Source organism: Triturus cristatus, chromosome 5_1 (genome assembly GCF_964204655.1).
Source record: "Triturus cristatus chromosome 5_1, aTriCri1.1, whole genome shotgun sequence".
In the NCBI taxonomy this organism is placed as follows: Eukaryota; Metazoa; Chordata; class Amphibia; order Caudata; family Salamandridae; genus Triturus; species Triturus cristatus.
This window is the reverse complement of record NC_140587.1, coordinates 469,257,593-469,329,681: the sequence shown is the minus strand read 5'-3', so window position 1 is coordinate 469,329,681 and position 72,089 is coordinate 469,257,593.

Here is a 72,089-nt window from a genome sequence, read left to right as displayed (position 1 = left end):
GGATGATTTGATGCGCTGGTCCCTTCATGGGATGATTTGATGCGCTGGTCCCTTCATGGGATGATTTGATGCGCTGGTCCCTTCATGGGATGATCTGGTGCCCTGGTCCCTTCATGGGATGATCTCTGGTGCCCTGGTCCCTTCATGGGATGATCTCTGGTGCCCTGGTCCCTTCATGGGATGATCTCTGGTGCCCTGGTCCCTTCATGGGATGATCTCTGGTGCCCTGGTCCCTTCATGGGATGATCTCTGGTGCGCTGGTCCCTTCATGGGATGATCTCTGGTGCGCTGGTCCCTTCATGGGATGATCTCTGATGCACTGGTCCCTTCATGGGATGATCTTGCATACCTCTAATCTGAGTGCTGTGATGCACTGGTCCCTTCATTGGATGATCTCTGAAGCGCTGGTCCCTTCATGGGATGATCTGATGCGCGGGTCCCTTCATGGGATGATCTGATGCGCGGGTCCCTTCATGGGATGATCTGATGCGCTGGTCCCTTCATGGGATGATCTGATGCGCTGGTCCCTTCATGGGATGATCTGATGCGCTGGTCCCTTCATGGGATGATCTGATGCGCTGGTCCCTTCATGGGATGATCTGATGCGCTGGTCCCTTCATGGGATGATCTGATGTGCTGGTCCCTTCATGGGATGATCTGATGTGCTGGTCCCTTCATGGGATGATCTGATGTGCTGGTCCCTTCATGGGATGATCTTGCATACCTCTAATCTGAGTGCTCTGATGCACTGGTCCCTTCATGGTATGGTCTCTGGTGCACTGGTCCCTTCATGGGATGATCTCTGGTGCACTGGTCCCTTCATGGGATGATCTCTGGTGCACTGGTCCCTTCATGGGATGATCTCTGGTGCACTGGTCCCTTCATGGGATGATCTCTGGTGCACTGGTCCCTTCATGGGATGATCTTGCATACCTCTAATTGCTCTGATGCCCTGGTCCCTTCATGGGATGATCTCTGATGCACTGGTCCCTTAATGGGATGGTCTGTTGCACTGGTCCCTTAATGGGATGGTCTGTTGCACTGCTCCCTTAATGGGATGGTCTGTTGCACTGGTCCCTTCATGGGATGGTCTGGTGCCCTGGTCCCTTCATGGGATGGTCTGGTGCCCTGGTCCCTTCATGGGATGGTCTGGTGCCCTGGTCCCTTCATGGGATGGTCTGGTGCCCTGGTCCCTTCATGGGATGGTCTGGTGCCCTGGTCCCTTCATGGGATGGTCTGGTGCCCTGGTCCCTTCATGGGATGGTCTGGTGCCCTGGTCCCTTCATGGGATGGTCTGGTGCCCTGGTCCCTTCATGGGATGGTCTGGTGCCCTGGTCCCTTCATGGGATGGTCTGGTGCCCTGGTCCCTTCATGGGATGGTCTGATGCCCTGGTCCCTTCATGGGATGATCTTGCATACCTCTAATCTGAGTGCTGTGATGCACTGGTCCCTTCATTGGATGATCTCTGAAGCGCTGGTCCCTTCATGGGATGATCTGATGCGCTGGTCCCTTCATGGGATGATCTGATGCGCTGGTCCCTTCATGGGATGATCTGATGCGCTGGTCCCTTCATGGGATGATCTGATGCGCTGGTCCCTTCATGGGATGATCTGATGCGCTGGTCCCTTCATGGGATGATCTGATGTGCTGGTCCCTTCATGGGATGATCTGATGTGCTGGTCCCTTCATGGGATGATCTGATGTGCTGGTCCCTTCATGGGATGATCTGATGTGCTGGTCCCTTCATGGGATGATCTGATGTGCTGGTCCCTTCATGGGATGATCTGATGTGCTGGTCCCTTCATGGGATGATCTGATGTGCTGGTCCCTTCATGGGATGATCTTGTGCCCTGGTCCCTTCATGGGATGATCTGATGCGCTGGTCCCTTCATGGGATGATCTGATGCGCTGGTCCCTTCATGGGATGATCTTGCATAACTCTAATCTGAGTGCTCTGATGCACTGGTCCCTTCATGGTATGGTCTCTGGTGCACTGGTCCCTTCATGGGATGATCTCTGGTGCACTGGTCCCTTCATGGGATGATCTCTGGTGCACTGGTCCCTTCATGGGATGATCTCTGATGCACTGGTCCCTTCATGGTATGGTCTCTGGTGCACTGGTCCCTTCATGGGATGATCTCTGATGCCCTGGTCCCTTCATGGGATAATCTCTGATGCACTGGTCCCTTAATGGGATGGTCTGTTGCACTGGTCCCTTCATGGGATGGTCTGTTGCACTGGTCCCTTCATGGGATGGTCTGGTGCCCTGGTCCCTTCATGGGATGGTCTGGTGCCCTGGTCCCTTCATGGGATGGTCTGGTGCCCTGGTCCCTTCATGGGATGGTCTGGTGCCCTGGTCCCTTCATGGGATGGTCTGGTGCCCTGGTCCCTTCATGGGATGGTCTGGTGCCCTGGTCCCTTCATGGGATGGTCTGGTGCCCTGGTCCCTTCATGGGATGGGCTGGTGCCCTGGTCCCTTCATGGGATGGGCTGGTGCCCTGGTCCCTTCATGGGATGGGCTGGTGCCCTGGTCCCTTCATGGGATGGGCTGGTGCCCTGGTCCCTTCATGGGATGGGCTGGTGCCCTGGTCCCTTCATGGGATGGTCTGGTGCCCTGGTCCCTTCATGGGATGGTCTGGTGCCCTGGTCCCTTCATGGGATGGTCTGGTGCCCTGGTCCCTTCATGGGATGATCCGGTGCCCTGGTCCCTTCATGGGATGATATCTGGTGCCCTGGTCCCTTCATGGGATGATATCTGGTGCCCTGGTCCCTTCATGGGATGATATCTGGTGCCCTGGTCCCTTCATGGGATAATATCTGGTGCCCTGGTCCCTTCATGGGATGATATCTGGTGCCCTGGTCCCTTCATGGGATGATATCTGGTGCCCTGGTCCCTTCATGGGATGATATCTGGTGCCCTGGTCCCTTCATGGGATGATATCTGGTGCCCTGGTCCCTTCATGGGATGATATCTGGTGCCCTGGTCCCTTCATGGGATGATCTTGCATACCTCTAAACTGAGTGCTGTGATGCGCTGGTCCCTTCATGGGATGATCTTGCATACCTCTAATCTGAGTGCTGTGATGCGCTGGTCCCTTCATGGGATGATCTGATGCGCTGGTCCCTTCATGGGATGATCTGATGCGCTGGTCCCATCATGGGATGATCTGATGCGCTGGTCCCTTCATGGGATGATCTCTGGTGCGCTGGTCCCTTCATGGGATGATCTCTGGTGCGCTGGTCCCTTCATGGGATGATCTCTGGTGCGCTGGTCCCTTCATGGGATGATCTCTGGTGCACTGGTCCCTTCATGGGATGATCTCTGGTGCACTGGTCCCTTCATGGGATGATCTCTGGTGCACTGGTCCCTTCATGGGATGTTCTTGCATAACTCTAATTGCTGTGATGCACTGGTCCCTTCATGGGATGATCGTTGATGCACTGGTCCCTTCATGGGATGATCGTTGATGCACTGGTCCCTTCATGGGATGATCGTTGATGCACTGGTCCCTTCATGGGATGATCGTTGATGCACTGGTCCCTTCATGGGATGATCGTTGATGCACTGGTCCCTTCATGGGATGATCGTTGATGCACTGGTCCCTTCATGGGATGATCTGATGCACTGGTCCCTTCATGGGATGATCTGATGCACTGGTCCCTTCATGGGATGATCTGATGCACTGGTCCCTTCATGGGATGATATCTGATGCACTGGTCCCTTCATGGGATGATATCTGATGCACTGGTCCCTTCATGGGATGATATCTGATGCACTGGTCCCTTCATGGGATGATATCTGATGCGCTGGTCCCTTCATGGGATGATCTGATGCGCTGGTCCCTTCATGGGATGATCTGATGCGCTGGTCCCTTCATGGGATGATCTGATGCGCTGGTCCCTTCATGGGATGATCTGATGCGCTGGTCCATTCATGGGATGATCTGGTGCCCTGGTCCCTTCATGGGATGATATCTGATGATCTGGTCCATTCATGGGATGATATCTGATGATCTGGTCCCTTCATGGGATGATCTTTGATGCACTCGTCCCTTCATGGGATGATCTTTGATGCACTCGTCCCTTCATGGGATGATCTTTGATGCACTCGTCCCTTCATGGGATGATCTTTGATGCACTCGTCCCTTCATGGGATGATCTTTGATGCACTCGTCCCTTCATGGGATGATCTTTGATGCACTCGTCCCTTCATGGGATGATCTTTGATGCACTCGTCCCTTCATGGGATGATCTTTGATGCACTTGTCCCTTCATGGGATGATCGTTGATGCACTCGTCCCTTCGCGGGATGATCGCTGATGCGCTGGTCCCTTCGCGGGATGATCGCTGATGCGCTGGTCCCTTCGCGGGATGATCGCTGATCCCTTCGCGGGATGATCGCTGATGCCCTGGTCCCTTCGCGGGATGATCGCTGATGCGCTGGTCCCTTTGCGGGATGATCGCTGATGCGCTGGTCCCTTTGCGGGATGATCGCTGATGCGCTGGTCCCTTTGCGGGATGATCGCTGATGCGCTGGTCCCTTTGCGGGATGATCGCTGATGCGCTGGTCCCTTTGCGGGATGATCGCTGATGCGCTGGTCCCTTTGCGGGATGATCGCTGATGCGCTGGTCCCTTTGCGGGATGATCGCTGATGCGCTGGTCCCTTTGCGGGATGATCGCTGATGCGCTGGTCCCTTTGCGGGATGATCGCTGATGCGCTGGTCCCTTTGCGGGATGATCGCTGATGCGCTGGTCCCTTTGCGCGATGATCTTATGCGCTGGTTCCTTCATGCGATGATCTTATGCGCTGGTTCCTTCATGCGATGATCTTATGCGCTGGTCCCTTCATGCGATGATCTTATGCGCTGGATGATCTTGCATACCTCTAATAGGAGTGCTGTGATGCGCTGGTCCCTTTGTGGGATGATCGCTGATGCGCTGGTCCCTTTGTGGGATGATCGCTGATGCGCTGGTCCCTTTGTGGGATGATCGCTGATGCGCTGGTCCCTTTGTGGGATGATCGCTGATGCGCTGGTCCCTTTGTGGGATGATCGCTGATGCGCTGGTCCCTTTGTGGGATGATCGCTGATGCGCTGGTCCCTTTGTGGGATGATCGCTGATGCGCTGGTCCCTTTGTGGGATGATCGCTGATGCGCTGGTCCCTTTGTGGGATGATCGCTGATGCGCTGGTCCCTTTGTGGGATGATCGCTGATGCGCTGGTCCCTTTGTGGGATGATCGCTGATGCGCTGGTCCCTTCACGGGATGATCTTATGCGCTGGTCCCTTCAAGGGATGATCTTTCATACCTCTAATCTGACTTCTCTGATGCACTGGTCCCTTCATGGGAAGATCGTTGATGCGCTGGTCCATTCATGGATGATCGTTGATGCACTGGTCCCTTCATGGATGATCGTTGATGCACTGGTCCCTTCATGGATGATCGTTGATGCACTGGTCCCTTCATGGGCTGATCTATGGTCCACTTGTCCCTTCATGGGACGATCGTTGATGCGCTGGTCCCTTCATGGGACGATCGTTGATGCGCTGGTCCCTTCATGGGACGATCCTTGATGCGCTGGTCCCTGTATGGTATGATTTTTGATGCACTAGTCCCTTCATGGGTTGACCTCTGATGCACTCAACCCTTCATGGGTTGACCTCTGATGCACTCAACCCTTCATGGGTTGACCTCTGATGCACTCAACCCTTCATGGGTTGACCTCTGATGCACTGGTCCCTTCATGGGACGATTTCATGTCCCTTCATGGGATGATCTTTGATGCACTGGTCCCTTCATGGGATGATCTCTGATGCACTGGTCCCTTCATGGGATGGTCTCTGATGCACTGGTCCCTTCATGGGATGGTCTCTGATGCACTGGTCCCTTCATGGGATGGTCTCTGATGCACTGGTCCCTTCATTGGGTGATCTTTCATACCTCTAATCTGAGTTCTCTGATGCACTGGTCCCTTCACGGGATGATCTTTCATACCTCTAATCTGAGTTCTCTGATGCACTGGTCCCTTCACGGGATGATCTTTCATACCTCTAATCTGAGTTCTCTGATGCACTGGTCCCTTCACGGGCTGATCTTTCATACCTCTAATCTGAGTTCTCTGATGCACTGGTCCCTTCACGGGATGATCTTTCATACCTCTAATCTGAGATCTCTGATGCACTGGTCCCTTCACGGGATTATCTTTCATACCTCTAATCTGAGTTCTCTGATGCACTGGTCCCTTCACGGGATGATCTTTCATACCTCCAATCTGAGTTCTCTGATGCACTGGTCCCTTCATGGGATGATCTTTGATGCGCTGGTCCCTTCATGGGATGATCTTTGATGCGCTGGTCCCTTCATGGGATGATCTTGCATATCTCTAATCTGAGTGCTGTGATGCACTGGTCCCTTCATGGGATCTCTGATGCACGGGTCCCTTCATGGGATCTCTGATGCACGGGTCCCTTCATGGGAAGATCGTTGATGCACTGGTCCCTTCATGGATGATCGTTGATGCGCTGGTCCCTTCATGGATGATCGTTGATGCGCTGGTCCCTTCATGGATGATCGTTGATGCGCTGGTCCCTTCGCGGGATGATGCGCTGGTCCCTTCGCGGGATGATGCGCTGGTCCCTTCGCGGGATGATGCGCTGGTCCCTTCGCGGGATGATGCGCTGGTCCCTTCGCGGGATGATGCGCTGGTCCCTTCGCGGGATGATGCGCTGGTCCCTTCGCGGGATGATGCGCTGGTCCCTTCGCGGGATGATGCGCTGGTCCCTTCGCGGGATGATGCGCTGGTCCCTTCGCGGGATGATGCGCTGGTCCCTTCGCGGGATGATGCGCTGGTCCCTTCGCGGGATGATGCGCTGGTCCCTTCGCGGGATGATCTTGCATACCTCTAATCTGAGTGCTGTGATGCACTGGTCCCTTCGCGGGATGATCTTGCATACCTCTAATCTGAGTGCTGTGATGCACTGGTCCCTTCGCGGGATGATCTTGCATACCTCTAATCTGAGTGCTGTGATGCACTGGTCCCTTCGCGGGATGATCTTGCATACCTCTAATCTGAGTGCTGTGATGCACTGGTCCCTTCGCGGGATGATCTTGCATACCTCTAATCTGAGTGCTGTGATGCACTGGTCCCTTCGCGGGATGATCTTGCATACCTCTAATCTGAGTGCTGTGATGCACTGGTCCCTTCGCGGGATGATCTTGCATACCTCTAATCTGAGTGCTGTGATGCACTGGTCCCTTCGCGGGATGATCTTGCATACCTCTAATCTGAGTGCTGTGATGCGCTGGTCCCTTCGCGGGACGATCGTTGATGCGCTGGTCCCTTCGCGGGACGATCGTTGATGCGCTGGTCCCTTCGCGGGACGATCGTTGATGCGCTGGTCCCTTCGCGGGACGATCGTTGATGCGCTGGTCCCTTCGCGGGACGATCGTTGATGCACTGGTCCCTTCGCGGGACGATCGTTGATGCACTGGTCCCTTCAGGGGACGATCGTTGATGCACTGTTCCCTTCATGGGATCATCTCTTGCACTGGTCCCTTCATGGGATCATCTCTTGCACTGGTCCCTTCATGGGATCATCTCTTGCACTCGTCCCTTCATGGGAAGATATTTGATGCACTCGTCCCTTCATGGGAAGATATTTGATGCACTCGTCCCTTCATGGGATGATCTTTGATGCACTGGTCCCTTCATGGGAGTATCTTTGATGCACTGGTCCCTTCATGGGATGATCTTTGATGCACTGGTCCCTTCATGGGATGATCTTTGATGCACTGGTCCCTTCATGGAATGATCTTTGATGCACTGGTCCCCTCATGGGAAGATCTCTGCACTGGTCCCTTCATGGGATGATCGTTGATGCCCTGATCCCTTCATGGGATGATCGTTGATGCCCTGGTCCCTTCATGGGATGATCGTTGATGCCCTGGTCCCTTCATGGGATGATCGTTGATGCCCTCGTCCCTTCATGGGATGATCGTTGATGCCCTAGTCCCTTCATGGGATGATCGTTGATGCCCTGGTCCCTTCATGGGATGATCTTTGCACTAGTCCCCTCATGGGATGATCTGCTGCTCTGGTCCCTTCATGGGATGATCTTTGCACTGGTCCCTTCATGGGATGATCTTTGATGCATTGGTCCCTTCATGGGATGATCTTTGATGCACTGGTCCCTTCATGGGATGAGCTCTGATGCACTGGTCCCTTCATGGGATGAGCTCTGATGCACTGGTCCCTTCATGGGATGAGCTCTGATGCACTGGTCCCTTCATGGGATGAGCTCTGATGCACTGGTCCCTTCATGGGGTGATCTCTGATGCACTGGTCCCTTCATGGGATGATCTTGCATACCTCTAATCGGAGTGCTGTGATGCACTGGTCCCTTCATGGGATGATCTCTGATGCACTGGTCCCTTCATGGGATGATCTCTGATGCACTGGTCCCTTCATGGGATGATCTCTGATGCACTGGTCCCTTCATAGGATGATCTGATGCACTGGTCCCCTCAGGGGATGAACTCTGATGCACTGGTCCCCTCAGGGGATGAACTCTGATGCACTGGTCCCCTCAGGGGATGAACTCTGATGCACTGGTCCCCTCAGGGGATGAACTCTGATGCACTGGTCCCCTCAGGGGATGAACTCTGATGCACTGGTCCCCTCAGGGGATGAACTCTGATGCACTGGTCCCCTCAGGGGATGAACTCTGATGCACTGGTCCCCTCAGGGGATGAACTCTGATGCACTGGTCCCCTCAGGGGATGAACTCTGATGCACTGGTCCCCTCAGGGGATGAACTCTGATGCACTGGTCCCCTCAGGGGATGAACTCTGATGCACTGGTCCCCTCAGGGGATGAACTCTGATGCACTGGTCCCCTCAGGGGATGAACTCTGATGCACTGGTCCCCTCAGGGGATGATCTCTGATGCACTGGTCCCCTCAGGGGATGATCTCTGATGCACTGGTCCCCTCAGGGGATGATCCCTGATGCACTGGTCCCTTCATGGGATCATCCCTGATGCACTGGTCCCTTCATGGGATGATCTTTGGTGCACTGGTTCCTTTATGGGATGATCTTTGGTGCACTGGTTCCTTTATGGGATGATCTTGCATACCTCTAATCTGAGAGCTGTGATGCACTGGTCCCTTCATGGGATCATCTCTTGCACTGGTCCCTTCATGGGGTGATCTTTGATGCACTGGTCCCTTCATGGGGTGATCTTTGATGCACTGGTCCCTTCATGGGGTGATCTTTGATGCACTGGTCCCTTCATGGGCTGATCTTTGATGCACTGGTCCCTTCATGGGCTGATCTTTGATGCACTGGTCCCTTCATGGGCTGATCTTTGATGCACTGGTCCCTTCATGGGCTGATCTTTGATGCACTGGTCCCTTCATGGGATGATCTGTGATGCACTGGTCCCTTCATGGGTTGATCTCTGTGCTGGTCCCTTCATGGGATGATCTTGCATACCTTTAATCTGAGAGCTGTGATGCACTGGTTCCTTAATGGGAAGATCTCTGATGCGCTGGTCCCTTAATGGGATGATCTCTGATGCGCTGGTCCCTTAATGGGATGATCTCTGATGCGCTGGTCCCTTAATAGGATGATCTCTGATGCGCTGGTCCCTTAATGGGATTATCTGATGCGCTGGTCCCTTAATGGGATGATCTCTCATGCGCTGGTCCCTTAATGGAATGATCTCTGATACGGTGGTCCCTTCATGGGATGATGTGATGCAGTGGTCCCTTCATGGGATGATGTGATGCAGTGGTTCCTTCATGGGATGTGATGCGCTGGTCCCTTTATGGGATGATGTGATGCGCTGGTCCCTTTATGGGATGATGTGATGCGCTGGTCCCTTTATGGGATGATGTGATGCGCTGGTCCCTTCACGGGATGTGATGCGCTGGTCCCTTCACGGGATGATGTGATGCGCTGGTCCCTTCACGGGATGATGTGATGCGCTGGTCCCTTCACGGGATGATGTGATGCGCTGATCCCTTCACGGGATGATGTGATGCGCTGATCCCTTCACGGGATGATGTGATACGCTGATCCCTTCACGGGATGATGTGATGCGCTGATCCCTTCACGGGATGATGTGATGCGCTGATCCCTTCACGGGATGATGTGATGCGCTGATCCCTTCACGGGATGATGTGATGCGCTGGTCCCTTCATGGGAGGATGTGATGCGCTGGTCCCTTCACGGGATGATCTTGCATACCTCTAATCTGAGTGCTGTGATGCACTGGTCCCTTCATGGGATAGTCTTTGATGCACTGGTCCCTTCATGGGATGGTCTTTGATGCACTGGTCCCTTCATGGGATGATCTTGCATACCTCTAATCGGAGTGCTGTGATGCACTGGTCCCTTCATGGGATGATCTCTGATGCACTGGTCCCCTCAGGGGATGAACTCTGATGCACTGGTCCCTTCATGGGATGATCTCTGATGCACTGGTCCCCTCAGGGGATGATCTCTGATGCACTGGTCCCCTCAGGGGATGATCTCTGATGCACTGGTCCCCTCAGGGGATGATCTCTGATGCACTGGTCCCCTCAGGGGATGATCTCTGATGCACTGGTCCCCTCAGGGGATGATCTCTGATGCACTTGTCCCCTCAGGGGGATGATCTCTGATGCACTGGTCCCCTCAGGGGATGATCTCTGATGCACTGGTCCCCTCAGGGGATGATCTCTGATGCACTGGTCCCTTCATGGGATGATCTCTGCTGCACTGGTCCCTTCATGGGATGATCTCTGCTGCACTGGTCCCTTCATGGGATGATCTCTGCTGCACTGGTCCCTTCATGGGATGATCTCTGCTGCACTGGTCCCTTCATGGGATGATCTCTGCTGCACTGGTCCCTTCATGGGATGATCCCTGATGCACTGGTCCCTTCATGGGATGATCCCTGATGCACTGGTCCCTTCATGGGATGATCCCTGATGCACTGGTCCCTTCATGGGATGATCCCTGATGCACTGGTCCCTTCATGGGAGGATCCCTGATGCACTGGTCCCTTCATGGGATGATCCCTGATGCACTGGTCCCTTCATGGGATGATCCCTGATGCACTGGTCCCTTCATGGGATGATCCCTGATGCACTGGCCCCTTCATGGGATGATCCCTGATGCACTGGCCCCTTCATGGGATGATCCCTGATGCACTGGCCCCTTCATGGGATGATCCCTGATGCACTGGTCCCTTCATGGGATGATCCCTGATGCACTGGTCCCTTCATGGGATGATCCCTGATGCACTGGTCCCTTCATGGGATGATCCCTGATGCACTGGTCCCTTCATGGGATGATCCCTGATGCACTGGTCGCTTCATGGGATGATCCCTGATGCACTGGTCGCTTCATGGGATGATCCCTGATGCACTGGTCGCTTCATGGGATGATCCCTGATGCACTGGTCCCTTCATGGGATGATCCCTGGTGCACTGGTTCCTTTATGGGATGATCTTGCATACCTCTAATCTGAGAGCTGTGATGCACTGGTCCCTTCATGGGATCATCTCTTGCACTGGTCCCTTCATGGGATCATCTCTTGCACTGGTCCCTTCATGGGGTGATCTTTGATGCACTGGTCCCTTCATGGGGTGATATTTGATGCACTGGTCCCTTCATGGGATGATCTTGCATACCTCTAATCTGAGTGCTCTGATGCACTGGTCCCTTCCTGGAATGATCTGTGATGCACTGGTCCCTTCATGGGATGATCTGTGATGCACTGGTCCCTTCATGGGATGATCTGTGATGCACTGGTCCCTTCATGGGATGATCTGTGATGCACTGATCCCTTCATGGGATGATCTCTGATGCACTGGTCCCTTCATGGTTTGATCTCTGTGCTGGTCCCTTCATGGGATGATCTTGCATACCTTTAATCTGAGAGCTGTGATGCACTGGTCCCTTAATGGGATGATCTCTGATGCGCTGGTCCCTTAATGGGATGATCTCTGATGCGCTGGTCCCTTAATGGGATGATCTCTGATGCGCTGGTCCCTTAATAGGATGATCTCTGATGCACTGGTCCCTTAATGGGATTATCTCTGATGCGCTGGTCCCTTAATGGGATGATCTCTCATGCGCTGGTCCCTTAATGGAATGATCTCTGAAACGGTGGTCCCTTCATGGGATGATAAGATGCAGTGGTCCCTTTATGGGATGATGTGATGCGCTGGTCCCTTTATGGGATGATGTGATGCGCTGGTCCCTTTATGGGATGATGTGATGCGCTGGTCCCTTTATGGGATGATGTGATGCGCTGGTCCCTTTATGGGATGATGTGATGCGCTGGTCCCTTCACGGGATGATGTGATGCGCTGGTCCCTTCACGGGATGATGTGATGCGCTGGTCCCTTCATGGGATGATGTGATGCGCTGGTCCCTTCACGGGATGATGTGATGCGCTGATCCCTTCACGGGATGATGTGATGCGCTGGTCCCTTCACGGGAGGATGTGATGCACTGGTCCCTTCATGGGATGATCTGTGATGCACTGGTCCCTTCATGGGATGATCTGTGATGCACTGGTCCCTTCATGGGACCATCTCTGATGCACTGGTCCCTTAATGGGACCATCTCTGATGCACTGGTCCCTTAATGGGACCATCTCTGATGCACTGGTCCCTTAATGGGCTGATCTCTGATGCACTGGTCCCTTAATGGGCTGATCTCTGATGCACTGGTCCCTTCATGGGCTGATCTCTGATGCACTGGTCCCTTCATGGGCTGATCTCTGATGCACAGGTCCCTTCATGGGATAATCTCTGATGCACGGGTCCCTTCATGGGCTGATCTCTGATGCACGGGTCCCTTCATGGGCTGATCTCTGATGCACGGGTCCCTTCATGGGATAATCTCTGATGCACGGGTCCCTTCATGGGCTGATCTCTGATGCGCTGGTCCGTTCATGGGACAATCTGATGCGCTGGTCCGTTCATGGGACAACCTGATGCACTGGTCCCTTCATGGGACAACCTGATGCACTGGTCCCTTCATGGGACAACCTGATGCACTGGTCCCTTCATGGGACAATCTGATGCACTGGTCCCTTCATGGGAATCTCTGATGCACTGGTCCCTTCATGGGATCGCTGTTGATGCACTGGTCCGTTTATGGGATGATCTTGCATACCTCTAATCTGAGTGCTGTGATGCGCTGGTCTCTTCATGGGATGATCTCTGTTGCGCTGGCCCTTCATGGGATGATATTGCATACGTCTAATCTGAGGGCTGTGATGCACTGGTCCTTCCATGGGCTGATCTCTGATGCACTGGTCCCTCCATGGGATGATCTCTGATGCACTGGTCCCTCCATGGGATGATCTCTGATGCACTGGTCCCTTTATGGGAATATTTTACACTGGTCCCTTCATGGGATGATCTTGCATACCTCTAATCTGAGTGCTGTGATGCACTGGTCCCTTCATGGGATGGTCTCTGATGCACTGGTCCCTTCATGGGATGGTCTCTGATGCACTGGTCCCTTCATGGGATGATCGTTGATGCACTGCTCCCTTCATGGGATGATCTCTGATGTACTGCTCCCTTCATGGGATTATCTGTTGCACTGGTCACTTCATGGGATCATCTGTTGCACTGGTCCCTTCATGGGATGATCTCTACACTGGTCCCTTCATGGGATGATCTGTTGCACTGGTCCCTTCATGGGATGATCTTGCATACCTCTAATCTGAGCTGTGATGCACTGGTTCCTTAATAGGATGATCTCTGATGCACTGGTCCCTTCATGGGAAGATCTCTGCACTGGTCTCTTCATTGGATGATCTTGCATACCTCTAATCTGAGAGCTGTGATGCACTGGTCCCTTAATGGGATGATCTCTGATGCACTGGTCCCTTAATGGGATGATCTCTGATGCACTGGTCCCTTCATGGGATGATCCCTGATGCACTGGTCCCTTCATGGGATGATCCCTGATGCACTGGTCCCTTCATGGGATGATCCCTGATGCACTGGTTCCTTCATGGGATCATACCTGATGCACTCGTCCCTTCATGGGATCATACCTGATGCACTCGTCCCTTCATGGGATCATACCTGATGCACTCGTCCCTTCATGGGATGATCTTTGGTGCACTGGTTCCTTTATGGGATGATCTTTGGTGCACTGGTTCCTTTATGGGATGATCTTGCATACCTCTAATCTAGATGATGTGATGCACTGGTCCCTTCATGGGATCATCTCTTGCACTGGTCCCTTCATGGGATCATCTCTTGCACTGGTCCCTTCATGGGATCATCTCTTGCACTCGTCCCTTCATGGGATGATGTTTGATGCACTCGTCCCTTCATGGGATGATCTTTGATGCACTCGTCCCTTCATGGGATGATCTTTGATGCACTCGTCCCTTCATGGGATGATCTTTGATGCACTCGTCCCTTCATGGGATGATCTTTGATGCACTCGTCCCTTCATGGGATGATCTTTGATGCACTCGTCCCTTCATGGGATGATCTTTGATGCACTCGTCCCTTCATGGGAGTATCTTTGATGCACTGGTCCCTTCATGGGATGATCTTTGATGCACTGGTCCCTTCATGGGATGATCTTTGATGCACTGGTCCCTTCATGGGATGATCTGTGATGCACTGGTCCCTTCATGGGATGATCTGTGATGCACTGGTCCCTTCATGGGATGATCTTTGATGCACTGGTCCCTTCATGGGATGATCTCTGATGCACTGGTCCCTTCATGTGGTCATCTCTGATGCACTGGTCCCTTCATGGGTTGATCTCTGTGCTGGTCCCTTCATGGGATGATCTTGCATACCTCTAATCTGAGTGCTCTGATGCACTGGTCCCTTCATGGGATGATCGTTGATGCCCTGGTCCCTTCATGGGATGATCGTTGATGCCCTGGTCCCTTCATGGGATGATCGTTGATGCCCTGGTCCCTTCATGGGATGATCGTTGATGCCCTGGTCCCTTCATGGGATGATCGTTGATGCCCTGGTCCCCTCATGGGATGATCTTTGCACTCTTCCCCTCATGGGATGATCTGATGCTCTGGTCCCTTCATGGGTTGATCTTTGCACTAGTCCCTTCATGGGATGATCTTTGATGCACTGGTCCCTTCATTGGATGATCTTTGATGCACTGGTCCCTTCATTGGATGAGCTTTGATGCACTGGTCCCTTCATTGGATGATCTTTGATGCACTGGTCCCTTCATGGGATGATCTCTGATGCACTGGTCCCTTCATGGGATGATCTCTGATGCACTGGTCCCTTCATGGGGTGATCTATGATGCACTGGTCCCTTCATGGGATCATCTGTTGCACTGGTCCCTTCATGGGATCATCTGTTGCACTGGTCCCTTCATGGGATCATCTGTTGCACTGGTCCCTTCATGGGATGATCTTGCATACCTCTAATCTAATTGCGTTGATGCACTGGTCCCTTCATTGAATGATCTTGCATACCTCTAATGAGTGCTCTGATGCGCTGGTCCCTTCATGGGATGATCTGTGATGCACTGGTCCCTTCATTGGATGATCTTTGATGCACTGGTCCCTTCATTGGATGATCTTTGGTGCACTGGTCCCTTTATGGGATCATCTCTGGTGCACTGGTCCCTTCATGGGATGATCTCTGCACTCGTCCCTTCATGGGATGATCTTTAATGCGCTGGTCCCTTCATGGGATGATCTTTGATGCGCTGGTCCCTTCATGGGTTTATCTCTAGTGCACTGGTCCCTTTATGGGATCTCTGCACTGGTCCCTTCATGGGATGATCTGTTGCCCTGGTCCCACCGTGGGATGATCTGTTGCCCTGGTCCCACCGTGGGATGATCTGGTGCCCTGGTCCCACCGTGGGATGATCTGGTGCCCTGGTCCCACCGTGGGATGATCTGGTGCCCTGGTCCCACCGTGGGTTGATCTGGTGCCCTGGTCCCACCGTGGGTTGATCTGGTGCCCTGGTCCCCTTCGTGGGTTGATCTGGTGCCCTGGTCCCCTTCGTGGGTTGATCTGGTGCCCTGGTCCCCTTCGTGGGATGATCGTTGATGCACTGGTCCCTTCATGGGATGATCTTTGCTGCACTGGTCCCTTCATGGGATGATCTTGCATACCTCTAATCTGAGTGCTGTGTTGCACTGGTCCCGTCATGTGTTGATCTCTGATGCACTGGTCCCTTCATGGGATGATCTGAGATGCATTGGTCCCTTCATGGGATGATCTCTGATGCATTGGTCCCTTCATGGGATGATCTCTGATGCACTGGTCCCTTCATGGGATGATCTCTGATGCACTGGTCCCTTCATGGGATGATCGTTGATGCACTGGTCCCTTCATGGGATGATCTTTGCTGCACTGGTCCCTTCATGGGATGATCTTGCATACCTCTAATCTGAGTGCTGTGTTGCACTGGTCCCTTCATGGGATGATCTGTTGCACTGGTCCCTTCATGGCATGATCTGTTGCACTGGTCCCTTCATGGGATGATCTGAGATGCATTGGTCCCTTCATGGGATGATCTCTGATGCATTGGTCCCTTCATGGGATGATCTCTGATGCACTGGTCCCTTCATGGGATGATCTCTGATGCACTGGTCCCTTCATGGGATGATCTCTGATGCACTGGTCCCTTCATGGGATGATCTCTGATGCACTGGTCCCTTCATGGGATGATCTTTGATGCGCTGGTCCCTTCATGGGATGATAGTTGATGCGCTGGTCCCTTCATGGGATGATCGTTGATACGCTGGTCCCTTCATGGGATGATCGTTGATGCGCTGGTCCCTTCATGGGATGATCGTTGATGCGCTGGTCCCTTCATGGGATGATCGTTGATGCGCTGGTCCCTTCATGGGATGATCGTTGATGCGCTGGTCCCTTCATGGGATGATCGTTGATGCGCTGGACGATTCATGGGGTGATCTTTGATGCGCTGGACCCTTCATGGGATGATCTTTGATGCGCTGGACGATTCATGGGACTATCTTTGCGCTGGACCCTTCATGGGATGATCTTTGATGCGCTGGACCCTTCATGGGATGATCTTTGATGCGCTGGACCCTTCATGGGATGATCTTTGATGCGCTGGTCCCTTCATGGGATGATCTTTGATGCGCTGGTCCCTTCATGGGAGGATATCTGATGCGCTGCTCCCTTCATGGGAGGATATCTGATGCGCTGCTCCCTTCATGGGAGGATATCTGATGCGCTGCTCCCTTCATGGGAGGATATCTGATGCGCTGCTCCCTTCATGGGATGATATCTGATGCGCTGCTCCCTTCATGGGATGATATCTGATGCGCTAGTCCCTTCATGGGATGATATCTGATGCGCTAGTCCCTTCATGGGATGATATCTGATGCGCTAGTCCCTTCATGGGATGATATCTGATGCGCTAGTCCCTTCATGGGATGATCTCTGATGGGCTAGTCCCTTCATGGAATGATCTGATGCTCTGGTCTCTGATGCTCTGGTCTCTGATGCGCTGGTCCCTTCATGGGATGATCTCTGATGCGCTGGTCCCTTCATGGGATGATCTCTGATGCACTGGTCCCTTCATGGGATGATCTCTGATGCACTGGTCCCTTCATGGCATGATTTTGTATACCTCTAAGCTGTGTGCTGTGATGCTCTGGTCCCTTCATGGGATGATCGCTGATGCTCTGGTCCCTTCATGGGATGATCTGCTGCACTTGTCCCTTCATGGGATGATCTGATGCACTGGTCCCTTCATGGGATGATCTCTGATGGGCTGGTCCCTTCACGGGATGATCTCTGATGGGCTGGTCCCTTCATGGGATGATCTCTGATGGGCTGGTCCCTTCACGGGATGATCTCTGATGGGCTGGTCCCTTCACGGGATGATCTCTGATGGGCTGGTCCCTTCATGGGATGATCTGATGCGCTGGTCCCTTCATGGGATGATCTGATGTGCTGGTCCCTTCATGGGATGATCTGATGTGCTGGTCCCTTCATGGGATGAACTGATGTGCTGGTCCCTTCATGGGATGATCTGATGTGCTGGTCCCTTCATGGGATGATCTGATGTGCTGGTCCCTTCATGGGATGATCTGATGTGCTGGTCCCTTCATGGGATGATCTGATGTGCTGGTCCCTTCATGGGATGATCTGATGTGCTGGTCCCTTCATGGGATGATCTGATGTGCTGGTCCCTTCATGGGATGATCTGATGTGCTGGTCCCTTCATGGGATGATCTGATGTGCTGGTCCCTTCATGGGATGATCTGATGTGCTGGTCCCTTCATGGGATGATCTGATGTGCTGGTCCCTTCATGGGATGATCTGATGTGCTGGTCCCTTTATGGGATGATCTGATGTGCTGGTCCCTTTATGGGATGATCTGATGTGCTGGTCCCTTTATGGGATGATCTGATGTGCTGGTCCCTTCATGGGATGATCTGATGTGCTGGTCCCTTCATGGGATGATCTGATGTGCTGGTCCCTTCATGGGATGATCTGATGTGCTGGTCCCTTTATGGGATGATCTGATGTGCTGGTCCCTTTATGGGATGATCTGATGTGCTGGTCCCTTTATGGGATGATCTGATGTGCTGGTCCCTTTATGGGATGATCTGATGTGCTGGTCCCTTTATGGGATGATCTCTGATGCGCTGGTCCCTTTATGGGATGATCTCTGATGCGCTGGTCCCTTTATGGGATGATCTCTGATGCGCTGGTCCCTTCATGGGCTGGTCCCTTCATGGGATGATCTGATGTGCTGGTCCCTTCATGGGATGATCTGATGTGCTGGTCCCTTCATGGGATTATCTCTGATGCGCAGGTCCCTTTATGGGATGATCTCTGATGCACTGGTCCCTTCATGGGATGATCTTTGCACTGGTCGCTTCATGGGATGATCTTGAATACCTCTAATCTGAGTGCTGTGATGCACTGGTCCCTTCATGGGATGATCGTTGATGCACTGGTCCCTTCATGGGATGATCGTTGATGCACTTGTCCCTTCATGGGACGATCGTTGATGCACTGGGGTTTTCATGGGACGATCTCTGATGCGCTGGTCCCTTCATGGGATGATTTCTTATGCGCTGGTCCCTTCATGGGATGATCTGATGCGCTGGTCCCTTCATGGGACGATCTCTGGTCCCTGCATGGGATGATCTGATGCGCTGGTCCCTACATGGGATGATCTCCGGTCCCTACATGGGATGATCTCTGATGCTGTGGTCCCTTCATGGGATGATCTCTGATGCGCTGGTCCCTTCATGGAATGATCTTGCATACCTCTAATCTCAGTGTTGTGCTGGTCTCTTCATGGGATGATCTCTTATGCACTGGTCGCTTCATGGGATGCTCTCTGATGCACTGGTTGCTTCATGGGATACTCTCTGATGCACTGGTCCCTTCATGGGATGATCTCTGAACTTTTCCCCTTCATGAGATGATCTCTGATGCACTGGTCCATTCATGGGATGCTCCCTGATGCGCTGGTTCCTTCATGGGAGGATCTTTGATGTGCTGGTTTCTTCATGGGAGGATCTCTGATGCGCTGGTTCCTTCATGGGAGGATCTCTGATGCGCTGGTCCCTTCATGGGAGGATCTCTGATGCGCTGGTCCCTTCATGGGAGGATCTCTGATGCGCTGGTCCCTTCATGGGATGAGCTCTGATGCGCTGGTCCCTTCATGGGATGAGCTCTGATGCAATGGTCCCTTCATGGGATGAGCTCTGATGCACTGGTCCCTTCATGGGATGAGCTCTGATGCACTGGTCCCTTTATGGGATGATCTCTGCACTGGTCCCTTCATGGGATGATCTTTGATGCACTGGTCCCTTCATGGGATGATCTTTGATGTGCTGGTCCCTTCATGGTATGATCTTTGATGTGCTGGTCCCTTCATGGGATGATCTAGCATACCTCTAATCTGAGTGCTGTGATGCCCTGGTCCCTTGATGGGATGATCTCTGATGCGCTGGTCCCTTGATGGGATGATCTCTGATGCGCTGGTCCCTTGATGGGATGATCTCTGATGCGCTGGTCCCTTGATGGGATGATCTCTGATGCGCTGATCCCTTGATGGGATGATCTCTGATGCGCTGATCCCTTGATGGGATGATCTCTGATGCGCTGGTCCCTTCATGGGATGATCTCTGATGCGCTGGTCCCTTCATGGGATGATTGCTGGTCCCTTCATGGGATGATCGCTGGTCCCTTCATGGGATGATCGCTGGTCCCTTCATGGGATGATCGCTGGTCCCTTCATGGGATGATCGCTGGTCCCTTCATGGGATGATCGCTGGTCCCTTCATGGGATGATCGCTGGTCCCTTCATGGGATGATCGCTGGTCCCTTCATGGGATGATCGCTGGTCCCTTCATGGGATGATCGCTGGTCCCTTCATGGGATGATCGCTGGTCCCTTCATGGGATGATCGCTGGTCCCTTCATGGGATGATCGCTGGTCCCTTCATGGGATGATCGCTGGTCCTTTCATGGGATGATCGCTGGTCCCTTCATGGGATGATCGCTGGTCCCTTCATGGGATGATCGCTGGTCCCTTCATGGGATGATCGCTGGTCCCTTCATGGGATGATCGCTGGTCCCTTCATGGGATGATCGCTGGTCCCTTCATGGGATGATCGCTGGTCCCTTCATGGGATGATCGCTGGTCCCTTCATGGGATGATCGCTGGTCCCTTCATGGGATGATCGCTGGTCCCTTCATGGGATGATCGCTGGTCCCTTCATGGGATGATCGCTGGTGCACTGGACCCTTCATGGGATGATCGCTGGTGCGCTGGTCCCTTCATGGGAGGATCTCTGATGCGCTGGTCCCTTCATGGGAGGATCTCTGATGCGCTGGTCCCTTCATGGGAGGATCTCTGATGCGCTGGTCCCTTCATGGGATGAGCTCTGATGCGCTGGTCCCTTCATGGGATGAGCTCTGATGCAATGGTCCCTTCATGGGATGAGCTCTGATGCACTGGTCCCTTCATGGGATGAGCTCTGATGCACTGGTCCCTTTATGGGATGATCTCTGCACTGGTCCCTTCATGGGATGATCTTTGATGCACTGGTCCCTTCATGGGATGATCTTTGATGTGCTGGTCCCTTCATGGTATGATCTTTGATGTGCTGGTCCCTTCATGGGATGATCTAGCATACCTCTAATCTGAGTGCTGTGATGCCCTGGTCCCTTGATGGGATGATCTCTGATGCGCTGGTCCCTTGATGGGATGATCTCTGATGCGCTGGTCCCTTGATGGGATGATCTCTGATGCGCTGGTCCCTTGATGGGATGATCTCTGATGCGCTGGTCCCTTGATGGGATGATCTCTGATGCGCTGATCCCTTGATGGGATGATCTCTGATGCGCTGATCCCTTGATGGGATGATCTCTGATGCGCTGGTCCCTTCATGGGATGATCTCTGATGCGCTGGTCCCTTCATGGGATGATTGCTGGTCCCTTCATGGGATGATCGCTGGTCCCTTCATGGGATGATCGCTGGTCCCTTCATGGGATGATCGCTGGTCCCTTCATGGGATGATCGCTGGTCCCTTCATGGGATGATCGCTGGTCCCTTCATGGGATGATCGCTGGTCCCTTCATGGGATGATCGCTGGTCCCTTCATGGGATGATCGCTGGTCCCTTCATGGGATGATCGCTGGTCCCTTCATGGGATGATCGCTGGTCCCTTCATGGGATGATCGCTGGTCCCTTCATGGGATGATCGCTGGTCCCTTCATGGGATGATCGCTGGTCCCTTCATGGGATGATCGCTGGTCCCTTCATGGGATGATCGCTGGTGCACTGGACCCTTCATGGGATGATCGCTGGTGCACTGGACCCTTCATGGGATGATCGCTGGTGCACTGGACCCTTCATGGGATGATCGCTGGTGCACTGGACCCTTCATGGGATGATCGCTGGTGCACTGGACCCTTCATGGGATGATCGCTGGTGCACTGGTCCCTTCATGGGATGATCTCTGATGCACTGGTCCCTTCATGGGATGATCTCTGATGCACTGGTCCCTTCATGGGATGATCTCTGATGCACTGGTCCCTTCATGGGATGATCTCTGATGCACTGGTCCCTTCATGGGATGATCTCTGATGCACTGGTCCCTTCATGGGAATGATCTGATGCACTGGTCCCTTCATGGGAATGATCTGATGCACTGGTCCCTTCATGGGAATGATCTTGCATCCCTCTAATCTCAGTGCTGCGATGCACTTGTCCCTTCATGGAATGATCTCTGATGCACTGGTCCCTTCATGGGACGATCTCTGATGCGCTGGTCCCTTCATGGGACGATCTCTGATGTGCTGGTCCCTTCATGGGACGATCTCTGATGCGCTGGTCCCTTCATGGGACGATCTCTGATGCGCTGGTCCCTTCATGGGACGATCTCTGATGCGCTGGTCCCTTCATGGGACGATCTCTGATGCACTGGTCCCTTCATGGGATGATCTCTGATGCACTGGTCCCTTCATGGGATGATCTTGCATCCCTCTAATCTCAGTGCTGTGATGCACTGGTCCCTTCATAGGATGATCTCTGATGCACTGGTCCCTTCATGGGATGATCTCTGATGCACTGGTGCCTTCATGGGATGATCTCTGATGCACTGGTCCCTTCATGGGATGATCTCTGATGCACTGGTCCCTTCATGGGATGATCGCTGATGCTCTGGTCCCTTCATGGGATGATCGCTGATGCTCTGGTCCCTTCATGGGATGATCGCTGATGCACTGGTCCCTTCATGGGATGATCTGCTGCACTGGTCCCTTCATGGGATGATCTGATGCACTGGTCCCTTCATGGGATGATCTGATGCGCTGGTCCCTTCATGGGATGATCTCTGATGGGCTGGTCCCTTCATGGGATGATCTCTGATGGGCTGGTCCCTTCATGGGATGATCTCTGATGGGCTGGTCCCTTCATGGGATGATCTCTGATGGGCTGGTCCCTTCATGGGATGATCTCTGATGGGCTGGTCCCTTCATGGGATGATCTCTGATGGGCTGGTCCCTTCATGGGATGATCTCTGATGGGCTGGTCCCTTCATGGGATGATCTCTGATGCGCAGGTCCCTTCATGGGATGATCTCTGATGCGCAGGTCCCTTCATGGGATGATCTGATGCGCAGGTCCCTTCATGGGATGATCTGATGCGCTGGTCCCTTCATGGGATGATCTGATGCGCTGGTCCCTTCATTGGATGATCTTGCATACCTCTAATCTCAATGCTGTGCTGGTCCCTTCATGGGATGATCTGATGTGCTGGTCCCTTCATGGGATGATCTGATGTGCTGGTCCCTTCATGGGATGATCTGATGTGCTGGTCCCTTCATGGGATGATCTGATGTGCTGGTCCCTTCATGGGATGATCTGATGTGCTGGTCCCTTCATGGGATGATCTGATGTGCTGGTCCCTTCATGGGATGATCTGATGTGCTGGTCCCTTCATGGGATGATCTGATGTGCTGGTCCCTTCATGGGATGATCTGATGTGCTGGTCCCTTCATGGGATGATCTGATGTGCTGGTCCCTTCATGGGATGATCTGATGTGCTGGTCCCTTCATGGGATGATCTGATGTGCTGGTCCCTTCATGGGATGATCTGATGTGCTGGTCCCTTCAGGGGATGATCTGATGTGCTGGTCCCTTCAGGGGATGATCTCTGATGTGCTGGTCCCTTCAGGGGATGATCTCTGATGCACTGGTCCCCTCAGGGGATGATCCCTGATGCACTGGTCCCTTCATGGGATGATCCCTGATGCACTGGTCCCTTCATGGGATGATCCCTGATGCACTGGTCCCTTCATGGGATGATCCCTGATGCACTGGTCCCTTCATGGGATGATCCCTGATGCACTGGTCCCTTCATGGGATGATCCCTGATGCACTGGTCCCTTCATGGGATGATCCCTGATGCACTGGTCCCTTCATGGGATGATCCCTGGTGCACTGGTTCCTTTATGGGATGATCTTGCATACCTCTAATCTGAGAGCTGTGATGCACTGGTCCCTTCCTGGGATGATCTGTGATGCACTGGTCCCTTCCTGGGATGATCTGTGATGCACTGGTCCCTTCATGGGATGATCTGTGATGCACTGGTCCCTTCATGGGGTGATCTTTGATGCACTGGTCCCTTCATGGGGTGATCTTTGATGCACTCGTCCCTTCCTGGGATGATCTGTGATGCACTGGTCCCTTCATGGGGTGATCCCTGATGCACTGGTCCCTTCCTGGGATGATCCCTGATGCACTGGTCCCTTCCTGGGATGATCCCTGATGCACTGGTCCCTTCATGGGATGATCCCTGATGCACTGGTCCCTTCATGGGATGATCCCTGATGCACTCGTCCCTTCATGGGATCATCCCTGATGCACTGGTCCCTTCATGGGATGATATTTGGTGCACTGGTTCCTTTATTGGATGATCTTTGGTGCACTGGTTCCTTTATGGGATGATCTTGCATACCTCTAATCTAGGTGATGTGATGCACTGGTCCCTTCATGGGATCATCTCTTGCACTGGTCCCTTCATGGGATCATCTCTTGCACTGGTCCCTTCATGGGATCATCTCTTGCACTCGTCCCTTCATGGGAAGATCTTTGATGCACTCGTCCCTTCATGGGAAGATCTTTGATGCACTCGTCCCTTCATGGGAAGATCTTTGATGCACTCGTCCCTTCATGGGATGATATTTGATGCACTCGTCCCTTCATGGGATGATATTTGATGCACTCGTCCCTTCATGGGAGTATCTTTGATGCACTGGTCCCTTCATGGGATGATCTTTGATGCACTGGTCCCTTCATGGGATGATCGTTGATGCACTGGTCCCTTCATGGGATGATCGTTGATGCACTGGTCCCTTCATGGGATGATCGTTGATGCCCTGGTCCCTTCATGGGATGATCGTTGATGCCCTGGTCCCTTCATGGGATGATCGTTGATGCCCTGGTCCCTTCATGGGATGATCGTTGATGCCCTGGTCCCTTCATGGGATGATCGTTGATGCCCTGGTCCCTTCATGGGATGATCGTTGATGCCCTGGTCCCTTCATGGGATGATCGTTGATGCCCTGGTCCCTTCATGGGATGATCGTTGATGCCCTGGTCCCTTCATGGGATGATCGTTGATGCCCTGGTCCCTTCATGGGATGATCGTTGATGCCCTGGTCCCTTCATGGGATGATCTTCTGCTCTGGTCCCTTCATGGGATGATCTGCTGCTCTGGTCCCTTCATGGGATGATCTTTGCACTCGTCCCTTCATTGGATGATCTTTGATGCACTGGTCCCTTCATGGGATGATCTCTGATGCACTGGTCCCTTCATGGGGTGATCTCTGATGCACTGGTCCCTTCATGGGATGATCTCTGATGCACTGGTCCCTTCATGGGATGATCTCTGATGCACTGGTCCCTTCATGGGATGATCTTGCATACCTCTAATCTGAGTGCTGTGATGCACTGGTCCCTTCATGGGATGATCTCTGATGCACTGGTCCCTTCATGGGATGATCTTGCATACCTCTAATCGGAGTGCTGTGATGCACTGGTCCCTTCATAGGATGATCTGATGCACTGGTCCCTTCATAGGATGATCTGATGCACTGGTCCCTTCATAGGATGATCTGATGCACTGGTCCCCTCAGGGGATGAACTCTGATGCACTGGTCCCTTCATGGGATGATCTCTGATGCACTGGTCCCCTCAGGGGATGATCTCTGATGCACTGGTCCCCTCAGGGGATGATCTCTGATGCACTGGTCCCCTCAGGGGATGATCTCTGATGCACTGGTCCCCTCAGGGGATGATCTCTGATGCACTGGTCCCCTCAGGGGATGATCTCTGATGCACTGGTCCCCTCAGGGGATGATCTCTGCTGCACTGGTCCCTTCATGGGATGATCCCTGCTGCACTGGTCCCTTCATGGGATGATCCCTGATGCACTGGTCCCTTCATGGGATGATCCCTGATGCACTGGTCCCTTCATGGGATGATCCCTGATGCACTGGTCCCTTCATGGGATGATCCCTGATGCACTGGTCCCTTCATGGGATGATCCCTGATGCACTGGTCCCTTCATGGGATGATCCCTGATGCACTGGTCCCTTCATGGGATCATCCCTGATGCACTGGTCCCTTCATGGGATGATCTTTGGTGCACTGTTTCCTTTATGGGATGATCTTGCATACCTCTAATCTGAGAGCTGTGATGCACTGGTCCCTTCATGGGATCATCTCTTGCACTGGTCCCTTCATGGGGTGATCTTTGATGCACTGGTCCCTTCATGGGGTGATCTTTGATGCACTGGTCCCTTCATGGGGTGATCTTTGATGCACTGGTCCCTTCATGGGGTGATCTTTGATGCACTGGTCCCTTCATGGGGTGATCTTTGATGCACTGGTCCCTTCATGGGGTGATCTTTGATGCACTGGTCCCTTCATGGGGTGATCTTTGATGCACTGGTCCCTTCATGGGGTGATATTTGATGCACTGGTCCCTTCATGGGATGATCTTGCATACCTCTAATCTGAGTGCTCTGATGCACTGGTCCCTTCCTTGAATGATCTGTGATGCACTGGTCCCTTCCTGGGATGATCTGTGATGCACTGGTCCCTTCATGGGATGATCTGTGATGCACTGATCCCTTCATGGGATGATCTGTGATGCACTGATCCCTTCATGGGATGATCTCTGATGCACTGGTCCCTTCATGGGTTGATCTCTGTGCTGGTCCCTTCATGGGATGATCTTGCATACCTTTAATCTGAGAGCTGTGATGCACTGGTCCCTTAATGGGATGATCTCTGATGCGCTGGTCCCTTAATGGGATGATCTCTGATGCGCTGGTCCCGTAATGGGATGATCTCTGATGCGCTGGTCCCTTAATAGGATGATCTCTGATGCACTGGTCCCTTAATGGGATTATCTCTGATGCGCTGGTCCCTTAATGGGATGATCTCTCATGCGCTGGTCCCTTAATGAAATGATCTCTGAAACGGTGGTCCCTTCATGGGATGATATGATGTAGTGGTCCCTTCACGGGATGATGTGATGCGCTGGTCCCTTCACGGGATGATGTGATGCGCTGGTCCCTTCACGGGATGATGTGATGCGCTGGTCCCTTCACGGGATGATGTGATGCGCTGGTCCCTTCACGGGATGATGTGATGCGCTGGTCCCTTCACGGGATGATGTGATGCGCTGGTCCCTTCACGGGATGTGATGCGCTGGTCCCTTCACGGGATGATGTGATGCGCTGATCCCTTCACGGGATGATGTGATGCGCTGGTCCCTTCACGGGAGGATGTGATGCACTGGTCCCTTCATGGGATGATCTGTGATGCACTGGTCCCTTCATGGGACCATCTCTGATGCACTGGTCCCTTCATGGGACCATCTCTGATGCACTGGTCCCTTAATGGGACCATCTCTGATGCACTGGTCCCTTCATGGGCTGATCTCTGATGCACTGGTCCCTTCATGGGCTGATCTCTGATGCACTGGTCCCTTCATGGGCTGATCTCTGATGCACGGGTCCCTTCATGGGCTGATCTCTGATGCACAGGTCCCTTCATGGGATGATCTCTGATGCACGGGTCCCTTCATGGGCTGATCTCTGATGCACGGGTCCCTTCATGGGATGATCTCTGATGCACGGGTCCCTTCATGGGATAATCTCTGATGCACGGGTCCCTTCATGGGCTGATCTCTGATGCACGGGTCCCTTCATGGGATAATCTCTGATGCACAGGTCCCTTCATGGGATGATCTCTGATGCACAGGTCCCTTCATGGGATAATCTCTGATGCACGGGTCCCTTCATGGGACAATCTGATGCACTGGTCCCTTCATGGGAATCTCTGATGCACTGGTCCCTTCATGGGATCGCTGTTGATGCACTGGTCCGTTTATGGGATGATCTTGCATACCTCTAATCTGAGTGCTGTGATGCGCTGGTCTCTTCATGGGATGATCTCTGATGCACTGGTTCCTTCATGGGATGATCTCTGTTGCGCTGGCCCTTCATGGGATGATATTGCATACGTCTAATCTGAGGGCTGTGATGCACTGGTCCCTCCATGGGATGATCTCTGATGCACTGGTCCCTCCATGGGATGATCTCTGATGCACTGGTCCCTCCATGGGATGATCTCTGATGCACTGGTCCCTTTATGGGAATATTTTACACTGGTCCCTTCATGGGATGATCTTGCATACCTCTAATCTGAGTGCTGTGATGCACTGGTCCTTCATGGGATAGTCTTTGATGCACTGGTCCCTTCATGGGATGGTCTCTGATGCACTGGTCCCTTCATGGGATGATCGTTGATGCACTGCTCCCTTCATGGGATGATCTCTGATGTACTGCTCCCTTCATGGGATGATCTGTTGCACTGGTCACTTCATGGGATGATCTGTTGCACTGGTCCCTTCATGGGATGATCTCTACACTGGTCCCTTCATGGGATGATCTGTTGCACTGGTCCCTTCATGGGATCTTGCATACCTCTAATCTGAGAGCTGTGATTCACTGGTCCCTTCATGGGAAGATCTCTGCACTGGTCTCTTCATTGGATGATCTTGCATACCTCTAATCTGAGAGCTGTGATGCACTGGTCCCTTAATGGGATGATCTCTGATGCACTGGTCCCTTCATGGGATGATCTCTGATGCACTGGTCCCTTCATGGGATGATCTCTGATGCACTGGTCCCTTCATGGGATGATCCCTGATGCACTGGTCCCTTCATGGGATGATCCCTGATGCACTGGTCCCTTCATGGGATCATACCTGATGCACTGGTCCCTTCATGGGATGATCTTTGGTGCACTGGTTCCTTTATGGGATGATCTTTGGTGCACTGGTTCCTTTATGGGATGATCTTGCATACCTCTAATCTAGATGATGTGATGCACTGGTCCCTTCATGGGATCATCTCTTGCACTGGTCCCTTCATGGGATCATCTCTTGCACTTGTCCCTTCATGGGATGATCTTTGATGCACTCGTCCCTTCATGGGATGATCTTTGATGCACTCGTCCCTTCATGGGATGATCTTTGATGCACTGGTCCCTTCATGGGATGATCTTTGATGCACTGGTCCCTTCATGGGATGATCTCTGATGCACTGGTCCCTTCATGGGATGATCTCTGATGCACTGGTCCCTTCATGTGGTCATCTCTGATGCTTTGGTCCCTTCATGGGTTGATCTCTGTGCTGGTCCCTTCATGGGATGATCTTGCATACCTCTAATCTGAGTGCTGTGATGCACTGGTCCCTTCATGGGATGATCTTTGATGCACTGGTCCCTTATAGGAATGATCTTTGACGCACTGGTCCCCTCATGGGATGATCTCTGCACTGGTCTCTTCATGGGATGATCGTTGATGCCCTGGTCCCTTCATGGGATGATCGTTGATGCCCTGGTCCCTTCATGGGATGATCGTTGATGCCCTGGTCCCTTCATGGGATGATCGTTGATGCCCTGGTCCCTTCATGGGATGATCGTTGATGCCCTGGTCCCTTCATGGGATGATCGTTGATGCCCTGGTCCCTTCATGGGATGATCGTTGATGCCCTGGTCCCTTCATGGGATGATCGTTGATGCCCTGGTCCCTTCATGGGATGATCGTTGATGCCCTGGTCCCTTCATGGGATGATCGTTGATGCCCTGGTCCCTTCATGGGATGATCGTTGATGCCCTGGTCCCTTCATGGGATGATCGTTGATGCCCTGGTCCCCTTATGGGATGATCGTTGATGCCCTGGTCCCCTCATGGGATGATCGTTGATGCCCTGGTCCCCTCATGGGATGATCTTTGCACTCTTCCCCTCATGGGATGATCTGATGCTCTGGTCCCTTCATGGGTTGATCTTTGCACTAGTCCCTTCATTGGATGATCTTTGATGCACTGGTCCCTTCATTGGATGATCTTTGATGCACTGGTCCCTTCATGGGATGATCTTTGATGCACTGGTCCCTTCATGGGATGATCTTTGATGCACTGGTCCCTTCATGGGATGATCTTTGATGCACTGGTCCCTTCATGGGATGATCTATGATGCACTGGTCCCTTCATGGGATCATCTGTTGCACTGGTCCCTTCATGGGATCATCTGTTGCACTGGTCCCTTCATGGGATGAACTTGCATACCTCTAATCTAATTGCGTTGATGCACTGGTCCCTTCATTGAATGATCTTGCATACCTCTGAGTGCTCTGATGCGCTGGTCCCTTCATGGGATGATCTGTGATGCACTGGTCCCTTCATGGGATGATCTGTGATGCACTGGTCCCTTCATTGGATCATCTCTGGTGCACTGGTTCCTTCATGGGATCATCTCTGGTGCACTGGTCCCTTCATGGGATCATCTCTGGTGCACTGGTCCCTTCATGGGATGATCTCTGCACTCGTCCCTTCATGGGATGATCTTTGCTGCACTGGTCCCTTCATGGGATGATCTTGCATACCTCTAATCTGAGTGCTGTGTTGCACTGGTCCCGTCATGTGTTGATCTCTGATGCACTGGTCCCTTCATTGCATGATCTGTTGCACTGGTCCCTTCATGGGATGATCTGAGATGCATTGGTCCCTTCATGGGATGATCTCTGATGCATTGGTCCCTTCATGGGATGATCTCTGATGCGCTGGTCCCTTCATGGGATGATCTCTGATGCGCTGGTCCCTTCATGGGATGATCGTTGATGCGCTGGTCCCTTCATTTGTTTATCTCTAGTGCACTGGTCCCTTTATGGGATCTCTGCACTGGTCCCTTCATGGGATGATCTGTTGCCCTGGTCCCACCGTGGGATGATCTGGTGCCCTGGTCCCACCGTGGGATGATCTGGTGCCCTGGTCCCACCGTGGGATGATCTGGTGCCCTGGTCCCACCGTGGGATGATCTGGTGCCCTGGTCCCACCGTGGGATGATCTGGTGCCCTGGTCCCACCGTGGGATGATCTGGTGCCCTGGTCCCACCGTGGGATGATCTGGTGCCCTGGTCCCACCGTGGGATGATCTGGTGCCCTGGTCCCACCGTGGGATGATCTGGTGCCCTGGTCCCACCGTGGGATGATCTGGTGCCCTGGTCCCACCGTGGGATGATCTGGTGCCCTGGTCCCTTCGTGGGATGACCCTCGATGCGCTGGTCCCTTCGTGGGATGACCCTCGATGTGCTGGTCCCTTCAGGAATTGATCTCTGATGCGCTGGTCCCTTCATGGGATGATCTCTGATGCACTGGTCCCTTCATGGGATGATCTCTGATGCACTGGTCCCTTCATGGGATGATCTCTGATGCACTGGTCCCTTCATGGGATGATCTCTGATGCACTGGTCCCTTCATGGGATGATCTCTGATGCACTGGTCCCTTCATGGGATGATCTGATGCACTGACTCTGATGTGCTGGTCCCTTCATGGGATGATCTGATGTGCTGGTCCCTTCATGGGATGATCGCTGGTCCCTTCATGGGATGATCTGATGTGCTGGTCCCTTCATGGGATGATCGCTGGTCCCTTCATGGGATGATCGTTGATGCGCTGGTCCCTTCATGGGATGATCGTTGATGCGCTGGTCCCTTCATGGGATGATCGTTGATGCGCTGGTCCCTTCATGGGATGATCTTTGATGCGCTGGACGATTCATGGGGTGATCTTTGATGCGCTGGACCCTTCATGGGATGATCTTTGATGCGCTGGACGATTCATGGGACTATCTTTGCGCTGGACCCTTCATGGGATGATCTTTGATGCGCTGGTCCCTTCATGGGATGACCCTCGATGCGCTGGTCCCTTCATGGGATGATCCTCAATGCACTGTTCCCTTCAGGAGTTGATCTCTGATGCAGTGGTCCTTCATGGGATGATCTCTGATGCACTGGTCCCTTCATGGGATGATCTCTGCACTGGTCCCTTCATGGGATGATCTCTGATGCACTGGTCCCTTCATGGGATGATCTCTGATGCACTGGTCCCTTCATGGGATGATCTGATGCACTGACTCTGATGCACTGGTCCCATCATGGGATGATCTGTTGCCCTGGTCCCACCGTGGGATTATCTGGTGCCCTGGTCCCTTCATGGGATGATCTGATGCACTGGTCCCTTCATGGGATTTTTCTTTGATGCACTGGTCCCTTCATTGGATGATCTTTGATGCACTGGTCCCCTTCATGGGATGATCTTTGATGCACTGGTCCCGTCATGTGTTGATCTCTGATGCACTGGTCCCTTCATGGCATGATCTGTTGCACTGGTCCCTTCATGGGATGACCCTCGATGCGCTGGTCCCTTCATGGGATGATCCTCAATGCACTGGTCCCTTCAGGAGTTGATCTCTGATGCAGTGGTCCCTTCATGGGATGATCTCTGATGCACTGGTCCCTTCATGGGATGATCTCTGATGCACTGGTCCCTTCATGGGATGATCTCTGATGCGCTGGTCCCTTCATGGGATGATCTCTGATGCGCTGGTCCCTTCATGGGATGATCTCTGCTGCGCTGGTCCCTTCATGGGATGATCTCTGCTGTGCTGGTCCCTTCATGGGATGATCTGTGCTGCGCTGGTCCCTGCATGGGATGATTCAAGGCACTGGTCCCTGCATGGGATGATCTGAGGCACTAGTCCCTGCATGGGATGATCTGAGGCACTGGTCCCTGCATGGGATGATCTGAGGCACTGGTCCCTGCATGGGATGATCTGAGGCACTGGCCTCTGCATGGGATGATCTTTGATGCACTCGTGCCTTCATGGGATGATCTCTGATGCGCTGGTCGCTTCATGGGATTATCTTGCATACCTCTAATCTGAATGCTCTGATGCACTGGTCCCTTCATGGGATGATCTCTGATGCACTGGTCCCTGCATGGGATGATCTGAGGCACTGGTCCCTGCATGGGATGATCTGAGGCACTGGTCCCTGCATGGGATGATCTGAGGCACTGGTCCCTGCATGGGATGATCTGAGGCACTGGTCCCTGCATGGGATGATCTGAGGCACTGGTCCCTGCATGGGATGATCGGAGGCACTGGTCCCTGCATGGGATGATCGGAGGCACTGGTCCCTGCATGGGATGATCGGAGGCACTGGTCCCTGCATGGGATGATCGGAGGCACTGGTCCCTGCATGGGATGATCGGAGGCACTGGTCCCTGCATGGGATGATCGGAGGCACTGGTCCCTGCATGGGATGATCGGAGGCACTGGTCCCTGCATGGGATGATCGGAGGCACTGGTCCCTGCATGGGATGATCGGAGGCACTGGTCCCTGCATGGGATGATCGGAGGCACTGGTCCCTGCATGGGATGATCGGAGGCACTGGTCCCTGCATGGGATGATCGGAGGCACTGGTCCCTGCATGGGATGATCGGAGGCACTGGTCCCTGCATGGGATGATATGAGGCACTGGTCCCTGCATGGGATGATATGAGGCACTGGTCCCTGCATGGGATGATGCACTGGTCCCTTCATGGGATGAACTCTGCCTTCATGGGATGATCTTTGCACTGGTCCCTGCATGGGATGATCTTTGATGCGCTGATCCCTGCATGGGATGATCTCTGATGCGCTGGTCCCTGCATGGGATGATCTCTGGTCCCTTCATGGGATATTCTCTGATGCTCTGGTCCCTGCATGGGATGATCCGATGCGCTGGTCCCTGCATGGGATGATCCGATGCGCTGGTCCCTGCATGGGATGATCCGATGCGCTGGTCCCTGCATGGGATGATCCGATGCGCTGGTCCCTGCATGGGATGATCCGATGCGCTGGTCCCTGCATGGGATGATCCGATGCGCTGGTCCCTGCATGGGATGATCCGATGCGCTGGTCCCTGCATGGGATGATCCGATGCGCTGGTCCCTGCATGGGATGATCCGATGCGCTGGTCCCTGCATGGGATGATCCGATGCGCTGGTCCCTGCATGGGATGATCCGATGCGCTGGTCCCTGCATGGGATGATCTGATGCGCTGGTCCCTGCATGGGATGATCCGATGCGCTGGTCCCTGCATGGGATGATCCGATGCGCTGGTCCCTGCATGGGATGATCCGAGGCGCTGGTCCCTGCATGGGATGATCTGCTGCGCTGGTCCCTGCATGGGATGATCTGCTGCGCTGGTCCCTGCATGGGATGATCTGCTGCGCTGGTCCCTGCATGGGATGATCTGCTGCGCTGGTCCCTGCATGGGATGATCTGCTGCGCTGGTCCCTGCATGGGATGATCTGCTGCGCTGGTCCCTGCATGGGATGATCTGCTGCGCTGGTCCCTGCATGGGATGATCTGCTGCGCTGGTCCCTGCATGGGATGATCTGCTGCGCTGGTCCCTGCATGGGATGATCTGCTGCGCTGGTCCCTGCATGGGATGATCTGCTGCGCTGGTCCCTGCATGGGATGATCTGCTGCGCTGGTCCCTGCATGGGATGATCGGAGGCGCTGGTCCCTGCATGGGATGATCGGAGGCACTGGTCCCTGCATGGGATGATGCACTGGTCCCTTCATGGGATGAACTCTGCCTTCATGGGATGATCTTTGCGCTGGTCCCTGCATGGGATGATCTTTGCGCTGGTCCCTGCATGGGATGATCTCTGATGCGCTGGTCCCTGCATGGGATGATCTCTGATGCGCTGGTCCCTGCATGGGATGATCTCTGATGCGCTGGTCCCTGCATGGGATGATCTCTGATGCGCTGGTCCCTGCATGGGATGATCTCTGATGCGCTGGTCCCTGCATGGGATGATCTCTGGTCCCTTCATGGGATATTCTCTGATGCTCTGGTCCCTGCATGGGATGATCCGATGCGCTGGTCCCTGCATGGGATGATCCGATGCGCTGGTCCCTGCATGGGATGATCCGATGCGCTGGTCCCTGCATGGGATGATCCGATGCGCTGGTCCCTGCATGGGATGATCCGATGCGCTGGTCCCTGCATGGGATGATCCGATACGCTGGTCCCTGCATGGGATGATCCGATACGCTGGTCCCTGCATGGGATGATCCGATGCGCTGGTCCCTGCATGGGATGATCTCATGCGCTGGTCCCTGCATGGGATGATCCCATGCGCTGGTCCCTGCATGGGATGATCCCATGCGCTGGTCCCTGCATGGGATGATCCCATGCGCTGGTCCCTGCATGGGCTGATCTCTGATGCACGGGTCCCTTCATGGGATAATCTCTGATGCACAGGTCCCTTCATGGGATGATCTCTGATGCACAGGTCCCTTCATGGGATAATCTCTGATGCACGGGTCCCTTCATGGGACAATCTGATGCACTGGTCCCTTCATGGGAATCTCTGATGCACTGGTCCCTTCATGGGATCGCTGTTGATGCACTGGTCCGTTTATGGGATGATCTTGCATACCTCTAATCTGAGTGCTGTGATGCGCTGGTCTCTTCATGGGATGATCTCTGATGCACTGGTTCCTTCATGGGATGATCTCTGTTGCGCTGGCCCTTCATGGGATGATATTGCATACGTCTAATCTGAGGGCTGTGATGCACTGGTCCCTCCATGGGATGATCTCTGATGCACTGGTCCCTCCATGGGATGATCTCTGATGCACTGGTCCCTCCATGGGATGATCTCTGATGCACTGGTCCCTTTATGGGAATATTTTACACTGGTCCCTTCATGGGATGATCTTGCATACCTCTAATCTGAGTGCTGTGATGCACTGGTCCTTCATGGGATAGTCTTTGATGCACTGGTCCCTTCATGGGATGGTCTCTGATGCACTGGTCCCTTCATGGGATGATCGTTGATGCACTGCTCCCTTCATGGGATGATCTCTGATGTACTGCTCCCTTCATGGGATGATCTGTTGCACTGGTCACTTCATGGGATGATCTGTTGCACTGGTCCCTTCATGGGATGATCTCTACACTGGTCCCTTCATGGGATGATCTGTTGCACTGGTCCCTTCATGGGATCTTGCATACCTCTAATCTGAGAGCTGTGATTCACTGGTCCCTTCATGGGAAGATCTCTGCACTGGTCTCTTCATTGGATGATCTTGCATACCTCTAATCTGAGAGCTGTGATGCACTGGTCCCTTAATGGGATGATCTCTGATGCACTGGTCCCTTCATGGGATGATCTCTGATGCACTGGTCCCTTCATGGGATGATCTCTGATGCACTGGTCCCTTCATGGGATGATCCCTGATGCACTGGTCCCTTCATGGGATGATCCCTGATGCACTGGTCCCTTCATGGGATCATACCTGATGCACTGGTCCCTTCATGGGATGATCTTTGGTGCACTGGTTCCTTTATGGGATGATCTTTGGTGCACTGGTTCCTTTATGGGATGATCTTTGGTGCACTGGTTCCTTTATGGGATGATCTTGCATACCTCTAATCTAGATGATGTGATGCACTGGTCCCTTCATGGGATCATCTCTTGCACTGGTCCCTTCATGGGATCATCTCTTGCACTTGTCCCTTCATGGGATGATCTTTGATGCACTCGTCCCTTCATGGGATGATCTTTGATGCACTCGTCCCTTCATGGGATGATCTTTGATGCACTCGTCCCTTCATGGGATGATCTTTGATGCACTGGTCCCTTCATGGGATGATCTTTGATGCACTGGTCCCTTCATGGGATGATCTCTGATGCACTGGTCCCTTCATGGGATGATCTCTGATGCACTGGTCCCTTCATGTGGTCATCTCTGATGCTTTGGTCCCTTCATGGGTTGATCTCTGTGCAGGTCCCTTCATGGGATGATCTTGCATACCTCTAATCTGAGTGCTGTGATGCACTGGTCCCTTCATGGGATGATCTTTGATGCACTGGTCCCTTATAGGAATGATCTTTGACGCACTGGTCCCCTCATGGGATGATCTCTGCACTGGTCTCTTCATGGGATGATCGTTGATGCCCTGGTCCCTTCATGGGATGATCGTTGATGCCCTGGTCCCTTCATGGGATGATCGTTGATGCCCTGGTCCCTTCATGGGATGATCGTTGATGCCCTGGTCCCTTCATGGGATGATCGTTGATGCCCTGGTCCCTTCATGGGATGATCGTTGATGCCCTGGTCCCTTCATGGGATGATCGTTGATGCCCTGGTCCCTTCATGGGATGATCGTTGATGCCCTGGTCCCTTCATGGGATGATCGTTGATGCCCTGGTCCCTTCATGGGATGATCGTTGATGCCCTGGTCCCTTCATGGGATGATCGTTGATGCCCTGGTCCCTTCATGGGATGATCGTTGATGCCCTGGTCCCCTTATGGGATGATCGTTGATGCCCTGGTCCCCTCATGGGATGATCGTTGATGCCCTGGTCCCCTCATGGGATGATCTTTGCACTCTTCCCCTCATGGGATGATCTGATGCTCTGGTCCCTTCATGGGTTGATCTTTGCACTAGTCCCTTCATTGGATGATCTTTGATGCACTGGTCCCTTCATTGGATGATCTTTGATGCACTGGTCCCTTCATGGGATGATCTTTGATGCACTGGTCCCTTCATGGGATGATCTTTGATGCACTGGTCCCTTCATGGGATGATCTTTGATGCACTGGTCCCTTCATGGGATGATCTATGATGCACTGGTCCCTTCATGGGATCATCTGTTGCACTGGTCCCTTCATGGGATCATCTGTTGCACTGGTCCCTTCATGGGATGAACTTGCATACCTCTAATCTAATTGCGTTGATGCACTGGTCCCTTCATTGAATGATCTTGCATACCTCTGAGTGCTCTGATGCGCTGGTCCCTTCATGGGATGATCTGTGATGCACTGGTCCCTTCATGGGATGATCTGTGATGCACTGGTCCCTTCATTGGATCATCTCTGGTGCACTGGTTCCTTCATGGGATCATCTCTGGTGCACTGGTCCCTTCATGGGATCATCTCTGGTGCACTGGTCCCTTCATGGGATGATCTCTGCACTCGTCCCTTCATGGGATGATCTTTGCTGCACTGGTCCCTTCATGGGATGATCTTGCATACCTCTAATCTGAGTGCTGTGTTGCACTGGTCCCGTCATGTGTTGATCTCTGATGCACTGGTCCCTTCATTGCATGATCTGTTGCACTGGTCCCTTCATGGGATGATCTGAGATGCATTGGTCCCTTCATGGGATGATCTCTGATGCATTGGTCCCTTCATGGGATGATCTCTGATGCGCTGGTCCCTTCATGGGATGATCTCTGATGCGCTGGTCCCTTCATGGGATGATCGTTGATGCGCTGGTCCCTTCATTTGTTTATCTCTAGTGCACTGGTCCCTTTATGGGATCTCTGCACTGGTCCCTTCATGGGATGATCTGTTGCCCTGGTCCCACCGTGGGATGATCTGGTGCCCTGGTCCCACCGTGGGATGATCTGGTGCCCTGGTCCCACCGTGGGATGATCTGGTGCCCTGGTCCCACCGTGGGATGATCTGGTGCCCTGGTCCCACCGTGGGATGATCTGGTGCCCTGGTCCCACCGTGGGATGATCTGGTGCCCTGGTCCCACCGTGGGATGATCTGGTGCCCTGGTCCCACCGTGGGATGATCTGGTGCCCTGGTCCCACCGTGGGATGATCTGGTGCCCTGGTCCCACCGTGGGATGATCTGGTGCCCTGGTCCCTTCGTGGGATGACCCTCGATGCGCTGGTCCCTTCGTGGGATGACCCTCGATGTGCTGGTCCCTTCAGGAATTGATCTCTGATGCGCTGGTCCCTTCATGGGATGATCTCTGATGCACTGGTCCCTTCATGGGATGATCTCTGATGCACTGGTCCCTTCATGGGATGATCTCTGATGCACTGGTCCCTTCATGGGATGATCTCTGATGCACTGGTCCCTTCATGGGATGATCTCTGATGCACTGGTCCCTTCATGGGATGATCTGATGCACTGACTCTGATGTGCTGGTCCCTTCATGGGATGATCTGATGTGCTGGTCCCTTCATGGGATGATCGCTGGTCCCTTCATGGGATGATCTGATGTGCTGGTCCCTTCATGGGATGATCGCTGGTCCCTTCATGGGATGATCGTTGATGCGCTGGTCCCTTCATGGGATGATCGTTGATGCGCTGGTCCCTTCATGGGATGATCGTTGATGCGCTGGTCCCTTCATGGGATGATCTTTGATGCGCTGGACGATTCATGGGGTGATCTTTGATGCGCTGGACCCTTCATGGGATGATCTTTGATGCGCTGGACGATTCATGGGACTATCTTTGCGCTGGACCCTTCATGGGATGATCTTTGATGCGCTGGTCCCTTCATGGGATGACCCTCGATGCGCTGGTCCCTTCATGGGATGATCCTCAATGCACTGTTCCCTTCAGGAGTTGATCTCTGATGCAGTGGTCCTTCATGGGATGATCTCTGATGCACTGGTCCCTTCATGGGATGATCTCTGCACTGGTCCCTTCATGGGATGATCTCTGATGCACTGGTCCCTTCATGGGATGATCTCTGATGCACTGGTCCCTTCATGGGATGATCTGATGCACTGACTCTGATGCACTGGTCCCATCATGGGATGATCTGTTGCCCTGGTCCCACCGTGGGATTATCTGGTGCCCTGGTCCCTTCATGGGATGATCTGATGCACTGGTCCCTTCATGGGATTTTTCTTTGATGCACTGGTCCCTTCATTGGATGATCTTTGATGCACTGGTCCCCTTCATGGGATGATCTTTGATGCACTGGTCCCGTCATGTGTTGATCTCTGATGCACTGGTCCCTTCATGGCATGATCTGTTGCACTGGTCCCTTCATGGGATGACCCTCGATGCGCTGGTCCCTTCATGGGATGATCCTCAATGCACTGGTCCCTTCAGGAGTTGATCTCTGATGCAGTGGTCCCTTCATGGGATGATCTCTGATGCACTGGTCCCTTCATGGGATGATCTCTGATGCACTGGTCCCTTCATGGGATGATCTCTGATGCGCTGGTCCCTTCATGGGATGATCTCTGATGCGCTGGTCCCTTCATGGGATGATCTCTGCTGCGCTGGTCCCTTCATGGGATGATCTCTGCTGTGCTGGTCCCTTCATGGGATGATCTGTGCTGCGCTGGTCCCTGCATGGGATGATTCAAGGCACTGGTCCCTGCATGGGATGATCTGAGGCACTAGTCCCTGCATGGGATGATCTGAGGCACTGGTCCCTGCATGGGATGATCTGAGGCACTGGTCCCTGCATGGGATGATCTGAGGCACTGGCCTCTGCATGGGATGATCTTTGATGCACTCGTGCCTTCATGGGATGATCTCTGATGCGCTGGTCGCTTCATGGGATTATCTTGCATACCTCTAATCTGAATGCTCTGATGCACTGGTCCCTTCATGGGATGATCTCTGATGCACTGGTCCCTGCATGGGATGATCTGAGGCACTGGTCCCTGCATGGGATGATCTGAGGCACTGGTCCCTGCATGGGATGATCTGAGGCACTGGTCCCTGCATGGGATGATCTGAGGCACTGGTCCCTGCATGGGATGATCGGAGGCACTGGTCCCTGCATGGGATGATCGGAGGCACTGGTCCCTGCATGGGATGATCGGAGGCACTGGTCCCTGCATGGGATGATCGGAGGCACTGGTCCCTGCATGGGATGATCGGAGGCACTGGTCCCTGCATGGGATGATCGGAGGCACTGGTCCCTGCATGGGATGATCGGAGGCACTGGTCCCTGCATGGGATGATCGGAGGCACTGGTCCCTGCATGGGATGATCGGAGGCACTGGTCCCTGCATGGGATGATCGGAGGCACTGGTCCCTGCATGGGATGATCGGAGGCACTGGTCCCTGCATGGGATGATCGGAGGCACTGGTCCCTGCATGGGATGATCGGAGGCACTGGTCCCTGCATGGGATGATATGAGGCACTGGTCCCTGCATGGGATGATATGAGGCACTGGTCCCTGCATGGGATGATGCACTGGTCCCTTCATGGGATGAACTCTGCCTTCATGGGATGATCTTTGCACTGGTCCCTGCATGGGATGATCTTTGATGCGCTGGTCCCTGCATGGGATGATCTCTGATGCGCTGGTCCCTGCATGGGATGATCTCTGGTCCCTTCATGGGATATTCTCTGATGCTCTGGTCCCTGCATGGGATGATCCGATGCGCTGGTCCCTGCATGGGATGATCCGATGCGCTGGTCCCTGCATGGGATGATCCGATGCGCTGGTCCCTGCATGGGATGATCCGATGCGCTGGTCCCTGCATGGGATGATCCGATGCGCTGGTCCCTGCATGGGATGATCCGATGCGCTGGTCCCTGCATGGGATGATCCGATGCGCTGGTCCCTGCATGGGATGATCCGATGCGCTGGTCCCTGCATGGGATGATCCGATGCGCTGGTCCCTGCATGGGATGATCCGATGCGCTGGTCCCTGCATGGGATGATCTGATGCGCTGGTCCCTGCATGGGATGATCCGATGCGCTGGTCCCTGCATGGGATGATCCGATGCGCTGGTCCCTGCATGGGATGATCCGAGGCACTGGTCCCTGCATGGGATGATCTGCTGCGCTGGTCCCTGCATGGGATGATCTGCTGCGCTGGTCCCTGCATGGGATGATCTGCTGCGCTGGTCCCTGCATGGGATGATCTGCTGCGCTGGTCCCTGCATGGGATGATCTGCTGCGCTGGTCCCTGCATGGGATGATCTGCTGCGCTGGTCCCTGCATGGGATGATCTGCTGCGCTGGTCCCTGCATGGGATGATCTGCTGCGCTGGTCCCTGCATGGGATGATCTGCTGCGCTGGTCCCTGCATGGGATGATCTGCTGCGCTGGTCCCTGCATGGGATGATCTGCTGCGCTGGTCCCTGCATGGGATGATCTGCTGCGCTGGTCCCTGCATGGGATGATCGGAGGCGCTGGTCCCTGCATGGGATGATCGGAGGCACTGGTCCCTGCATGGGATGATGCACTGGTCCCTTCATGGGATGAACTCTGCCTTCATGGGATGATCTTTGCGCTGGTCCCTGCATGGGATGATCTTTGCGCTGGTCCCTGCATGGGATGATCTCTGATGCGCTGGTCCCTGCATGGGATGATCTCTGATGCGCTGGTCCCTGCATGGGATGATCTCTGATGCGCTGGTCCCTGCATGGGATGATCTCTGATGCGCTGGTCCCTGCATGGGATGATCTCTGATGCGCTGGTCCCTGCATGGGATGATCTCTGGTCCCTTCATGGGATATTCTCTGATGCTCTGGTCCCTGCATGGGATGATCCGATGCGCTGGTCCCTGCATGGGATGATCCGATGCGCTGGTCCCTGCATGGGATGATCCGATGCGCTGGTCCCTGCATGGGATGATCCGATGCGCTGGTCCCTGCATGGGATGATCCGATGCGCTGGTCCCTGCATGGGATGATCCGATACGCTGGTCCCTGCATGGGATGATCCGATACGCTGGTCCCTGCATGGGATGATCCGATGCGCTGGTCCCTGCATGGGATGATCTCATGCGCTGGTCCCTGCATGGGATGATCCCATGCGCTGGTCCCTGCATGGGATGATCCCATGCGCTGGTCCCTGCATGGGATGATCCCATGCGCTGGTCCCTGCATGGGATGATCTGCTGCGCTGGTCCCTGCATGGGATGATCTGCTGCGCTGGTCCCTGCATGGGATGATCTGCTGCGCTGGTCCCTGCATGGGATGATCTGCGATGCACTGGTCCCTGCATGGGATGATGCACTAGTCCCTTCATGGGATGATCTCTGATTCCTTCATGGGATGATCCAATGCGCTGGTCCCTGCATGGGATGATCCGATGCGCTGGTCCCTGCATGGGATGATCCGATGCGCTGGTCCCTGCATGGGATGATTCGATGCGCTGGTCCCTGCATGGGATGATTCGATGCGCTGGTCCCTGCATGGGATGATTCGATGCGCTGGTCCCTGCATGGGATGATCCGATGCGCTGGTCCCTGCATGGGATGATCCGATGCGCTGGTCCCTGCATGGGATGATCCGATGCGCTGGTCCCTGCATGGGATGATCCGATACGCTGGTCCCTGCATGGGATGATCCGATGCGCTGGTCCCTTCATGGGATGATCTTTGATGCGCTGGTCCCTTCATGGGATGATCTTTGATGCGCTCGTCCCTTCATGGGATGATCTTTGATGCGCTGGTCCCTTCATGGGATGATCTTTGATGCGCTGGTCCCTTCATGGGATGATCTTTGCACTGGTCCCTTCATGGGATGATCTTTGCACTGGTCCCTTCATGGGATGATCTTTGCACTGGTCCCTTCATGGGATGATCTTTGCACTGGTCCCTTCATGGGATGATCTTTTTCACTGGTCCCTTCATGGGATGATCTCTGCTGCGCTGGTCCCTTCATGGGATGATCTCTGCTGCGCTGGTCCCTTCATGGGATGATCTCTGCTGTGCTGGTCCCTTCATGGGATGATCTCTGCTGCGCTGGTCCCGTCATGGGATGATCTCTGCGCTCGTGCCTTCATGGGATGATCTCTGATGCGCTGGTCCCTTCATGGGATTATCTTGCATACCTCTAATCTGAATGCTCTGATGCACTGGTCCCTTCATGGGATTTTCTCTGGTTCGCTGGTCCCTTCATGGGATGATCTCTGCTGCGCTGGTCCCTTCATGGGATGATCTCTGCTGCGCTGGTCCCTTCATGGGATGATCTCTGCTGCGCTGGTCCCTTCATGGGATGATCTCTGCTGCGCTGGTCCCTTCATGGGATGATCTCTGCTGCGCTGGTCCCGTCATGGGATGATCTCTGCTGCGCTGGTCCCGTCATGGGATGAGCTCTGCGCTCGTGCCTTCATGGGATGATCTCTGATGCGCTGGTTCTTTCATGGGATTATCTTGCATACCTCTAATCTGAATGCTCTGATGCACTGGTCCCTTCATGGGATGATCTCTGATGCGCTGGTCCCTTCATGGGATGATCTCTGATGCGCTGGTCCCTTCATGGGATGATCTCTGATGCGCTGGTCCCTTCATGGGATGATCTCTGATGAGCTGGTCCCTTCATGGGAGGATCTCTGATGCGCTGGTCCCTTCATAGGAGGATATCTGATGCGCTGGTCCCTTCATGGGATGATATCTGATGCGCTCGTCCCTTCATGGGATGATATCTGATGCACTGGTCCCTTCATGGGATAATATCTGATGCACTGGTCCCTTCATGGGATAATATCTGATGCGCTGGTCCCTTCATGGGATGATCTGATGCGCTGGTCCCTTCATGGGATGATCTGATGCGCTGGTCCCTTCATGGGATGATCTGATGCGCTGGTCCCTTCATGGGATGATCTGATGCGCTGGTCCCTTCATGGGATGATCTGATGCGCTGGTCCCTGCATGGGATGATCTGATGCGCTGGTCCCTGCATGGGATTATCTTTGATGCGCTGGTCCCTGCATGGGATGATCTGCTGCGCTGGTCCCTGCATGGGATGATCTGCTGCGCTGGTCCCTTCATGGGATGATCTGCTGCGCTGGTCCCTTCATGGGATGATCTGCTGCGCTGGTCCCTTCATGGGATGATCTGCTGCGCTGGTCCCTGCATGGGATGATCTGCTGCGCTGGTCCCTGCATGGGATGATCTGCTGCGCTGGTCCCTGCATGGGATGATCTGCTGCGCTGGTCCCTGCATGGGATGATCTGCTGCGCTGGTCCCTGCATGGGATGATCTGCTGCGCTGGTCCCTGCATGGGATGATCTGCTGCGCTGGTCCCTGCATGGGATGATCTGCTGCGCTGGTCCCTGCATGGGATGATCTGCTGCGCTGGTCCCTGCATGGAATAATCTGCTGCACTGGTCCCTGCATGGGATGATCTGCGATGCACTGGTCCCTGCATGGGATGATGCACTAGTCCCTTCATGGGATGATCTGCTGCGCTGGTCCCTGCATGGAATGATCTGCTGCACTGGTCCCTGCATGGGATGATGCACTAGTCCCTTCATGGGATGATCTGCTGCACTGGTCCCTTCATGGGATGATCTGCTGCACTGGTTCCTGCATGGGATGATCTGCTGCACTGGTCCCTGCATGGGATGATCTGCTGCGCTGGTCCCTGCATGGGATGATCTGCTGCGCTGGTCCCTGCATGGGATGATCTGCTGCGCTGGTCCCTGCATGGGATGATCTGCTGCGCTGGTCCCTGCATGGGATGATCTGCTGCGCTGGTCCCTGCATGGGATGATCTGCTGCGCTGGTCCCTGCATGGGATGATCTGCTGCGCTGGTCCCTGCATGGGATGATCTGCTGCGCTGGTCCCTGCATGGGATGATCCGCTGCGCTGGTCCCTGCATGGGATGATCCGATGCGCTGGTCCCTGCATGGGTTGATCCGATGCGCTGGTCCCTGCATGGGATGATCCGATGCGCTGGTCCCTGCATGGGATGATCCGATGCGCTGGTCCCTGCATGGGATGATCCGATGCGCTGGTCCCTGCATGGGATGATCCGATGCGCTGGTCCCTGCATGGGAGATCCGATACGCTGGTCCCTGCATGGGATGATCCGATACGCTGGTCCCTGCATGGGATGATCCGATACGCTGGTCCCTGCATGGGATGATCCGATACGCTGGTCCCTGCATGGGATGATCCGATACGCTGGTCCCTGCATGGGATGATCCGATACGCTGGTCCCTGCATGGGATGATCCGATACGCTGGTCCCTGCATGGGATGATCCGATACGCTGGTCCCTGCATGGGATGATCCGATACGCTGGTCCCTGCATGGGATGAACCGATGCGCTGGTCCCTGCATGGGATGGACCGATGCGCTGGTCCCTGCATGGGATGGATCGGATGCGCTGGTCCCTGCATGGGATGATCGGATGCGCTGGTCCCTGCATTGGATGATCTGATGCGCTGGTCCCTGCATTGGATGATCTTTGCACTGGTCCCTTCATGGGATGATCTTTGCAATGGTCCCTGCATGGGATGATCTTTGATGCACTGGTCCCTGCATGGGATGATCTTTGATGCACTGGTCCCTTCATGGGATGATCTTTGATGCACTGGTCCCTTCATGGGATGATCTTTGATGCACTGGTCCCTTCATGGGATGATCTTGCATACCTCTAATCTGAGTGCTGTGATGCGCTGGTCCCTGTATGGGATGATCTGCTGCGCTGGTCCCTTCATGGGATGATCTGCTGCGCTGGTCCCTTCATGGGATGATCTCTGCTGCGCTGGTCCCTTCATGGGATGATCTCTGCTGCGCTGGTCCCTTCATGGGATGATCTCTGCTGCGCTGGTCCCTTCATGGGATTATTTTGCATACCTCTAATCTGAATGCTCTGATGCACTGGTCCCTTCATGGGATTTTCTCTGGTTCGCTGGTCCCTTCATGGGATGATCTCTGCTGCGCTGGTCCCTTCATGGGATGATCTCTGCTGCGCTGGTCCCGTCATGGGATGATCTCTGCTGCGCTGGTCCCGTCATGGGATGATCTCTGCTGCGCTGGTCCCTTTATGGGATGATCTCTGCTGCGCTGGTCCCGTCATGGGATGATCTCTGCGCTCGTGCCTTCATGGGATGATCTCTGATGCGCTGGTCCCTTCATGGGATTATCTTGCATACCTCTAATCTGAATGCTCTGATGCACTGGTCCCTTCATGGGATGATCTCTGATGCGCTGGTCCCTTCATGGGATGATATCTGATGCGCTGGTCCCTTCATGGGATGATATCTGATGCGCTCGTCACTTCATGGGATGATCTGATGCGCTGGTCCCTGCATGGGATGATCTGATGCGCTGGTCCCTGCATGGGATGATCTGATGCGGTGGTCCCTGCATGGGATGATCTGATGCACTGGTCCCTGCTTGGGATGATCTGCTGCACTGGTCCCTGCATGGGATGATCTGCTGCACTGGTCCCTGCATGGGATAATATCTGCTGCGCTGGTCCCTGCATGGGATAATATCTGCTGCGCTGGTCCCTGCATGGAATGATCTGCTGCGCTGGTCCCTGCATGGAATGATCTGCTGCGCTGGTCCCTGCATGGAATGATCTGCTGCGCTGGTCCCTGCATGGGATGATGCACTAGTCCCTTCATGGGATGATCTCTGATCCCTGCATGGGATGATCCGATGTGCTGATCCCTGCATGGGATGATCCGATGTGCTGATCCCTGCATGGGATGATCCGATGTGCTGGTCCCTGCATGGGATGATCCGATGTGCTGGTCCCTGCATGGGATGATCCGATGTGCTGGTCCCTGCATGGGATGATCCGATGTGCTGGTCCCTGCATGGGATGATCCGATGCGCTGGTCCCTGCATGGGATGATCCGATGCGCTGGTCCCTGCATGGGATGATCTGATGCGCTGGTCCCTGCATGGGATGATCTGATGCGCTGGTCCCTGCATGGGATGATCTGATGCGCTGGTCCCTGCATGGGATGATCTGATGCGCTGGTCCCTGCATGGGATGATCTGATGCGCTGGTCCCTGCATGGGATGATCTGATGCGCTGGTCCCTGCATGGGATGATGGGATGCGCTGGTCCCCGCATTGGATCATCTGATGTGCTGGTCCCTGCATGGGATGATCGGATGCGCTGGTCCCTGCATGGGATGATCGGATGCGCTGGTCCCTGCATGGGATGATCGGATGTGCTGGTCCCTGCATGGGATGATCGGATGTGCTGGTCCCTGCATGGGATGATCTGATGCGCTGGTCCCTGCATGGGATGATCTGATGCGCTGGTCCCTGCATGGGATGATCTGTTGCGCTGGTTCCTGCATGGGATGATCTTGCATACCACTAATGTGAGTGCTGTGATCCCTTCGTGGGATGATCTTTGATGCGCTGGTCCCTTCATGGGATGATCGTTGATGCACTGGTCCCTTCATGGGATGATCGTTGATGCACTGGTCCCTTCATGGGATGATCTTTGCACTGGTCCGTTCATGGGATGATCTTTGCACTGGTCCGTTCATGGGATGATCTTTGCACTGGTCCGTTCATGGGATGATCTTTGCACTGGTCCGTTCATGGGATGATCTTTGCACTGGTCCCTTCATGGGATGATCTTTGCACTGGTCCCTTCATGGGATGATCTTTGCACTGGTCCCTTCATGGGATGATCTTTGCACTGGTCCCTTCATGGGATGATCTTTGCCCTGGTCCCTTCATGGGATGATCTTTGCCCTGGTCCCTTCATGGGATGATCTTTGCCCTGGTCCCTTCATGGGATGATCTTTGCCCTGGTCCCTTCATGGGATGATCTTTGCCCTGGTCCCTTCATGGGATGATCTTTGCCCTGGTCCCTTCATGGGATGATCTTTGCCCTGGTCCCTTCATGGGATGATCTTTGCACTGGTCCCTTCATGGGATGATCTTTGATGCACTGGTCCCTTCATGGGATGATCTTGCATACCTCTAATCTGAGTGCTGTGATGCGCTGGTCCCTGTATGGGATGATCTGATGCGCTGGTCCCTTCATGGGATGCTCTTTGCGCTGGTCCCTTCATGGGATGCTCTTTGCGCTGGTCCCTTCATGGGATGCTCTTTGCGCTGGTCCCTTCATGGGATGCTCTTTGATGCGCTGGTCCCTTCATGGGATGCTCTTTGATGCGCTGGTCCCTTCATGGGATGCTCTTTGATGCGCTGGTCCCTTCATGGGATGATCTCTGATGCGCTGATCCCTTCATGGGATGATCTCTGATGCGCTGGTCCCTTCATGGGAGGATCTCTGCTGCGCTGGTCCCTTCATGGGAGGATCTCTGCTGCGCTGGTCCCTTCATGGGAGGATCTCTGCTGCGCTGGTCCCTTCATGGGAGGATCTTTGATGCACTGGTCCCTTCATGGGATTATCTTTGATGCACTGGTCTCTTCATGGGATGATCTTTGATGCACCGGTCTCTTCATGGGATGATCTGATGCGCTGGTCCCTTCATGGGATGATGTTGCATACCTCTAATCTGTGTGCTGTGATGCGCTGGTCCCTGCATGGGATGATCTCTGGTCCCTGCATGGGATGATCTCTGGTCCCCTGGTCCCTGCATGGGATGATCTCTGGTGCGCTGGTCCCTTCATGGGATAATCTCTGGTGCGCTGGTCCCTTCATGGGATGATCGTTGATGCGCTGGTCCCTTCATGGGATGATCGTTGATGCGCTGGTCCCTTCATGGGATGATCGTTGATGCGCTGGTCCCTTCATGGGATGATCGTTAATGCGCTGGTCCCTGCATGGGATGATCTGATGCGCTGGTCCCTGCATGGGATGATCTGATGCGCTGGTCCCTGCATGGGATGATCTGATGCGCTGGTCCCTGCATGGGATGATCTGATGCGCTGGTCCCTGCATGGGATGATCTGATGCGCTGGTCCCTGCATGGGATGATCTGATGCGCTGGTCCCTGCATGGGATGATCTGATGCGCTGGTCCCTGCATGGGATGATCTGATGCGCTGGTCCCTGCATGGGATGATCTGATGCGCTGGTCCCTGCATGGGATGATCTGATGCGCTGGTCCCTGCATGGGATGATCTGATGCGCTGGTCCCTGCATGGGATGATCTGATGCGCTGGTCCCTGCATGGGATGATCTGATGCGCTGGTCCCTGCATGGGATGATCTGATGCGCTGGTCCCTGCATGGGATGATCTGATGCGCTGGTCCCTGCATGGGATGATCTGATGCGCTGGTCCCTGCATGGGATGATCTGATGCGCTGGTCCCTGCATGGGATGATCTGATGCGCTGGTCCCTGCATGGGATGATCTGATGCGCTGGTCCCTTCACGGGATGATCTGATGCGCTGGTCCCTTCATGGGATGATCTCTGATGCACTGGTCCCTTCATGGGATGATCTTGCATACCTCTAATCTGAGTGCTATGATGCACTGGTCTCTTCATGGGATGATCTCTGAAGCACTGGTCCCTTCATGGGATGATCTCTGAAGCTCTGGTCCCTTCATGGGATGATCTCTGAAGCTCTGGTCCCTTCATGGGATGATCTCTGAAGCTCTGGTCCCTTCATGGGATGATCTCTGATGCACTGGTCCCTTCATGGGATGGTCTCTGATGCACTGGTCCCTTCATGGGATGATTGTTGATGCACTGGTATCTTCCTGGGATAATCGGATGTGCTAGTCCCTTCATGCGATTTGATGCGCTGGTCCCTGCATGGGATGATCTTTGATGCACTGGTCCCTGCATGGGATAATCTGATGCGCTGGTCCCTGCATGGGATGATCTGATGCGCTGGTCCCTGCATGCGATGATCTGATGCGCTGGTCCCTGCATGGGATGATCTGATGCGCTGGTCCCTGCATGAGATGATCTGATGCGCTGGTCCCTGCATGGGATGATCTGATGCGCTGGTCCCTGCATGGGATGATCTGATGCGCTGGTCCCTGCATGAGATGATCTGATGCGCTGGTCCCTGCATGAGATGATCTGATGCGCTGGTCCCTGCATGGGATGATCTGATGCGCTGGTCCCTGCATGCGATTATCTGATGCGCTGGTCCCTGCATGGGATGATCTGATGCGCTGGTCCCTGCATGGGATGATCTGATGCGCTGGTCCCTGCATGAGATGATCTGATGCGCTGGTCCCTGCATGGCATGATCTGATGCACTGGTCCCTGCATGGCATGATCTGATGCGCTGGTCCCTTCATGGGATGATCTGATGCGCTGGCCCCTTCATGGGATGATCTTTGATGCGCTGGTCCCTTCATGGGATGATCTTTGATGCGCTGGTCCCGTCATGGGATGATCTTTGATGCGCTGGTCCCTTCATGGGATGATCTTTGATGCGCTGGTCCCTTCATGGGATGATCTTTGATGCGCTGGTCCCTTCATGGGATGATCTTTGATGCGCTGGTCCCTTCATGGGGTGATCTTTGATGCGCTGGTCCCTTCATGGGGTGATCTTTGCTGCGCTGGTCCCTTCATGGGATGATCTTTGATGCGCTGGTCCCTGCATGGGATGATCTTTGATGCGCTGGTCCCTGCATGGGATGATCTTTGATGCGCTGGTCCCTGCATGGGATGATATTTGATGCGCTGGTCCCTGCATAGGATGATCTGTGATGCGCTGGTCCCTGCATGGGATGATCTTTGATGTGCTGGTCCCTTCATGGGATGATCTTGCATACCTCATCTGAGTGCTGTGATGCACTGGTCTCTTCATGGGATGATATCTGATGCACTGGTCTCTGCATGGGATGATCTGTTGCACTGGTCCCTGCATGGGATGATCTGTTGCACTGGTCCCTGCATGGGATGATCTGTTGCACTGGTCCCTGCATGGGATGATCTGTTGCACTGGTCCCTGCATGGGATGATCTGTTGCACTGGTCCCTGCATGGGATGATCTGTTGCACTGGTCCCTGCATGGGATGATCTGTTGCACTGGTCCCTGCATGGGATGATCTGTTGCACTGGTCCCTGCATGGGATGATCTGTTGCACTGGTCCCTGCATGGGATGATCTGTTGCACTGGTCCCTTCATGGGATGATCTTACATACCTCTAATCTGAGTGCTATGATGCACTGGTCTCTTCATGGGATGATTTTGCATACCTCTAATCTGAGTGCTATGATGCACTGGTCTCTTCATGGGATGATTGTTGATGCACTGGTCTCTTCATGGGATAATCTGATGCGCTAGTCCCTTCATGCAATCTGATGCGCTGGTCCCTGCATGGGATGATCTGATGCGCTGGTCCCTGCATGGGATGATCTGTTGCGCTGGTCCCTGCATGGGACGATCTGTTGCGCTGGTCCCTGCATGGGACGATCTGTTGCGCTGGTCCCTGCATGGGACGATCTGTTGCGCTGGTCCCTGCATGGGACGATCTGTTGCGCTGGTCCCTGCATGGGACGATCTCTGAAGCGCTGGTCCCTTCATGGGACGATCTCTGAAGCGCTGGTCCCTTCATGGGACGATCTCTGAAGCGCTGGTCCCTTCATGGGATGATCTCTGAAGCGCTGGTCCCTTCATGGGATGATCTCTGAAGCGCTGGTCCCTTCATGGGATGATCTCTGAAGCGCTGGTCCCTTCATGGGATGATCTCTGAAGCGCTGATCTTGCATACCTCTAATCTGAGTGCTATGATGCACTGGTCTCTTCATGGGATGATTTTGCATGCCTCTAATCTGAGTGCTATGATGCACTGGTCTCTTCATGGGATGATTGTTGATGCACTGGTCTCTTCATGGGATAATCAGATGCGCTAGTCCCTTCATGCGATCTGATGCGCTGGTCCCTGCATGGGATGATCTGATGCGCTGGTCCCTGCATGGGATGATCTGATGCGCTGGTCCCTGCATGGGATGATCTGATGCGCTGGTCCCTTCATGGGATGATCTTTGATGCGCTGGTCCCTGCATGGGATGATCTTTGATGCGCTGGTCCCTGCATGGGATGATCTTTGATGCGCTGGTCCCTGCATGGGATGATCTTTGATGCGCTGGTCCCTGCATGGGATGATCTTTGATGCACTGTTCCCTTCATGGGATGATCTTTGATGCACTGGTCCCTTCATGGGATCATCTGTTGCACTGGTCTCTGCATGGGATGCTCTGTTGCCCTGGTCCCTGCATGGGATGATCTGTTGCCCTGGTCCCTGCATGGGATGATCTGTTGCCCTGGTCCCTGCATGGGATGATCTGTTGCACTGGTCCCTGCATGGGATGATCTGTTGCGCTGGTCCCTGCATGGGATGATCTGTTGCGCTGGTCCCTGCATGGGATGATCTGTTTCGCTGGTCCCTGCATGGGATGATCTGTTGCGCTGGTCCCTGCATGGGATGATCTGTTGCGCTGGTCCCTGCATGGGATGATCTGTTGCGCTGGTCCCTGCATGGGATGATCTCTGAAGCGCTGGTCCCTTCATGGGATGATCTCTGAAGCGCTGGTCCCTTCATGGGATGATCTCTGAAGCGCTGGTCCCTTCATGGGATGATCTCTGAAGCGCTGGTCCCTTCATGGGATGATCTCTGAAGCGCTGGTCCCTTCATGGGATGATCTCTGAAGCGCTGGTCCCTTCATGGGATGATCTGATGCACTGGTCCCTTCATGGGATGATCTTGCATACCTCTAATCTGAGTGCTATGGTGCACTGGTCTCTTCATGGGATGATTGTTGATGCACTGGTCACCATGGGATAATCAGATGCGCTAGTCCCTTCATGCGATCTGATGTGCTGGTCCCTGCATGGGATGATCTGATGCGCTGGTCCCTTCATGGGATGATCTGATGCGCTGGTCCCTTCATGGGATGATCTTTGATGCGCTGGTCCCTTCATGGGATGATCTTTGATGCGCTGGTCCCTTCATGGGATGATCTTTGATGCGCTGGTCCCTTCATGGGATGATCTTTGATGCGCTGGTCCCTTCATGGGATGATCTTTGATGCGCTGGTCCCTTCATGGGATGATCTCTGATGCACTGGTCCCTTCATGGGATGATCTCTGATGCACTGGTCCCTTCATGGGATGATCTTTGATGCACTGGTCCCTTCATGGGATGATCTCTGGTCCCTTAATGGATGATCCTTGATGCGCTGGTCCCTTCGTGTGATGATCCTTGATGAGCTTGTCCCTTCGTGGGATGATCCTTGATGCGCTGGTCCCTTCGTGGGATGATCCTTGATGCGCTGGTCCCTTCATGGGATGGTCTTTGTTGCCCTGGTCCCTTCATGGGATGGTCTTTGTTGCCCTGGTCCCTTCATGGGATGATCTTTGATGCGCTGGTCCCTTCATGGGATGATCTTTGATGCGCTGGTTCCTTCATGGGATGATCTCTGCACTGGTTCCTTCATGGGATGATCCTTGATGAACTGGTCCCTTTATGGGATCTCTAATGCACTGGTCCCTTTATGGGATCTCTGATGCACTGGTCCCTTTATGGGATCTCTGATGCACTGGTCCCTTTACGGGATCTCTGATGCACTGGTCTCTTTATGGGATCTCTGATGCACTGGTCCCTTCATGGGTTGATCTCTGATGCACTGGTCCCTTCATGGGTTGATCTCTGATGCACTGGTCCCACCATGGGATGATCTCTGATGCACTGGTCCCACCATGGGAAGATCTCTGATGCACTGGTCCCTTCATGGGATGATCTCTGATGCGCTGGTCCCTTCATGGGATGATCTCTGCGCTGGTCCCTTCATGGGATGATCTCTGATGTGCTGGTCCCTTTATGGGATGATCTCTGATGTGGTTGTCCCTTCATGGGATGACCTCTGGTGCACTGGTCCCTTCATGGGATGACCTCTGGTGCACTGGTTCCTTCATGGCATCACCTCTGGTGCACTGATCCCTTCATGGCATCACCTCTGGTGCACTGGTCCCTTCATGGGATGATCTGTTGCACTGGTCCCATCATTGGATGATCTCTGCACTGGTCCCTTAATGGGATGATCTTTGATGCACTGGTCCCTTAATGGGATGATCTTTGATGCACTGGTCCCTTAATGGGATGATCTTTGATGCACTGGTCCCTTAATGGGATGGTCTTTGATGCACTGGTCCCTTAATGGGATGGTCTTTGATGCACTGGTCCCTTAATGGGATGGTCTTTGATGCACTGGTCCCTTAATGGGATGGTCTTTGATGCACTGGTCCCTTAATGGGATGGTCTTTGATGCACTGGTCCCTTAATGGGATGGTCTTTGATGCACTGGTCCCTTAATGGGATGATCTTTGATGCACTGGTCCCTTAATGGGATGGTCTTTGATGCACTGGTCCCTTAATGGGATGGTCTTTGATGCACTGGTCCCTTAATGGGATGGCCTTTGATGCACTGGTCCCTTACTGGGATGATCTTTGATGCACTGGTCCCTTAATGGGATGATCTTTGATGCACTGGTCCCTTAATGGGATGATCTTTTATGCGCTGGTCCCTTCATGGGATGATCTCTGATGCACTGGTCCCTTCATGGGATGATTTCTGGTCCCTTAATGGATGATCCTTGATGCGCTGGTCCCTTCATGTGATGATCCTTGATGGGCTTGTCCCTTCATGGGATGATCCTTGATGCGCTGGTCCCTTCATGGGATGATCATTGTTGCCCTGGTCCCTTCATGGGATGATCTTTGTTGCCCTGGTCCCTTCATGGGATGATCTTTGTTGCCCTGGTCCCTTCATGGGATGATCTCTGTTGCCCTGGTCCCTTCATGGGATGATCTCTGATGCACTGGTTCCTTCATGGGATGATCTCTGATGCACTGGTCCCTTCATGGGATGATCTCTGATGCAGTGGTCCCTTCATGGGATGATCTCTGATGCAGTGGTCCCTTCATGGGATGATCTCTGATGCAGTGGTCCCTTCATGGGATGATCTGATGCACTGGTCCCGTCATGGGATGATCTGATGCACTGGTCCCTTCATGGGATGATCTCTGATGCACTGGTCCCTTCATGGGATGATCTCTGATGCACTGGTCCCTTCATGGGATGATCGTTGATGCACTGATCCCTTCATGGGATGATCTTGCATACCTCTAATATGAGTTATGTGATGCACTGGTCCCTTCAGGGGATGATCTCTGATGCACTGGTCCCTTCATGGGATCATCTCTGATGCACTGGTCCATTCATGGGATCATCTCTGATGCACTGGTCCCTTCATGGGATGATCTCTGATGCACTGGTCCCTTCATGGGATGATCTCTGATGCACTGGTCTCTTCACGGGATGATCTTTGATGCACTGGTCCCTTCATGGGATGATCTTGCATACCTCTAATGAGTTATGTGATGCACTGGTCCCTTCAGGGGATGATCTTTGATGCACTGGTCCCTTCAGGGGATGATCTTTAATGCACTGGTCCCTTCAGGGGATGATCTTTGACGCACTGGTCCCTTCAGGGGATGATCTTTGACGCACTGGTCCCTTCAGGGGATGATCTCTGTTGCACTGGTCCCTTCATGGGATGATCTCTGTTGCACTGGTCCCTTCATGGGATGATCTCTGTTGCACTGGTCCCTTCATGGGATGATCTCTGTTGCACTGGTCCCTTCATGGGATGATCTCTGTTGCACTGGTCCCTTCTTGGGATGATCTCTGTTGCACTGGTCCCTTCATGGGATGATCTCTGTTGCACTGGTCCCTTCATGGGATGATCTATGTTGCACTGGTCCATTCGTGGAATGATCTGATGCACTGGTCCCTTCGTGGGATGATCTATGATGCACTGGTCCCTTCATGGGATTATCTTGCATACCTCTAATCTTAGTGCTGTGATGCACTATTCCCTTCATGGGATGATCTTTGATGCACTGGTCCCTTCATGGGATGCTATTTGATGCACTGGTCCCTTCATGGGATGATCTCTGATGCACTGGTCCCTTCATGGGATGATCTCTGATGCACTGGTCCCTTAATGGGATGATCTCTGATGCACTGGTCCCTTCATGGGATGATCTCTGATGCACTGGTCCCTTCATGGGATGATCTTTGATGCACTGGTCCCTTCATGGGATGATCTTTGATGCACTGGTCCCTTCATGGGATGCTATTTGATGCGCTGGTCCCTTCATGGGATGATCTTTGATGTGCTGGTCCCTTCATGGGATGATCTTTGATGCGCTGGTTCCTTCATGGGATTATCTGGTGCGCTGGTTCCTTCATGGGATTATCTCTGATGCACTGGTCCCTTCATGGGATGATCTCTGATGCAGTGGTCCCTTCATGGGATGATCTCTGATGCAGTGGTCCCTTCATGGGATGATCTCTGATGCAGTGGTCCCTTCATGGGATGATCTCTGATGCACTGGTCCCTTCATGGGATGATCTCTGATGCACTGGTCCCTTCATGGGATGATCTCTGATGCACTGGTCCCTTCATGGGATGGTCTTTGTTGCCCTGGTCCCTTCATGGGATGGTCTTTGTTGCCCTGGTCCCTTCATGGGATGGTCTTTGTTGCCCTGGTCCCTTCATAGGATGATCTTTGATGCGCTGGTCCCTTCATGGGATGATCTTTGATGCGCTGGTTCCTTCATGGGATGATCTCTGCACTGGTTCCTTCATGGGATGATCCTTGATGAACTGGTCCCTTTATGGGATCTCTGATGCACTGGTCCCTTTATGGGATCTCTGATGCACTGGTCCCTTTATGGGATCTCTGATGCACTGGTCCCTTTACAGGATCTCTGATGCACTGGTCCCTTTATGGGATCTCTGATGCACTGGTCCCTTCATGGGTTGATCTCTGATGCACTGGTCCCTTCATGGGTTGATCTCTGATGCACTGGTCCCTTCATGGGTTGATCTCTGATGCACTGGTCCCTTCATGGGTTGATCTCTGATGCACTGGTCCCACCATGGGATGATCTCTGATGCACTGGTCCCTTCATGGGATGATCTCTGATGCGCTGGTCCCTTCATGGGATGATCTCTGATGCGCTGGTCCCTTCATGGGATGATCTCTGATGTGCTGGTCCCTTCATGGGATGATCTCTGATGTGGTTGTCCCTTCATGGGATGACCTCTGGTGCACTGGTCCCTTCATGGGATGACCTCTGGTGCACTGATCCCTTCATGGCATCACCACTGGTGCACTGATCCCTTCATGGCATCACCTCTGGTGCACTGGTCCCTTCATGGGATGATCTGTTGCACTGGTTTCATCATGGGATGATCTCTAGTCCCCTCATGGGATGATCTTTGGGGCACTGGTCCCTTCATTGGATGATCTCTGCACTGGTCCCTTAATGGGATGATCTTTGATGCACTGGTCCCTTAATGGGATGGTCTTTGTTGCACTGGTCCCTTAATGGGATGGTCTTTGATGCACTGGTCCCTTAATGGGATGGTCTTTGATGCACTGGTCCCTTAATGGGATGGTCTTTGATGCACTGGTCCCTTAATGGGATGGTCTTTGATGCACTGGTCCCTTAATGGGATGGTCTTTGATGCACTGGTCCCTTAATGGGATGGTCTTTGATGCACTGGTCCCTTAATGGGATGGCCTTTGATGCACTGGTCCCTTAATGGGATGATCTTTGATGCACTGGTCCCTTACTGGGATCTTTGATGCACTGGTCACTTAATGGGATTATCTTTGATGCACTGGTCCCTTAATGGGATGATCTTTGATGCACTGGTCCCTTCATGGGATGATCTTTGATGCACTGGTCCCTTCATGGGATGATCTTGCATACCTCTAATCCGAGTGCTGTGATGCACTGGTCCCTTCATGGGATGGTGTTTGCACTGGTCCCTTCATGGGATGATCTCTGATGCACTGGTCCCTTCATGGGATGGTCTTTGGTGCACTGGTCCCTTTATAGGATGATCTCTGATGCACTGGTCCCTTCATGGGATGTTCTTGCATACCTCTAATCTGAGTGCTGTGATGCACTGGTCCCTTCATGGGATCTTTGATGTACTAGTTCCTTCATGGCATCTTTGATGCGCTGGTTCCTTCATGGGATGATCTTCTATGCGCTGGTCCCTTCATGGGATGATCTTCTATGCGCTGGTCCCTTCATGGGATGATCTTCTATGCGCTGGTCCCTTCATGGGAGGATCCTCTATGCGTTGGTCCCTTAATGGGAGGATCCTCTATGCGCTGGTCCCTTAATGGCATGATTTCTGATGCACTGGTCCCTTAATGGGATGATTTCTGATGCACTGGTCCCTTAATGGGATGATTTCTGATGCACTGGTCCCTTAATGGGATGATTTCTGATGCACTGGTCCCTTAATGGGATGATTTCTGATGCGCTGGTCCCCTCATGGGATGATCTCTGATGCGCTGGTCCCTTCATGGGATGATCTCTGATGCGCTGGTCCCTTCATGGGATGATCTTTGATGCGCTGGTCCCTTCATGGGATGATCTTTGATGCGCTGGTCCCTTCATGGGATGATCTTTGATGCGCTGGTCCCTTCATGGGATGATCTTTGATGCGCTGGTCCCTTCATGGGATGATCTTTGATGTGCTGGTCCCTTCATGGGATGATCTTTGATGCGCTGGTTCCTTCATGGGATGATCTCTGCGCTGGTTCCTTCATGGGATTATCTGGTGCGCTGGTTCCTTCATGGGATGATCTCTGCGCTGGTTCCTTCATGGGATGATCTCTGCACTGGTTCCTTCATGGGATTATCTCTGATGCACTGGTCCCTTCATGGGATGATCTCTGATGCAGTGGTCCTTCATGGGATGATCTCTGATGCAGTGGTCCCTTCATGGGATGATCTGATGCAGTGGTCCCTTCATGGGATGATCTGATGCACTGGTCCCTTCATGGGATGATCTGATGCACTGGTCCCTTCATGGGATGATCTCTGATGCACTGGTCCCTTCATGGGATGATCTCTGATGCACTGGTCCCTTCATGGGATGATCTCTGATGCACTGGTCCCTTTATGGGATCTCTGATGCACTGGTCCCTTTATGGGATCTCTGATGCACTGGTCCCTTTATGGGATCTCTGATGCACTGGTCCCTTTATGGGATCTCTGATGCACTGGTCCCTTTATGGGATCTCTGATGCACTGGTCCCTTTATGGGATCTCTGATGCACTGGTCCCTTTATGGGATCTCTGATGCACTGGTCCCTTTATGGGATCTCTGATGCACTGGTCCCTTTATGGGATCTCTGATGCACTGGTCCCTTTATGGGATCTCTGATGCACTGGTCCCTTTATGGGATCTCTGATGCACTGGTCCCTTTATGGGATCTCTGATGCACTGGTCCCTTTATGGGATCTCTGATGCACTGGTCCCTTTATGGGATCTCTGATGCACTGGTCCCTTTATGGGATCTCTGATGCACTGGTCCCTTTATGGGATCTCTGATGCACTGGTCCCTTCATGGGTTGATCTCTGATGCGCTGGTCCCACCATGGGAAGATCTCTGATGCGCTGGTCCCTTCATGGGATGATCTCTGATGCGCTGGTCCCTTCATGGGATGATCTCTGATGTGGTTGTCCCTTCATGGGATGACCTCTGGTGCACTGGTCCCTTCATGGGATGACCTCTGGTGCACTGGTTCCTTCATGGCATCACCTCTGGTGCACTGGTCCCTTCATGGGATGATCTGTTGCACTGGTCCCATCATGGGATGATCTCTAGTCCCCTCATGGGATGATCTTTGGGGCACTGGTCCCTTCATGGGATGATCTCTGCACTGGTCCCTTAATGGGATGATCTTTGATGCACTGGTCCCTTAATGGGATGGCCTTTGATGCACTGGTCCCTTAATGGGATGGCCTTTGATGCACTGGTCCCTTAATGGGATGGCCTTTGATGCACTGGTCCCTTAATGGGATGATCTTTGATGCACTGGTCCCTTACTGGGATCTTTGATGCACTGGTCCCTTAATGGGATTATCTTTGATGCACTGGTCCCTTAATGGGATGATCTTTGATGCACTGGTCCCTTAATGGGATGATCTTTTATGCACTGGTCCCTTCATGGGATGATCTCTGGTCCCTTAATGGATGATCCTTGATGCGCTGGTCCCTTCATGTGATGATCCTTGATGGGCTTGTCCCTTCATGGGATGATCCTTGATGCGCTGGTCCCTTCATGGGATGATCTTTGTTGCCCTGGTCCCTTCATGGGATGATCTTTGTTGCCCTGGTCCCTTCATGGGATGATCTTTGTTGCACTGGTCCCTTCATGGGATGATCTTTGATGCCCTGGTCCCTTCATGGGATGATCTCTGATGCACTGGTCCCTTCATGGGATGATCTCTGATGCACTGGTCCCTTCATGGGATGATCTCTGATGCAGTGGTCCCTTCATGGGATGATCTCTGATGCAGTGGTCCCTTCATGGGATGATCTCTGATGCAGTGGTCCCTTCATGGGATGATCTCTGATGCAGTGGTCCCTTCATGGGATGATCTCTGATGCAGTGGTCCCTTCATGGGATGATCTCTGATGCAGTGGTCCCTTCATGGGATGATCTCTGATGCAGTGGTTCCTTCATGGGATGATCTCTGATGCAGTGGTCCCTTCATGGGATGATCTGATGCACTGGTCCCTTCATGGGATGATCTGATGCACTGGTCCCTTCATGGGATGATCTCTGATGCACTGGTCCCTTCATCGGATGATCTCTGATGCACTGGTCTCTTCACGGGATGATCTTTGATGCACTGGTCCCTTCATGGGATGATCTTGCATACCTCTAATATGAGTTATGTGATGCACTGGTCTCTTCAGGGGATGATCTTTGATGCACTGGTCCCTTCAGGGGATGATCTTTGATGCACTGGTCCCTTCAGGGGATGATCTTTGATGCACTGGTCCCTTCAGGGGATGATCTTTGACGCACTGGTCCCTTCAGGGGATGATCTTTGACGCACTGGTCCCTTCAGGGGATGATCTTTGATGCACTGGTCCCTTCAGGGGATGATCTGACGCACTGGTCCCTTCATGGGATGATCTGATGCACTGGTCCCTTCATGGGATGATCTCTGATGCACTGGTCCCTTCATGGGATGATCTCTGTTGCACTGGTCCCTTCATGGGATGATCTCTGTTGCACTGGTCCCTTCATGGGATGATCTCTGTTGCACTGGTCCCTTCATGGGATGATCTCTGTTGCACTGGTCCCTTCATGGGATGATCTCTGTTGCACTGGTCCCTTCATGGGATGATCTCTGTTGCACTGGTCCCTTCGTGGGATGATCTATGATACACTGGTCCCTTCATGGGATTATCTTGCATACCTCTAATCTTAGTGCTGTGATGCACTATTCCCTTCATGGGATGATCTTTGATGCGCTGGTCCCTTCATGGGATGATCTTTGATGCGCTGGTCCCTTCATGGGATGATCTTTGATGTGCTGGTCCCTTCATGGGATGATCTTTGATGCGCTGGTTCCTTCATGGGAATATCTGGTGCGCTGGTTCCTTCATGGGATGATCTCTGCACTGGTTCCTTCATGGGATTATCTCTGATGCACTGGTCCCTTCATGGGATGATCTCTGATGCACTGGTCCCTTCATGGGATGATCTCTGATGCAGTGGTCCCTTCATGGGATGATCTCTGATGCACTGGTCCCTTCATGGGATGATCTGATGCACTGGTCCCTTCATGGGATGATCTGATGCACTGGTCCCTTCATGGGATGATCTGATGCACTGGTCCCTTCATGGGATGATCTCTGATGCACTGGTCCCTTCATGGGATGATCTCTGATGCACTGGTCCCTTCATGGGATGATCTCTGATGCACTGGTCCCTTCATGGGATGATCTCTGATGCACTGGTCCCTTCATGGGATGATCTCTGTTGCACTGGTCCCTTCATGGGAAGATCTTTGTTGCACTGGTCCCTTCATGGGAAGATCTTTGTTGCACTGGTCCCTTCATGGGATGATCTTTGTTGCACTGGTCCCTTCATGGGATGATCTTTGTTGCACTGGTCCCTTCATGGGATGATCTTTGTTGCACTGGTCCCTTCATGGGATGATCTGATGCACTGGTCCATTCATGGGATGGTCTTGCATACCTCTAATCTTAGTGCTGTGATGCACTATTCCCTTCATGGGATGATCTTTGATGCGCTGGTCCCTTCATGGGATGATCTTTGATGCGCTGGTCCCTTCATGGGATGATCTTTGATGTGCTGGTCCCTTCATGGGATGATCTTTGATGCGCTGGTTCCTTCATGGGATTATCTGGTGCGCTGGTTCCTTCATGGGATGATCTCTGCACTGGTTCCTTCATGGGATTATCTCTGATGCACTGGTCCCTTCATGGGATGATCTCTGATGCACTGGTCCCTTCATGGGATGATCTCTGATGCACTGGTCCCTTCATGGGATGATCTCTGATGCAGTGGTCCCTTCATGGGATGATCTCTGATGCACTGGTCCCTTCATGGGATGATCTGATGCACTGGTCCCTTCATGGGATGATCTGATGCACTGGTCCCTTCATGGGATGATCTGATGCACTGGTCCCTTCATGGGATGATCTCTGATGCACTGGTCCCTTCATGGGATGATCTCTGATGCACTGGTCCCTTCATGGGATAATCTCTGATGCACTGGTCCCTTCATGGGATGATCTCTGATGCACTGGTCCCTTCATGGGATGATCTCTGATGCACTGGTCCCTTCATGGGATGATCTCTGATGCACTGATCCCTTCATGGGATGTTCTCTGATGCACTGGTCCCTTCATGGGATGATCTCTGATGCACTGGTCCCTTCATGGGATGATCTCTGATGCACTGGTCCCTTCATGGGATGATCTCTGATGCACTGGTCCCTTTATGGGATCTCTGATGCACTGGTCACTTTATGGGATCTCTGATGCACTGGTCCCTTTATGGGATCTCTGATGCACTGGTCCCTTTATGGGATCTCTGATGCACTGGTCCCTTCATCGGTTGATCTCTGATGCACTGGTCCCTTCATGGGTTGATCTCTGCACTGCTCCCACCATGGGATGATCTCTGATGCGCTGGTCCCTTCATGGGATGATCTTTGATGCGCTGGTCCCTTAATGGGATGATCTTTGATGCACTGGTCCCTTCATGGGATGATCTCTGATGCACTGGTCCCTTCATGGGATGATCTCTGGTCCCTTAATGGATGATCCTTGATGCGCTGGTCCCTTCATGTGATGATCCTTGATGAGCTTGTCCCTTCGTGGGATGATCTTTGATGCGCTGGTCCCTTCGTGGGATGATCTTTGATGCGCTGGTCCCTTCGTGGGATGATCATTGTTGCCCTGGTCCCTTCATGGGATGGTCTTTGTTGCCCTGGTCCCTTCATGGGATGGTCTTTGTTGCCCTGGTCCCTTCATGGGATGGTCTTTGTTGCCCTGGTCCCTTCATGGGATGATCTTTGATGCGCTGGTCCCTTCATGGGATGATCTTTGATGCGCTGGTTCCTTCATGGGATGATCTCTGAACTGGTTCCTTCATGGGATGATCCTTGATGAACTGGTCCCTTTATGGGATCTCTAATGCACTGGTCCCTTTATGGGATCTCTGATGCACTGGTCCCTTTATGGGATCTCTGATGCACTGGTCCTTTTACGGGATCTCTGATGCACTGGTCCCTTTATGGGATCTCTGATGCACTGGTCTCTTTATGGGATCTCTGATGCACTGGTCCCTTCATGGGTTGATCTCTGATGCACTGGTCCCACCATGGGATGATCTCTGATGCACTGGTCCCACCATGGGAAGATCTCTGATGCACTGGTCCCTTCATGGGATGATCTCTGATGCGCTGGTCCCTTCATGGGATGATCTCTGATGCGCTGGTCCCTTCATGGGATGATCTCTGATGTGCTGGTCCCTTCATGGGATGATCTCTGATGTGGTTGTCCCTTCATGGCATCACCTCTGGTGCCCTGATCCCTTCATGGCATCATCTCTGGTGCCCTGATCCCTTCATGGCATCACCTCTGGTGCCCTGATCCCTTCATGGCATCACCTCTGTTGCACTGGTCCCTTCATGGGATGATCTGTTGCACTGGTCCCATCATGGGATGATCTCTAGTCCCCTCATGGGATGATCTTTGGGGCACTGGTCCCTTCATTGGATGATCTCTGCACTGGTCCCTTAATGGGATGATCTTTGATGCACTGGTCCCTTAATGGGATGGTCTTTGATGCACTGGTCCCTTAATGGGATGGTCTTTGATGCACTTTTCCCTTAATGGGATGGTCTTTGATGCACTGGTCCCTTAATGGGATGGTCTTTGATGCACTGGTCCCTTAATGGGATGGCCTTTGATGCACTGGTCCCTTAATGGGATGGCCTTTGATGCACTGGTCCCTTAATGGGATGGCCTTTGATGCACTGGTCCCTTAATGGGATTATCTTTGATGCACTGGTCCCTTAATGGGATGATCTTTGATGCACTGGTCCCTTAATGGGATGATCTTTTATGCGCTGGTCCCTTCATGGGATGATCTCTGATGCACTGGTCCCTTCATGGGATGATCTCTGGTCCCTTAATGGATGATCCTTGATGCGCTGGTCCCTTCATGTGATGATCCTTGATGGGCTTGTCCCTTCATGGGATGATCCTTGATGCGCTGGTCCGTTCATGGGATGATCTTTGTTGCCCTGGTCCCTTCATGGGATGATCTTTGTTGCCCTGGTCCCTTCATGGGATGATCTTTGTTGCCCTGGTCCCTTCATGGGATGATCTTTGTTGCCCTGGTCCCTTCATGGGATGATCTTTGTTGCCCTGGTCCCTTCATGGGATGATCTTTGTTGCCGTGGTCCCTTCATGGGATGATCTCTGATGCAGTGGTCCCTTCATTGGATGATCTCTGATGCAGTGGTCCCTTCATGGGATGATCTCTGATGCAGTGGTCCCTTCATGGGATGATCTCTGATGCAGTGGTCCCTTCATGGGATGATCTCTGATGCAGTGGTCCCTTCATGGGATGATCTCTGATGCACTGGTCCCTTCATGGGATGATCTCTGTTGCACTGGTCCCTTCATGGGATGATCTCTGTTGCACTGGTCCCTTCATGGGATGATCTCTGTTGCACTGGTCCCTTCATGGGATGATCTCTGTTGCACTGGTCCCTTCATGGGATGATCTCTGTTGCACTGGTCCCTTCATGGGATGATCTCTGTTGCACTGGTCCATTCGTGGAATGATCTGATGCACTGGTCCCTTCGTGGGATTATCTATGATGCACTGGTCCCTTCATGGGATTATCTTGCATACCTCTAATCTTAGTGCTGTGATGCACTATTCCCTTCATGGGATGATCTTTGATGCACTGGTCCCTTCATGGGATGCTATTTGATGCACTGGTCCCTTCATGGGATGATCTCTGATGCACTGGTCCCTTCATGGGATGATCTCTGATGCACTGGTCCCTTCATGGGATGATCTCTGATGCACTGGTCCCTTCATGGGATGATCTTTGATGCACTGGTCCCTTCATGGGATGATCTCTGATGCACTGGTCCCTTCATGGGATGATCTTTGTTGCACTGGTCCCTTCATGGGATGATCTTTGTTGCACTGGTCCCTTCATGGGATTATCTTTGTTGCACTGGTCCCTTCATGGGATGATCTTTGTTGCACTGGTCCCTTCATGGGATGATCTTTGTTGCACTGGTCCCTTCATGGGATGATCTTTGTTGCACTGGTCCCTTCATGGGATGATCTTTGTTGCACTGGTCCCTTCATGGGATGATCTTTGTTGCACTGGTCCCTTCATGGGATGATCTTTGTTGCACTGGTCCCTTCATGGGATGATCTTTGTTGCACTGGTCCCTTCATGGGATGATCTTTGTTGCACTGGTCCCTTCATGGGATGATCTTAGTTGCACTGGTCCCTTCATGGGATGATCTGATGCACTGGTCCATTCATGGGATGGTCTTGCATACCTCTAATCTTAGTGCTGTGATGCACTATTCCCTTCATGGGATGATCTTTGATGCACTGATCCCTTCATGGGATGATCTTTGATGCACTGATCCCTTCATGGGATGATCTTTGATGCACTGATCCCTTCATGGGATGATCTTTGATGCACTGGTCCCTTCATGGGATGATCTGATGCACTGGTCCCTTCATGGGATGATCTGATGCACTGGTCCCTTCATGGGATGATCTGATGCACTGGTCCCTTCATGGGATGATCTGATGCACTGGTCCCTTCATGGGATGATCTGATGCACTGGTCCCTTCATGGGATGATCTGATGCACTGGTCCCTTCATGGGATGATCTGATGCACTGGTCCCTTCATGGGATGAGCTTTGATGCACTGGTCCCTTCATGGGATGAGCTTTGATGCACTGGTCCCTTCATGGGATGAGCTTTGATGCACTGGTCCCTTCATGGGATGAGCTTTGATGCACTGGTCCCTTCATGGGATGAGCTTTGATGCACTGGTCCCTTCATGGGATGAGGTTTGGTGCACTGGTCCCTTCATGGGATGATCTTTGGTGCACTGGTCCCTTCATGGGATGATCTTTGGTGCACTGGTCCCTTCATGGGATGATCTTTGGTGCACTGGTCCCTTCATGGGATGATGTTTGGTGCACTGGTCCCTTCATGGGATGATGTTTGGTGCACTGGTCCCTTCATGGGATGATGTTTGGTGCACTGGTCCCTTCATGGGATGATGTTTGGTGCACTGGTCCCTTTATGGGATCTCTGATGCACTGGTCCCTTTATGGGATCTCTGATGCACTGGTCCCTTTATGGGATCTCTGATGCACTGGTCCCTTCATGGGTTGATCTCTGATGCACTGGTCCCACCATGGGAAGATCTCTGATGCGCTGGTCCCTTCATGGGATGATCTCTGATGCGCTGGTCCCTTCATGGGATGATCTCTGCGCTGGTCCCTTCATGGGATGATCTCTGATGTGGTTGTCCCTTCATGGGATGACCTCTGGTGCACTGGTCCCTTCATGGGATGACCTCTGGTGCACTGGTTCCTTCATGGCATCACCTCTGGTGCACTGGTCCCTTCATGGGATGATCTGTTGCACTGGTCCCATCATGGGATGATCTCTAGTCCCCTCATGGGATGATCTTTGGGGCACTGGTCCCTTCATGGGATGATCTCTGCACTGGTTTAATGGGATGATCTTTGATGCACTGGTCCCTTAATGGGATGGCCTTTGATGCACTGGTCCCTTAATGGGATGGCCTTTGATGCACTGGTCCCTTAATGGGATGGCCTTTGATGCACTGGTCCCTTAATGGGATGATCTTTGATGCACTGGTCCCTTACTGGGATCTTTGATGCACTGGTCCCTTAATGGGATTATCTTTGATGCACTGGTCCCTTAATGGGATGATCTTTGATGCACTGGTCCCTTAATGGGATGATCTTTTATGCGCTGGTCCCTTCATGGGATGATCTCTGATGCACTGGTCCCTTCATGGGATGATCTCTGGTCCCTTAATGGATGATCCTTGATGCGCTGGTCCCTTCATGTGATGATCCTTGATGGGCTTGTCCATTCATGGGATGATCCTTGATGCGCTGGTCCCTTCATGGGATGATCATTGTTGCCCTGGTCCCTTCATGGGATGATCTTTGTTGCCCTGGTCCCTTCATGGGATGATCTTTGTTGCCCTGGTCCCTTCATGGGATGATCTTTGTTGCCCTGGTCCCTTCATGGGATGATCTTTGTTGCACTGGTCCCTTCATGGGATGATCTTTGATGCCGTGGTCCCTTCATGGGATGATCTCTGATGCACTGGTCCCTTCATGGGATGATCTCTGATGCACTGGTCCCTTCATGGGATGATCTCTGATGCAGTGGTCCCTTCATGGGATGATCTCTGATGCAGTGGTCCCTTCATGGGATGATCTCTGATGCAGTGGTCCCTTCATGGGATGATCTCTGATGCAGTGGTCCCTTCATGGGATGATCTCTGATGCAGTGGTCCCTTCATGGGATGATCTCTGATGCAGTGGTCCCTTCATGGGATGATCTCTGATGCAGTGGTCACTTCATGGGATGATCTGATGCACTGGTCCCTTCATGGGATGATCTCTGATGCACTGGTCCCTTCATGGGATGATCTCTGATGCACTGGTCCCTTCATCGGATGATCTCTGATGCACTGGTCTCTTCACGGGATGATCTTTGATGCACTGGTCCCTTCATGGGATGATCTTGCATACCTCTAATATGAGTTATGTGATGCACTGGTCCCTTCAGGGGATGATCTTTGATGCACTGGTCCCTTCAGGGGATGATCTTTGATGCACTGGTCCCTTCAGGGGATGATCTTTGATGCACTGGTCCCTTCAGGGGATGATCTTTGACGCACTGGTCCCTTCAGGGGATGATCTTTGACGCACTGGTCCCTTCAGGGGATGATCTTTGATGCACTGGTCCCTTCAGGGGATGATCTGACGCACTGGTCCCTTCATGGGATGATCTCTGATGCACTGGTCCCTTCATGGGATGATCTCTGATGCACTGGTCCCTTCATGGGATGATCTCTGTTGCACTGGTCCCTTCATGGGATGATCTCTGTTGCACTGGTCCCTTCATGGGATGATCTCTGTTGCACTGGTCCCTTCATGGGATGATCTCTGTTGCACTGGTCCCTTCATGGGATGATCTCTGTTGCACTGGTCCCTTCATGGGATGATCTCTGTTGCACTGGTCCCTTCGTGGGATGATCTATGATACACTGGTCCCTTCATGGGATTATCTTGCATACCTCTAATCTTAGTGCTGTGATGCACTATTCCCTTCATGGGATGATCTTTGATGCGCTGGTCCCTTCATGGGATGATCTTTGATGCGCTGGTCCCTTCATGGGATGATCTTTGATGTGCTGGTCCCTTCATGGGATGATCTTTGATGTGCTGGTTCCTTCATGGGATTATCTGGTGCGCTGGTTCCTTCATGGGATGATCTCTGCACTGGTTCCTTCATGGGATTATCTCTGATGCACTGGTCCCTTCATGGGATGATCTCTGATGCACTGGTCCCTTCATGGGATGATCTCTGATGCAGTGGTCCCTTCATGGGATGATCTCTGATGCACTGGTCCCTTCATGGGATGATCTCTGATGCACTGGTCCCTTCATGGGATGATCTCTGATGCACTGGTCCATTCATGGGATGATCTGATGCACTGGTCCCTTCATGGGATGATCTGATGCACTGGTCCCTTCATGGGATGATCTGATGCACTGGTCCCTTCTTTGGATGATCTGATGCACTGGTCCCTTCATGGGATGATCTCTGATGCACTGGTCCCTTCATGGGATGATCTCTGATGCACTGGTCCCTTCATGGGATGATCTCTGATGCACTGGTCCCTTCATGGGATGATCTCTGTTGCACTGGTCCCTTCATGGGAAGATCTTTGTTGCACTGGTCCCTTCATGGGAAGATCTTTGTTGCACTGGTCCCTTCATGGGATGATCTTTGTTGCACTGGTCCCTTCATGGGATGATCTTTGTTGCACTGGTCCCTTCATGGGATGATCTTTGTTGCACTGGTCCCTTCATGGGATGATCTGATGCACTGGTCCATTCATGGGATGGTCTTGCATACCTCTAATCTTAGTGCTGTGATGCACTATTCCCTTCATGGGATGATCTTTGATGCGCTGGTCCCTTCATGGGATGATCTTTGATGCGCTGGTCCCTTCATGGGATGATCTTTGATGTGCTGGTCCCTTCATGGGATGATCTTTGATGCGCTGGTTCCTTCATGGGATTATCTGGTGCGCTGGTTCCTTCATGGGATGATCTCTGCACTGGTTCCTTCATGGGATTATCTCTGATGCACTGGTCCCTTCATGGGATGATCTCTGATGCACTGGTCCCTTCATGGGATGATCTCTGATGCACTGGTCCCTTCATGGGATGATCTCTGATGCAGTGGTCCCTTCATGGGATGATCTCTGATGCACTGGTCCCTTCATGGGATGATCTGATGCACTGGTCCCTTCATGGGATGATCTGATGCACTGGTCCCTTCATGGGATGATCTGATGCACTGGTCCCTTCATGGGATGATCTCTGATGCACTGGTCCCTTCATGGGATGATCTCTGATGCACTGGTCCCTTCATGGGATAATCTCTGATGCACTGGTCCCTTCATGGGATGATCTCTGATGCACTGGTCCCTTCATGGGATGATCTCTGATGCACTGGTCCCTTCATGGGATGATCTCTGATGCACTGGTCCCTTCATGGGATGATCTCTGATGCACTGGTCCCTTCATGGGATGATCTCTGATGCACTGGTCCCTTCATGGGATGATCTCTGATGCACTGGTCCCTTCATGGGATGATCTCTGATGCACTGGTCCCTTTATGGGATCTCTGATGCACTGGTCCCTTTATGGGATCTCTGATGCACTGGTCACTTTATGGGATCTCTGATGCACTGGTCCCTTTATGGGATCTCTGATGCACTGGTCCCTTTATGGGATCTCTGATGCACTGGTCCCTTTATGGGATCTCTGATGCACTGGTCCCTTCATCGGTTGATCTCTGATGCACTGGTCCCTTCATGGGTTGATCTCTGCACTGCTCCCACCATGGGATGATCTCTGATGCGCTGGTCCCTTCATGGGATGATCTTTGATGCGCTGGTCCCTTAATGGGATGATCTTTGATGCACTGGTCCCTTCATGGGATGATCTCTGATGCACTGGTCCCTTCATGGGATGATCTCTGGTCCCTTAATGGATGATCCTTGATGCGCTGGTCCCTTCATGTGATGATCCTTGATGAGCTTGTCCCTTCGTGGGATGATCTTTGATGCGCTGGTCCCTTCGTGGGATGATCTTTGATGCGCTGGTCCCTTCGTGGGATGATCATTGTTGCCCTGGTCCCTTCATGGGATGGTCTTTGTTGCCCTGGTCCCTTCATGGGATGGTCTTTGTTGCCCTGGTCCCTTCATGGGATGATCTTTGATGCGCTGGTCCCTTCATGGGATGATCTTTGATGCGCTGGTTCCTTCATGGGATGATCTCTGAACTGGTTCCTTCATGGGATGATCCTTGATGAACTGGTCCCTTTATGGGATCTCTAATGCACTGGTCCCTTTATGGGATCTCTGATGCACTGGTCCTTTTACGGGATCTCTGATGCACTGGTCCCTTTATGGGATCTCTGATGCACTGGTCTCTTTATGGGATCTCTGATGCACTGGTCCCTTCATGGGTTGATCTCTGATGCACTGGTCCCACCATGGGATGATCTCTGATGCACTGGTCCCACCATGGGAAGATCTCTGATGCACTGGTCCCTTCATGGGATGATCTCTGATGCGCTGGTCCCTTCATGGGATGATCTCTGATGCGCTGGTCCCTTCATGGGATGATCTCTGATGTGCTGGTCCCTTCATGGGATGATCTCTGATGTGGTTGTCCCTTCATGGCATCACCTCTGGTGCCCTGATCCCTTCATGGCATCATCTCTGGTGCCCTGATCCCTTCATGGCATCACCTCTGGTGCCCTGATCCCTTCATGGCATCACCTCTGGTGCACTGGTCCCTTCATGGGATGATCTGTTGCACTGGTCCCATCATGGGATGATCTCTAGTCCCCTCATGGGATGATCTTTGGGGCACTGGTCCCTTCATTGGATGATCTCTGCACTGGTCCCTTAATGGGATGATCTTTGATGCACTGGTCCCTTAATGGGATGGTCTTTGATGCACTGGTCCCTTAATGG